The 71,584-nt window shown below is 38.7% G+C and overlaps 2 protein-coding genes across 3 annotated transcripts in view; both read left to right on the plus strand.

Moving 5' to 3' along the window:
* LOC140923408 (uncharacterized) overlaps window positions 1-11,100 on the plus strand; it is a 12,148-nt gene extending 1,048 nt beyond the window's left edge. Inside the window, exons 2-6 of the mRNA XM_073373500.1 lie at window positions 4,016-4,227; window positions 6,390-6,421; window positions 7,456-7,498; window positions 8,554-8,686; window positions 10,383-11,100. Coding sequence (XP_073229601.1) covers window positions 4,016-4,227; window positions 6,390-6,421; window positions 7,456-7,498; window positions 8,554-8,686; window positions 10,383-10,564 — 602 coding nt within the window. The 3' untranslated portion in view covers window positions 10,565-11,100. The remainder of the gene's footprint in view (window positions 1-4,015; window positions 4,228-6,389; window positions 6,422-7,455; window positions 7,499-8,553; window positions 8,687-10,382) is intronic.
* A 13,485-nt stretch (window positions 11,101-24,585) lies between these two features.
* Window positions 24,586-57,516, plus strand: LOC140922865 (A disintegrin and metalloproteinase with thrombospondin motifs 20-like). 2 transcript variants are annotated; one of them, XM_073372898.1, is made up of 18 exons: window positions 24,586-24,802; window positions 29,377-29,618; window positions 29,710-30,071; window positions 30,701-30,860; window positions 32,995-33,188; window positions 34,639-34,722; window positions 35,655-35,779; window positions 36,708-36,748; window positions 36,977-37,082; window positions 37,683-37,826; window positions 38,483-38,627; window positions 39,119-39,223; window positions 43,334-43,476; window positions 44,092-44,155; window positions 45,402-45,522; window positions 46,343-46,479; window positions 46,878-46,995; window positions 56,912-57,516. In XM_073372898.1, the coding sequence occupies exons 2-18, from the start codon at window positions 29,537-29,539 to the stop codon at window positions 56,923-56,925; spliced, it is 2,145 nt and encodes a 714-aa protein (XP_073228999.1). In that variant the 5' UTR covers window positions 24,586-24,802; window positions 29,377-29,536; the 3' UTR covers window positions 56,926-57,516. The 2 variants fall into 2 exon arrangements, with proteins under 2 accessions (XP_073228999.1, XP_073229000.1); XM_073372899.1 differs by lacking the exon at window positions 24,586-24,802 and adding an exon at window positions 26,949-27,387.
* The last annotated feature ends 14,068 nt before the right edge of the window (window positions 57,517-71,584 follow it).

Consider the following 71,584-nt stretch of genomic DNA (forward strand, 5'->3'; position numbering starts at 1 on the left):
AGAAGAATTTTATTAACTTGCATTCAGCTGCTTTTGATACAGTTTTTGGAGGTAATTTGGTCCATGCCTGAAAATTTCGCATTTTTTCAAAAACGGCTTGATAAATTTTTTTATAAATTCGACAATTCCGAGATCAATCGTCAAGAACTATTCCCTGCAAGTTTCAAGAACATTGAAAACAGGGAAGGCTTTTAAATAGGGACTCAAACATAACCAATTTTCCCCCCAGATTTTGTGTTTACAAGTGAGCGTCCTCATTATTCACTGGCATTGTTTTCAAGTTTCATATGCACGTGCACAACTAGCAAAAGATATAAATTTGCATAAAAAAGAACTCTCGATTACTTTCCAAAGAAATATCCGGTATATGCTAAAAATTGGCTTGTCGTCACAGATAGCAGTTGAGAGCCGAAATGGTGAACGTCACGGCTCATCGTGTAGGATGCAATACTTATTATCTTACTCGGGTTATAACATCACAGAAACTCAAGAGCTAAAGAGTTGCTCTGATGTTATAATGTAGCACTAAGCTCTTTACCCGGTAATTAGCATATCCCGGAGATTTAACCGAGGGTCCTTTTTGATACAAATTCTGTCTTTTTGCTAAATGTGCACGTGTATATGAAACTTGAAAACAATGCCAGTGAATAATGAGGACGCTCGCTTGTAAACACAAAATCTGGGGGGAAAATTGGCTATATTTAAGGCCCTGTTTAAAAGCCTTCCCTGTTTTCAATGTTCTTAAAACTTGCAGGGAATATTTCTTGACGATTGATCTCGGAATTGTCGAATTTATAAAAAAATTTATCGAGCGGTTTTTGGAAAAATGCGAAATTTTTAGGCATGGGCCAAATTACCTCCAAAAACTGTATCAAAAGCAGCTGAATGCAAGTTAATAAAATCCTTCTTACTCGCGATCGCCCAGAGCAATTCCCCTCTTTTTTTGTAGGCAGTTTTCAATGGAATCAATCCACTAAGAGATGAAGCCGCGTTCCCAAAGCTTATCATTTTTTTACAATATTAGCGAATTGTGCGGCTAGCATGCTATTTCATTGTTTTTATGATTCTTAAAACTGCATTTCAAAATATCTCAAAAACGCTCTCATAGAATTTCTTCAATCTTTGCCATAATGGAGGCAATTATGGCAGGTCCATACGCCCTCAAGCGATTTCTTCAAAAAACTCCTGGTACAGAGAAACACAACAATAAATGAAAAACGTAATGGCGTCATTACGTTGCCATGGAGACTCCGATTGCAATAAAACCCAGATCATAAGAAATTTTCATCTTTATATAATACAGTTTTGGTAACCTTTTTTCCATATCTTCACTCATGCCGACGTAGTTAAGGCTCAAACTTGGGAGGTATCCCCCTAAAAAAATCCAGTCGAGCCACCTTAATGGAAGTTTCTTATTTTACAGAGATGCCAACTTCTGGGCCGGGTTGTTCAAAGCTGGGTCAAGGTAACCCAGGGTTAGTGCGAAATTTGAATTCAGATATGAAAGCTTAAAACATAAATTCACTTTTAATTCTTTTTGTCAACAAGTTGATGATCGGATTTTTTTCACGATAACAGAGAAAATTATCTGACAAAATTCTTTTGAACAAAAGAAAAAGAAACCCGAGTTAAACTTAACCCTGGGTTGAGTGCGAATCGGCCTTCAAACAACTGGGTCCTGGAGGTCTAAACTCTGGAGACACTCTCTAGTTCATTACCCTCCCCCCCATCCCCAAATTTCAATGGACTCCCCCCTGACATATAATGATATTGATGCAGCCCCCAATGGGAATGGCTTAGGGCATTACATGAAGTCTTACATGAGTGACATACTATCAAAATTAGAAATCGTCATTTTGATGCCAAAATAATTGTCATTGACTAAATAAATGGAAAAAGGCCCCAGAAACCATACTACAAAAAAAAAAAATTCAAATTTTGAGGGGAAAATGGGCTAAATCTCAAACTAAAGCAAAGAAAAGGGCAAAAGATAATTTTTTCCAGGAGATTATGAATTTATCATGTTCAAAGCTGTATATGGGATGGGTGGTGGTGGGGGAAGGGGGGTGGAAGGTGAGGGGGGCATCTCATTTGGGGAGGGTAAGGGTGCATTCCTTTTGGTGAATCCAAAAACTGATTTTGATCCTAGATTTGCCGGATTTGGTGGTCGAAAGGAACGTGAAATCCAAAGTTGATTTGTACCCTTGGTGACCTTTCGCAAAAGCGTGCAATATGCATAACAGCCTCTCAAGAAATGACGTGTTTTCTACTGTTAGACAAATGCAGAATTTTGTGGTGGAACTTAAACCCATCAAGAAAGAAGTGCATGAATCCTTTTTCAAAAAGGATTCTGTGGATCAAAAATCTGGATTTGGATTTGCCATAAGGAATTGAGTGTGAAATCTGTTTTAAGATCTAAAATCAGTTTTTGGATTCACCGAAATTAAAGGATGCCAATTCCCAGATGAGCCTTCACAGCATTTTCACACAGCGTATTCCCAGAACCTGCCTTTTTTTACACTAAAAATAAGATATCAAGGTCATTTAAATGTCTAATTCAACCATCCCCTTTTTGTGTGGATAGGAATAGTTTTTTGAAATCTCTTGTAATCAACCACCTATCCAACACCAGACTAAAAAAAAACTTAATTTCATCTTGTCCTTTGGGTAAACAGCTCACACATTTTGATTGCCTGGGTCACTCCTTGCTCATCTCAGTTAATGATTTTGTTAGAGGATGACTTACTTTGATCAATCCTTGCCTATTGGACAAGTAAGCTTTAAAGTTACTTGCTTAGCAAGAAAATCTACTTGTCTACTTGCCATGCAATACATCAAGAATTTTCCCTATCAAAGCACTTATGCTTATAAAAGGGTAGCCGAAGAAAACAGTTGACATTTCGCAATGCCACCCCTCAGGTTTCCCCGCAAAACGAGAAAGAGAAATAGCACAGAATTTCCATGATGATGTTTGTCTTATCACTATCCAAATACGGGTAGTGTTTCTTATTATTATTGGTTGAAGCAAATTTCCCTTGCAGCACAACCAATCAGAAGCACTAGCCATATCAGGGTTAAGTGACATGTCACCATTGGGAAATTTCTGTTCTCGTTTCTCAGACATCATCTCTATGGGAAACCAGTGGCAGTGTTGCAAAATGTCGGCTGTTTTCTCAAGAAAATAAAAGGGCAGTCACTTTGGGGTGGGGGCCCGGGGGTGGTACTTTAGGAATTTCTGGGTGGGGATGTGCCACTGGGACCCTGGAACCCCTAACCTATACCAGAGCTAGTTCAGCTGAATTTTGCTACCCTATACTAGGGTAAACTCCCCAAATCCCCCCTATCCTAGAGTAGCTGTTTTCCAGAAACTACTGAGGTCACTAGCACAGTCTAGCCAAAACAAAACCTTATACCACAATCCCTAGTCTAGATAAAATCTTCAACCAACTGATCAGTTTCCTGAAAAATGATACCCTATTCTAGACCCAAACGCTCTGATTTATATACCCTATCCTAGAGTAAACTGCTAGAAAACCATACCCTTCACAGTGGCACATACCTATATAGCCCATATATGGCAGTACCCCCCCAGGGGTGGGGGCTATAGGGATTTCCCCCGGTTGCCATGGGCATGACCTGTGGCTACTTTCATGGGAAACAAACTGTAGTATATTTATTGCATATACCAGCCAGCATGAAATCTTAAACAGGGCTAACTTGCACAACCATGCACAACTGTTATAAACAGCCATGCGTAAAATCATCCACATTTGTGTAAGAATTATTTTTGCTTCATTTAAAGACCTGAGTAGAACTGTCTGTAATATTGATGGGTGGCTTTAGTGTGGAGCTGTACTGTTTATAAGCCGATCAGGTTTAGGTTCGAATGTACGGAGTATGAAAGGTCATTGGTTTTTTGTTTGATGATCCACATGTTAGAACCTGAACATGGTAATGTAGAAGTAATAAAAAACTGATCAGAAAACTGATCTTTGATGTGGACTTGATTTTGCAGTGTTCTCCGCATTACAGCTCAGTGACTGTACAGAGTTTAAAGTGATTGATCCTAAGGACTATGACAGGGATATCAGTTCTATAAATGATATAACAAAACGACCACTTGGCTACATGTTTGGCATTGCAAAATATCGTGGTGTGCAGACTGTAAATTTAAAGAACCCTTGTGCTTATTTGACAAATTTAACATCAAGACATGTGGAAGTCATGGTAAGGTAACTTTTTTAACAGATATACTATAAAAGATGATGTTCTAGATAACCTGAGATAACCGTCAGTCATGATTTTGTGGCGGCACCAATTGTTTCGCCATGTGATGACCTCGTAGGAAGGACTGAGAAATTCTATACTGATGATGCATCACTACCTAGATCTAGGTAAAGTGTAGTGCTTCTGATTGGATGAAGTAAATTTTCAACCAATCAAAAGCTGTTACCAAGATGGTCCTTCCAGAGGTGGCATTATGAAATGTCAGCTGTTTCCATCAGGCTATGTTGCAGACTGCCTGGTCTTCGATAGTCTTTTTTTATATACCGTAATTCCTCTATTAAGCCCCCCGGAGGCTTATTTTTTCCAAGCACTTTTGAGGGGGGGCTTAATAGAGAGGGGGGCTTAAAATAGAAGGGGGGCTTATTTAATTTAGCAAAACACATGACCTGTAGCAAAAATACCATGGTATGAGACAGAGTAGACTTACGTGTTGTGCAATTAAAGTCACTGTCAAAAGTATTTATTTCACTTGTGGGAGCCTAAAAGTAACAAAAACAAAATTCTTATTCTTCAAAAATGTTCTCCACAGAGGACTAGAGCACAAAGTTGAGAAAGTTAAGCATATGAAGTTGGAGGTCACGCGGCCAAAGACCAAAAACAATATGAACTTTCAGCGTGAATAAGCCATAACTGATTAGTCCACGTTAATCATTAATTTTTTTTGTAAAGAATAAGGATTGGGGGAGGGGGAGGGGGGGCTTAATAGAGAGGGGGGTTTATTAACTTTCCTCCTCTGAAAAGGGGGGGGGGCTTATTGGAGAGGGGCGGGCTTATTTGAGAGGGGGGGCTGAATAGAGGATTTACGGTATGTACATAAAAAACCATATAACAAGTGCCATCCAGCTGTTAATAGGAACCTACAATCCTATTCCCTAGGGCCCATTTCCTGAAAAGCAGGTTACCACTAATCCAGGGTTAAAATAATATTGTGTTCTGTTTTTGTATTATACCTTCCTATGCATTGCTTGGAGTAACATTTTGTGTTATCATTACTGTACCTCTGAGTACATGCTGAACAGTATTTTGCCAACTCGAGTTGCATGTTCTTTAGACAAGAAAAACTTACTTAAAACTTGGCTTAATCCTGGGTTAAACTTAACCATCTTTCAAGAACCATACCAGGCCCTGGATGCTATTACTCACGCATGGCACATATGTAGCCAATTTTGAAAATTCGTTTGGACTTCCACCAAGAATAATATTATGAATGGCATGCACAGAATGCATGCAAACTGATCACATGCCCTAATGGACCTTTTTTCACTCGTAATATCTGATCATCTGACCATCTGTGTTTTGACTATCTATCACTTGAAACTTGTGCAATGGGACAGTGATGGAGCAAGAATGTTTCCCTTAATCGTTGATCATTGTCACCTACATTTCATAACCTTTGGTTATTACTAGTAAAAAAGTAAGTTAAGATAGTGAGTCCATAATTTGGATAGCCTGATGTTTTATATTAAATCTTTATACCAGTATGAGCATCTTGATTAATTTCCTTTCCCTTCCTAATCCTATTTGTCCCTTTTCCCAACTTCCCTGTTTTCTATTTTCCTTTAAGCCTCTTCCCCAGTTCTCTTTTCCTTTTTTCTCTTTCCTTCCAACCCACTATTTTCTGTCTTCGAACTCTGTTCTCCCTATCTCCTTAATACAGAGATACCAACCTCTCTGGAGATCTCTCTCTTTTGCACTTATGCCCCCCCCCCCCTGAATGTCAATGCATCCCCCTCCCCCCACCCACAAATTGACGTATGGCTTAATTAGGACATTATAATTATGAAGTCTTACTTGATGAACATACTATCAAAATTTGCTTTCATCATTGTAATGACGAAATAATCTTTGTCAGTGACTAAAATAATACATGCAAGAATATCCCAGAAACCATACAATGAATTAAAAAGTGCAAATTTTGAGAATGAAATGGGCTAAATTCCAAACTAAAGCACAGAAAAGCTCACAAGTCCATCTTATCCACGGATTTGGTGACCCATACAGGAGAGCAGGAGATCAGTGCCATATCCTATATATAAACCCTTCCCAGTATAAAAAATACATTTTTATTAATTTATATTTTCTCTATTTGTTTATATTTTTAGTTTCAAACCCTTGTTGCTGGAAAACCTCTCTGGTAAGAATGACTGCATGTACTTATACTTTTCGATAAGAATTGGAGTAGAATAGACCAGATGGCTCCAATAAAGGAATGCTTGACCAGGATAGAAAAAAAAAATTGAGCCTCTCTAGATGGGTACTGATGTCATTTTTATCAAGTGTTTTCCATTAAATGTAATTGTTTTGCTTGGTAATTTAATGGACAAAAACTCTGAAATGTGCAACACACTTTTTGGTATATTTCTTTGCTGTAATTACATAATTAATGGCAATGCAATCATCTCTTTAATCTCTGTAATAAAGGTCTTTGTTTCATCATTAGCAATCGTCCCAACTTTGATTTTGTCGGAAATATGCAAGAGTGTCACATTTGGCTATATTTCAAAATTTCACGTAATATATTAAGTATGACATGAAGTGTTTCATCACCAGATGAAACACGGAGAAGAGAGTTGAAAATATGACCCACAGTGGAGGTGGGCATTTTTGACGAACTTCAAGGTGATTCATCTGGTGATGAAACACTGTGTCCAATGCTTAATATTACTTCTCAAACAATATGATTTTAGAAGGAGAAATTAAGGATACAAAAATGAGCAGTTTTTTAATCTTATTTCCAAACACTCATTAAACAAAATTTCCTTAGTTGTATTTTCTGTATGAATTATTAATGAGTTTGAGAAAACCAATTCAAAAGCATTTTTTAAAAACATCTTAAATGAAAACCTGGCGGCATTTTAATTTGTTGACATTATCATATTATGCCTCTTTTTTAAGAACTTTTTTTTCTTTGCAACTCAGTCAAATAAGTAATTGTAAAACAGTTGAGCATTGTGATGAAAAATATGACTTTATAATGTCATGACTATTTATTGGCTGGATATCCCATACACTGTTTCTCGAAAGTCTACCCACTGTCTATCCTTGCCAATCAGCCAGTTGATCAGCCAATCAGGTAGCAGAATTTGTGATAAATTTCTCGTTGGTTTTTACTAATCTTTGATAGACTATTGACAATTATATAATGCATGTTATTATTTTTACTTTCAGTGTAAGAGATAATGCTCCTAATCCCAAAATAGCTTGTGGTGCGGTGAGTGATTGCCGAACTTGTAAACTTTTGTATTAGATACATGGATTAATAGCTGTGCGAGCAATTTCCCTCTGCTTGGGCTTTCTGTCAGATTCCCGCCAACTCCTAGGCATTAGGACAATTATTTTCTCATACGTGACTAACCAATCCAGAAAAATCATGATTGTTCTTTATCACATGATTAATAATGAAAATTCGATTCAACTTCCACAAAAACATTCCAAAAGGCGCTTAATGTTGACTCAACTGGTTCAAAACACGCTGAAGTTGTTACCTTTTAAATGACTTTGGAGATGCTCTAATGTCGTCGGAACATCTTCGGACGTTTTCGGTAAAGTTCAGAATTCTTCAGAAAATGGTCGGAAATCTTCGGAAGTCACCGGGACGTTTTCGGAAATCCCAGTCATGACAAGACTAAAAGCTCACGCGTTTGACTCAGAAATAGTTGGCGGGTATACTTTCAACTTGGAGTGTCACTGAGTCAAGCTTAAGGGAACCTTATTGCAGGTGAATGTAGCAGAACTAACTGAGGCCTGATTGATTGAATAACTACCAAGTCTCTGTACAGGCTGTGGGCTGTTTTGCTAGCAGGTTTTTGCTTATATATGTGAATTATTATCTCCCTTTACTCTAGTTGAGGTGATAGAGTTTTCAGGAGTTGATCCCAACTCGTTTTATTTATCCCTATTCACCTATATTACGAGTAGTCTCTCACTTTCCCTCAGGGATATTACAGAAAGGAGAGACCCGGCGGGGAGAGAGAAAAATGAGGCTTTGTTTGTAGTCCCTCATTTTTCTCTCTCCCCGCCGGGTCTCGCCTTTCTCGCTTGGGTGATTTTCACGCGCGCTCGCGTTTCGTTCGATCTGCTATCAACTACTACTCGTAGTCTACTATCCACCAAAAGCTAACACTGGGCAAATGGTGTTAATGATAGCCTACATAGCTGGCGGTTTTGTTGAGGAGGGGCAACGATGAACGGCAAGAGATATAGTTGGCTAAATGTCCAGCTTGGATATAGTGGCTTACCGTCTTTTGTATCTTGTCTTATTTGAAGGGTGCACAAAATACCAATTGTTGGAATCCGTCTCAAGATACTGTGATTTATGAATTTTATTGTGATACTGGTAAAGGATGCGACACTGATGTGCAGTTTTGGTATCGACTAACACCAAGCCCTGTGGGAATCAGTGAGTTGAAAACAGTTCATTTAGTTGATGACAATAAGCAATTACAGTTGAAAGACTAGTTTAACCTCCATAAAGCGGTTCTGACCTCGGGGTACCGGTAAGTGGCCGGTAAATGGAGGTTGGCCACTCAATAGCGGTTCGTCATAAATTAGCATAACACGAGCCAGAGTATAATCTTTAGCAGAGTCATCTCGTTACACACGACGGGAGCAGCATTTTATATCCACAATCGGTCGTCACCTCCTATCTCGGACTGTATTTCCCTACATCATATTCTTGAAATTAAGCCAAACTAGGTGTATCGAGTGCGTTATGCCACTTAATAGAGGTGACAACAATGGGAGAACTCGTTGCCATGCGCAGAAGGTGTCTGCGGCCGCTTAGTAGAGGTGGACGCATCTCATTTCTTTTCTACATATATTTCATGACTTTGATTACTGGTCGCTTAATAGAGGCCGCTTAATGGAGGTTCAACTGTATCAAATGAGAATGAATATGACATGAAGAATTTCAGCAGATTTGGGCGGCTCTTTTGGCTTTGCGCCAAGCGATGAGAGCGTACGACTTTCAATCCGGAGGTCCCGAGTTCATTCCAGCCCTGACCGCCAGATGGATGATTTTTTCTCGGTAGTCCTGCCTGAGTCCAACCGGTTTGCTATAGCCTGGGTTGCAGACACTCTGAACCTTCTGTTTATAATGGTCTACGCGATACGTGTACCGGCTTCAACGCAGGGTACTGATTTTACTCTGACCAATTGAGATTCTTAGGCTGTCGTAAACTGCCGCCTTTATGCCCCTATGCCCTTGGCTTATACGTCTTCGTAAGGGGATTAAAGAGGGCGCTTGTAAAAGCGATTCGAATCAAGCTTTAGCAGTGCCGATCAAAGTGTGTTTTGCAATTCCTGGTTTTAAATAGAGCGATTTTCGTGTGACGTTGAAAAATAGTTTCGGTAAGTGATCGTTATTTGTGTTATCATCCAGTGGATGAAAAGATCAAAGGATGGACTCTTCGTTTTCCCGCCAAAGAAAACCCTAATATGGAGAAGTCATTGTTCGATTGACCAATCGTGTTGCAGTATGACGTCAAAGCGAAGTATCCATTGGTTTCTAGAAAGTTCTTCGGGCATGAAGTTTTTTCAGGCGAGCGTTCGCGCGTTTGTATCCGTTCGACAAACCAATCAAATCGCTCTATTTCCGTTCGTTTGTTGTTTCTGTTTTGTTCTCGCGTTTTTTCATTACAAGGTCCTACGAAAATCGCTCTAAAGCTTTAAAACGTTACAATAACTCAAATTCAGAGAGGGTCGGGGTTAGAGGGGGACCTAAATCTGGGGGGGCTTATAAACATTATCGGATTTCTTTTTTTGTTTGCAGGTACAGTCAAACTCCGTTAATACGGACACTGAGGGAGCCATAGAAAGTGTCCGTATGAAGCGGGTTGAATATAGAAAAAGTGTAAGGGACTCTGCAAACAGTCCGTGATGATGAGGTGTCCGTATTAAGCGGGGTTTGACTGAGGATTATGCCTGTAACCCCGGAGGGGGGGGGGGGGGGGTGGAGCTTACGGTATGTTCATTATGTATCGGATAGCTCTTGTGCAAACACGAAAACCAAAATCTAGCCAAATTTTCTTCTAGGAAGTTAATTGCTTTGATAATTTGGAAGTTACTGAAAACCTTTTTTCAATGATATTTTGCAGGTGATGTCGATCAATGGTGCAATGACCGTGACAGTATGTTTCCCATCAATTTAATGACTGCCCCTCCACTACTAGAAAAGAAGACCACTGTTAAGAGTGTCGCGTCTGGTACCCTCTCATGGAATATTTGTCTTGTATTGCTCCTATGTTTTCTACCATTACCATGCACATCTTTTCTCTAGCACGTCTGAAGACACGACTATTTTGGCGACTGAAAGTCTTTCATTTTGAATCCAAGATAGGATACTGATTTTAAAAATTTGGATCTTTAAATCACGAGGGAAATCAAAGGTACCCCAAGCTTGGAAGTTTAGCGCGGTCGTATGTTTGACCTTTGGGTTAGCCTGTTCCAGGCTCCAAGATGGTGGGGAAAACGGATCCAATAAAAAAGGCGCGAAAACCGCGTGAGGACTTGAGAGAGAGGGTTGCTCGCTCGATTTTTCGCTGTTTGCGCGCTTTTTTCGCTTCTCGTTTGCTTTTTCCGCTCATCTACACTGACGGAGACCCTGGCACAGGTTACCTTTGCGTTGAAGTTATTTATTTCAATAAGAAAAATTAAACGCTTCTTTTGAGTTCAAAATTTTATAGAACTAAAACTGAGGAGTAAAGTTATTGGAAGATGTCTTGGAGCGTTCCGAAGCGATTTTAGCCAGTAACGTATTTACTCGAACAAGCGCCGCCCTCAAATAAGCGCTTTAGTTGGAACAAAACATAATAAGCACCGATATAATCGAAGTCAAAAGACGTCAATTCTGTTAGTTTTATACGGAAAAAAATAATACCTTAGTTAAAACAATTTTTTGTGGCGTCCAACTTTCAAATAAACTTCATTGTGTTTTCAGTTTTGGAATCAAGGACCAACGTTACAGAATAGAAAGAACGGATTCTGATAAAGAATCTTATCAGCTATAAATTAAAATATCAAGCAAAAGAAGCAAGGCTGATTTTACAGTCGGGAAAATAGATTTTTTTTGTTACCTCTTATTTTGTTCCCCCTTTTGTGCACTTTTTTTGCACCTTTGTCCGGGTTTGAACGCAGCTGCAAAGTTTGCGACTTTTTTTGTGCTTGCGAAAAATCGCAAAGCCAGTTGCAAATTTTGCAAAATTTGGGAAAATTGTTACCTACGATTTTTCTCAGTTCTTTGTCATGTTAATGTCTGTCACTCAAGTCGAACCCAGTTGCGGAGTTTTTCAAATTTGCGAAAATCGCAAGGTTGACAATTTTTCGCAATCCCTTGTCGTACGCGCTTGTGCTATGTCCTAGTGAAAACCAGCCTCGAGTTACAAGCTTGGCAGTCAGGTTCAGGTCAATACACAGTACTACAGCGCTAAACTGTTGAGCTTGGGGTACCTGTGCGAGTTTCTCCATAAGTCATTTTGAAAAGTATCAAACTGTAACCGGCGGTTATCCATTTTTTTCTTTTTTGTTTTGTTTTACCAAAGAGCAGGCATACGACAGTACGTTGGTATTGTTAACACCCGAGCGCTCAAATCGCTCACTTTCTGTTCTCTAAATTTTGTGTTTTTTCATTTCTTATTTTCTATATGCGTCGTTTCCAGAGTTTGCTTTCACGGATGGAAAGTTATTATTTTTTTTAAATTCCTTTTATTTTTTGAGTTTGATAATGTGTTTTTTCCTCGGGATTACGAATTTTTAAGTATTATTCATTACAAAAATTGTATTACACAAAAGAAGATAGAGAATCTTGACTATAGGAAACAGTGGTACCCAACGACGGCTTTTCTCAAATGCTTTAAAACCCTGTTTTAGGCTATCTAAAGCGGTGCTTTAAAGCTTCGCAACGGTGATGCGCCCTAAGGGATCAAATTTTTATCTGTCTGGTCACCCTAGGGTAACTTAAGCCATTTTTCTTGTTATTTTTCCAAAAGTGAGAAGAGAGGAAAGAAAAATTTACGAAAACGAGCGATTTATTCCGCCCTTATTTTTGAAACCGAATGGTTTATTTCTCGCCAATGATACTAAATCTGAGGATTGACATTTAAAACAAAAAGCACCGAAAATTGGAGGAAGCTAAGAGAAAATCGGCAAATATTGGATGAATGGAACAGTCATCGAAGACGTCTTGGTTGCTGTTGAGCTAGAGAAATTTGTAGAGTTATATTTTCTTCTTCCAACAGATATGTCACGGAAGATGGTCGTTGGGTGCCCCTGAACAAAGAAAGAACATTATTATTGATGTATTTTATGCAATTAGTTACTACAGTCGACTCCCGATAACGCGAACCTTCAAGGGAAATAGAAAAGTTATGGAGGGTAAAATTATATAGAAAACGATCTGAAGGGAAATGAAAATTGCTTCGAGTTAGCGGGAGGTTCGAGTTATAGAGGGTTCGAGTTACCGGGAGTCGACTGTACGTCACAAGTAAATCACAATCCGTTGCTTGGTTACAGCCTGTGTAAAACGTGTATGAATCTCGTTTGTCGCCGATCTACCTGCAATATAGGACACTTTTTTCGAAATATGGGAACTCAGTGGCGGATCTAGACCTTCAGATAAGTGGGGGGCCCGGTCAGCCAGATCCTGTGATAAGCGGGGGGGGGGGGGGGGGTGGTCTCCAAAAAATCTTTTTCCGGTCCTTGGAGCCTTATTTTGGTCGATAAATAGGGGGGGGGGGCGGGCCCACAAAGTAGCGAAATTTTACAGACGATTGTATACAAAATTCTGTCAAATTTCGCGAATTTGAGGAGCCATATCTTCGTTAGTTTTCAACAAATCAAGTTCAAAATTTGCATCTTTGCAAATTTAAAGGCTTTATTGTTAGCCGTCTTGATGGATTTGGTCCTAGTCAAGAGTTCAAAAAAACGTGGGGCGGATATTAAAGAACCATCGACGGTCTTTACAGTTCGCATGTCTAGGAAGTTGACTGGAGTTCAACTCGCGGAGGCGTGCCGTGCGACAAAGACTCGGTCGGCCTCTACGGCTACCGGCAACTTCTTTTTTCATATGTCGCAACAGTGCAGTTCCAGCAAGTATTATATAATGTCAAACCTTTTATTTCCCCTTATTTTTCAACAATGTATTTTTCTGAAACTGAAAGAAAAAAGAACTGAAATTCTATCAAACCAGGATTCGCTATTGTAGGAATATTTTTGTTATATCTTATGAATGCAATTTAGCAAAAAGGAGATCAAAGTTTATTGCTTGCTGGCCGAGCCCATATAATTGTTACACGAAAGAATAAAATTATGTTAGTAAATAATTAAATTAATCAAAAGTAGCTGACTAGAGTTCAGAGCAGGACAAGAAATAAAGAAAAAAATCTTTCTTTAAGGAATTCTTACATTATTCAGTTAAGGCGAAGGAAAGATCGAACACATGTACTCGTATTAAATTTAAATTTGAAACAACCAATGCAATAAACAATAAAATATAAGTTCAATTATTATGCTGATCGTTGCTAAAATTTCTAAAAAAAAATCCGTTAGGGACTTGTCAGAAATTAGCAGGGGGGGGGAGGGGGGTGGAAAAAGAGGGAGGGTCACAACTTTTTGAGACTGCAGAAAAGGGAGGGGTCATGAAAAATGGGCCGTTAAAAGGGGGAGGGTCATGCAAATATGTGTCCGTGATCATGTAGAGGTTCACCCACGGAAGAAAGAAGAAGTTCTTTATTTTGTAAAAAAAAAAAAAAATCTGGGAGAAATAGGAGAGTCGAGTGATCAGCTGTCAGAATCAGAGTCGGACTCTTAATGCTGTCATCTAAAATGTATGTACTATATTGCATTACAAAGAACAGATTAGAAATTTATTTTGAGCTTTCATAATACTGACTCACCCTAGTGTATTGCAAGAACTAGATTTTATCATTTATACAAGAGGGGGAGTGTCGTGATATTTTAGGCCAAGGTCAAGGGGAGGGTTAGCAAATTTCACTCCCATTGCAGGGATGGGTCACCTCATTTCCGAACCCAAATTTAAAATTCCCACCCCATCCCCCGCTGCTAATTTCTGACAAGTCTCTTATAACGGACCCTCCATGCTGGCCTAATGTATCCGACATTGTTGCATAGTGTTGGACTAACATGTTGGTCCAACGTAAGATTGTTGCATCGTGTTCAGCTAACATATTGGACCAACATTGTTGCATCTGCCTCGTACCCAGACGTCTCTCTTTAAAACGTGCGCGCAAACGAAGGCGGGAAGGAGACAACGGGCGAGACGTCGCTTCGCCTGGCGTCTGTATCCTTCCCATGGCCCCTTGCCGTTCATCACCAGTCACTCGCTTCGCGCTCGCCCCTGCCATGCAAAAAACGAAGCGCCTGAGGAAGAGGCGGTTTTTGCATGGTGCACAAAGATGCTGATTCAACATTGCTGCATAGTGACGGAGTAATATGTTGATCCAATGTAAAATCGTTGCATGTGAGTGGGCCAAGAAGGTTATTCCAGCATTATCCAACATTATTGCATGGTGCACTATCATTTTGGTTTAACAATGTTGCTTAGTGTTCGAGTAACATGTTGATCTAACTTAAAATTGTTGCATGTGAGTGGACTAAAACGTTGACCCAGCATTAACAAAAATTATTCCATGAAACCAGGTCATCGATATTTATTCGTTCAAAGTATTGTCCATTTCTGATTGGCTCAAATATTTAAGATCCTGGTTAATTCTACATTACAATCAACTAGCTTTGACTAAATGTGGAGTATATTTGCCGACTTAGGTACGTTGATGTCAATCGTATTCAGTGTGATATCGGCAAAAAAGGGACGCGAAGACTTCGTGAACAGAGCGCATTGCCGGGGGGGGGGGGGGGGAACTTGGCAGTGCAGAGCTGGACACTGGAAGTATTCTGAATGAGTGATGGATGAGGCTGGGTATGATATGGAATGTAGGTCAGCTAGGAAAGTGTTATCCGCCGAGGCTGAAGGGTGATGCGAATGAAAAGTAGACCAGTTACTAGCACACTCAAGCAACTAAAGGTTCAAAACTGGATAATTTTAATAATTCATTGCTGCCTTTGTTTAAACTGAAAAGAATACATTGCTGATACTACCCCGATTTAATTTTCCTGTTTCTGTTACTGTAATGAAGTGTTGATTTACCGGAACAAATTGTTAAATTCTGCAAGTAGGAAGAAAGACGGTGATTATAAGTATCCATGTCGAGTCTATCCAGAGTCTTGCTGTACCACAGAAAGCTTAAGCGAGCTTACTAGGTGGTAGCCTGCGTATCTGGCAGTATTTTGTGGGTGCGAGATTAAAGGTTTGGCGGCGGAGCCGTGTTCCAAAAAAAGAAGAAGGGACGAGGTGTTTGAAATACTCGAGGCTTCGCCGCCGTCAAATCTTACTCGACTATTATACACAATACCGCCAGCTACGCAGGTTAACTACGTGGTTAATGAAAACTTTGTGGGGAGAAATTTGCAGAGCTAGAGAAAAGTTTACTGACAAGGTTCTATGGATTTGAAAAATGAAAGTGGTGTAAACTGTTAGCCTGCCAGATCATCCGTTTTTTTCGGCTTTAGTTTCTAGTTTCACCCTTGGTGGAGAAAAATTTTTCGGAGGGAGAGAAACGACGACCGGAAATACGTCTGCGGTTCACAGGCTAGTAAACTGTCGGCGCTATTTTGTTAACATGATTGTCCTCAGTCGCAAACGATTTCCAAATAGAGGAGCTAATTTCTTTGAGTAAAAATGCAAAGGTTCAGTTACATTGCCAGGGTTCGTACGGAGTCTTAAATTCTTTGAAAAAGTCTTTAAATTTGAAAACCGCCAGTTTTTCAGACCTGGAGAAAGTCTTGAAAACAAAGATTAAGTCTTTGAAAATGGTAAAAGGTCAGCCTCCTCCTCAGGCGCTTCGTTTTTCGCATGGCAGAGGCGAGCGCGAAACGAGTGACTGGTGAAGAACCGCAAGGGACCACGGGAAGGGTACAGACGGCACCTTCCCACCTTCCTTTGCGCGCACATTTTCATCAAAAGAGAGACGTCTGGGTACGAGGCAGGTAAAAGGTTCTGTCCGCCGTATAACGCGTCATTACATCATAACAACGCGTATTCCAATCTTTTTATGTAACATTGGTTGCATTCCTTTTAGCCAAACTTTTTTCGAATTTAAATAATCCAGATTGTTTGGATTTTCCTGCTAGCCGGAACAAAAATCTGAAATAACATTGATCCATACAGTAGCTGCCGGCTGCTCTGATCTTCTTCTCAATTTCAATACATCGTTTGTTATTTCTTTCCGCTAAATTAAGCGTCTTCTCCTGGAGAAATGGAAAGAAAAGTAGCTCTTTAACTAGTGGTGGTTCATACCGGGACTCGTCAACTTAAAATTATCGGGAATTTGATTCAAGAAAGTTAAGAAGAAAATTACGAATTCTCAAGTGCTGAGAAGCGCGTTCTAAACACACACACGCATTGGACATTATAGTTTTACGGTGAGAAAATGCAAGCGTTTTCGGTTCCTTATGGATTTAGAGTTACTGGGGAACTTGAGTTAATATACTACAATCCGTTAGCAGCATAGAACAAAGGAGGAGTGTAAATAACTTTAGCCCGAACTAACCTTGAACCACTGTGTTTATAGATCAACGAGCACGATCTTGCAATCGAAATGCATTTTCGCTTAATTCGCTAAATGGAATAAAAATCTGAAACCAGATTGAGATACCAATCTGAACGATCCAAGTCCCGAGGTGGATCGTTCAGATTGCAATCTTAGATTGGTTTAGTCCTTAATGGAACGAAAAATCAAATTTTGGATAGCAAAATCCAGATTTCGATTGGTCAAAAGGAATGCAACCATTACCTTCCGTTAATCTCAACTTTTTTAGATTGAACAATTAGAATTATTGGAGGAATTAAATTGGCCAAGAGAGACACTTGTCTTCGGTGCGATCAAAGTAACTACGTCTTCAAATGGTTTTCACTAAAGACAAGGTCAAAATCAAAATAGTTGCAAACGATAGCCAAGTAAAGTTTACAATTTTACACGTTCCGCACATAGGATTTCTGTGTTACTTTGACTCAGACGAGATTTTGCAATAACTAAGTTGGTTAGAAAAAAAGGGATTAATATACACGCGAAGATTTCGTAAGATTTGATGTTTAAACCAATCAGAAGCGTAGTAGAGACAATAGTAATGTTAGCACCTTTTGGCATTCCGACGTGCTCATTGCGTTTGGTTCTCTCCTTCTTATCTGCATGGACCATTACTTAATCCTTTGAAACTTTTTTGTGCTTTTTATATCCAACTAGAAGCTAAAAACTGCTATTAAATAAAAAGATACCCTACATAAAATTATATTCTCTTTTCATGCAGTAAGGAAAAGGCCCCTGGACTTCAAAAATATTTTCCGATTTTAGGTTTTGCGGCTTTATGTATTGCCCTGTAGGAAATAAAGAACCGCAAAATCTCATCAACGGCCTTTGTTTGATTTATGAGCAATAAATTTCTTTAACGTTTGGGTTCATGTGGGTTGAATTCAATTGGGAACTTGTAGCGGCCTGCCACGAGACTTTAGACACCTCACACTAAAATAGTTAAATTTTGGAAGCAAAGCCTGAACGTTACTGAATTTGTGATTCGTTTATTCTTATTATCCAGTGGAACAGTTGTGAATCAACCAGGTATACAAAGGAAAAGAAATATCGTGGTAGTCGAGAAAGAGAAGTCTACGCCTCTTAAAGGTAAACAGTTCTTGTTGCTTTGGTAAAACAACTTTCACATATTAAGAACAAATTAGGCTTAATTCATTAGTTCGATTTGAGTTTATCCGTTGATTATATCACGAGTATTCTTCAACGTTTATCTTGTGTTTTGGTGACACAGTTAACTTTAATCAGTTCTTTTTATACTACTCTTCTCTATCTTATTTACCGTGTTTTTTTTTCTATATTTTGTTTACCTCTCCTAGGAGAGCCTTCGGTTTCCGGCTGGAGGCCTCCTGTCACATATTTTTTCCTTTTCTTTGCGAGCTTTTTTCTTTTATTTTTTAATCATAACTGAAGATTATTCGTTGACATTATGCTTGATATTGCGATGGTTAACTAGCGAACGAAAAAAATAAATAAAAAAGGACACACTTACTAATGTACAAAATGGGCCCTGATCAACAAAAGAAGAGTTTTTCTTCAATTCAAAGTGAAAGCAAACCGTGATTATCCTTGTTTTTCAAATAGCACAATACAGTCTAACCTCTATAATACGGACACCTCTGTATTACGGACAGTTCGTTTGGTCCCAGAAATGCCAAAAATCATACATTCCCTACTTTTATGATACGGACAAACTGTAAGAAAGAATGTGAAGCTAAAATAACAGTGGAAAATATATATTATGATCTTTTGTATTTCTGTATTTTATTTATTTTCTCCATTTATTTTATACTATAGGCCATTTATATGTACGTTATATTACAGATTTGAAGATATAATTCTTGAAATTTAAATTTCGGATTACAAGAATAAATGGAGAAGAGCAAGATATAGTGAAACTAATTACATACCCTTTGATTAAATTACAGTTTTATTTCGGATAAAAGAGAAAAAAAGAGACTAGTATATAAAGTATGAAACATTAAGAGAGAGGAAAGAGGAAAGTACACAAAAATATATAGAACATAGATACAAAGGTCGATATGGCAATGATTAATACTGAGCAAGATAATTAAGTAATATTATTATTCATTCAAAATATTTCCCCAATTCTGACTGGCTAAAAGCACACGCATAATTCACCAAACCAGTTACTGATGACCAAATTTCGAAGAATTTTGTGTTTAATGAGGAAATGACGTCAAAAATGCAGTCCTCTACAGATTTAGGCACCGTTAACCGAGAAGACTTGGGGACGAGGTTGAGTTGTTTTCGTTGTGAAACTAAAATGGCGGACACTTCACTCGTCTCAAGAGGTAAGAACTAGAACTAGACGAAAAAGTGGCTAAAAACGTAGCAAAAACAGCAACAAGACAACTCGGAGGGCGACATCTGCTATTTAGAGAATATTTGCGGAACTGGACAAACCTAAACGTACACTATCGAAGATAAACTTAACATCGATGCAGGTAAGCATGTTTTAGCTGTGTTTTTAAACTAGGAATTATTTTGAATGAATAATAAAGCAATTAATGAATTCGGCTTTCTTAGGATATGAAGAATTAAGCAGATCTCGGAGGGTGTTATCCACCTCGGCCTTCGGCCTCTGTGGATAACACCCTCCTCGATCTGATTAATTCTTCATATCCTAAGAAAGCCGAATTCATTAATTGCTAATTAAAATCGAATTCAGCGAAGTATCATCGGCAAATAGTCTGTGGAAATGTAGTTAGTTGCATTAACAATATCATTTGCACATGTATATACTATAGGAAGGAAACCGCACGCAAGCTCGAACCTTGGGGTACTCCTGAATTTACTTCAAGGAAATCAATCAGATTCAACGCCATTAACGAACACTTTTTGCTTTCTTTTTGTTAAGTAAGGCGTAAACGACTGATTTTCAATGACTCGTTTGCCATATACGTCATGTTTTGATAGTAGAATAGATTGGTTGACGGTATCAAATGCCGGCTTTACGTTCGTCTAGAAAAATGGAAATGGCATAACTTTCTTTATCAACGGTTTTCGTTATCTTATCTGTAAGGTCTACCAAGCAGTCAACCGTGGTCATGCCAGATCTAAAGCCATATTGATTGAACTGATTCTTGAATTTAAACAAAATTTCTTTGACGGAACGTTTGCCAAGCTGGTAACATATATATTTCAGGATTTTGAACTTTGACTTTCGTTACTCTCGAAGTTATCGATCAGTAATTTAGATGGGATACTGGGCAACAAACATTTTGGCTAGCGCATCGTGACCTCTTGGTTTCTTGAGAAGATAGCTACGGTGTTTGATTTCTTATAAAAGTTCATTCGGCTTGATTTATATACTTAATATTTAGTCAGTGTGGTAACTCACAGCATTTCTTGTAAAATTATGGGCAGAAACTATTTTCTCACGCCCTATTATGATTGGTCGCTGGTTTTTGGTCTGAGACAGCATCTAAAAAAGCCAGACGAGGGTTCGCGAAAATATGCTTTGAACAATGCGACCAAAAGTGGCCAACCACCACATTGAATCCAATGGGTGAAAAAGTGTAATTCTGCATCTACGGGCGCCTATAAGTCAGTGGTGTGTGCTGTTCCTCTTGAATGGATGCCAGGCGAATAAAAATTGCCAAATAGTTCGTATTCCTGTCTGTCCAGATAAAGGTGTTGTCGAGCGGCATGTTTGATGGTTGTTTCATCCACTTTTATGCTAATTACAGTCAAAGGAATCATTTCGGGGTCTTTCTTGTCATGCAGTTCGATCGCGACTATAAGCCAATAATGGAATCCAGTTCAGGCCCATAGGTGAATCGACCTTCAGTGAGTAGCGAATGTATTATTCATCAAAACGACTGGGGTAAGTAAGAAAAAACCACAAGACGAAAAACTCTGGGCGGTATCCTGGATTAAAACTATAAGTCCACTTGTCCTACGACACACGTTTAACAAATGAAATGGTCACGTATTGACCCTGTTCTTTTGGAAGGAAAATCCGGATCGGAAGCCATTAAAAAACACGCGACTGTACCAGAGGAATGGACCACACAGCAATTTTCAATGCAAGATGCAGAACGATCCTGCCTACGTCTAGACAGGAAATTGCGAACAATAACAGAAAGTATGAAAAAACAAGCGTGAGAGTCTGCACAACAGGCCTGCAAACAGATATTCGTGATCTGGTTAGGAATCTTTCCTTTACCTCTGTTTGAGAAGGAACTTTATAATTGCTGTATAATGACGCGTATGTTTTATTAGCTATTGAAAGAAAAACATGTCTTTTTTTTTTACAAACGTGAGAGGTTTAAATTTAATCTTGAACCAGGAATTGCGGTAATTATTATAAGACCTTGTAGCATCCTTTTAACGATAACGAAGGTGCATGTATATTGAAGGAAGCAGGGCACGACTCTTTTCGTCTAACCTTATGTCCTTAGCTACAACTTTCGACTTCCTAGTCTGAAATTCGTGTAAAATAAGAAACCTTTGGACATAATGACAATTAATGATAAAAAAATGCTGATTGGTTTGAAGAGTTGCACGAAAACTAAGATTTCTTTCCTACTAAGGACTCAAAATCACCAACTTGAATAGGGTCACCGCCTTCCAATTCGTGAAGCTGGGGAGGTCGGTCGGGCCAAACAAAAAGGAAAGAAAGAAAGAAAATTAACCAAGCTAAGATGAAAACAGGAAAAGCTTGCATGTTATTGAAGAAACAGGGTCTGCTTTTAGAAGGTTACACCGGTGTACTTTCGCTTGCCAGGATCGTGATTGACTAATTCAAAACCAACGGATTGTCCTCCAAATAGCTTCCAAATCTTTCTCGTGGGTTACTTGTACAATTTAGAAAACCGCAAAGAGTTGTCATTTCACCACGGTTATAGAAAGCAAAACTATGATCTTTTTCCAAACATATGGGTCGCCGGCTCGGGCGATGCGAAACGAAACATTTACTGGAATGGCATAGTCTAATAAGTGAAATCGGTAATTGTGACTCATAGCTTACGAAAATGCTCGTAAATTGATCAGCAAACTCTTTCATAGAAGTAGTAACAGCTGGACTGCAGTTGGCAGTTAATTCTTGACATTCACGGTTAGACTGATTTTTCCTAACTTCATCGAACAGTTAAAACTGGGTCACTTGAAAATGAATCACAACAGACGTGTCGAACACGAGTGAGTGTTTGAAATGATGCTTAAAAGATTGCCTTACTTACAAACTAAACCAAAGGAGCCTAGATTTCTAAATCTTGATTAAATATACTCTTTAAAGTTTTGGTAGTACAAGATCGTTATTACTTGAATGAATTCAAAGAAAAAGTTTACAAGATTTTTTAAATGTAATGAAATGCGACAAACAAGCATAACCAAAACCACAGTCGCAATAGCGATAATCTTCTTGAACTCTTAATAAGTTTACCGACTGAGGAAAATGTATTTCCTTCTTACTCAGCTGGATCACTCGAATAAGGAATAATAATTCTATCATTATGACCTAAGCTACAAAGACTTCTCTGGCTTCTTCCGTCAACCAAGAAGTAGGTGAACTCAAATCAACTATTCAGGGGCACCCAACGACGGTTTCCTCTTACTTAATACATTAATTGAAAACAGTTTTAAGGCTATTAAGAGAACTTTTAGATTTCTACAAAATGAATTCTAACTTGCGCTGTAAAATTTGTATCTGTTCGGTCCATCCCAGGGCAACCTGAGTCTTTTTGAAAGTATTATTTTCCCGAAAATTTTAGATGTAATTTAAAGCTTTACGAAGGAGGATTTTTCCCAAAAAAGATGGAAAAGAGCGTACAATCAGCTATGAAATTCACGCAGGTTATAACATTTAGAATCGTAAGGGGTTTATCAGACCTCAGTTTCACAAAAATTTAAGAAACTGTCAAATTGCATTCGGAGAATGCTGTGCTCAACACATATTGGTGCTATATATGAAAGCGTTGCCGGGCTATGATGGTCTCATATGAATGACCTCCATGAATGGTCGTCACACTACAGAATTTCACCCACAGGGTCTAAAAGTTACAACCACAACGCTTGTATTGTCCAAAGACAGTACGAAATTTAGCCATTTAAAAACCTAAAATCTCAAGTACAGTTTTTCAAATCCTAACAAGTCGAACATCATTGCTAAAATCTACTGATAGTTAGAAGCCTTAGCTTGAATTTTGAAATTTATCGGTTTGCCGGGAAGTCTGACTTCGTCAATTTGCGTTCTTAAAACGGTAGGTGTACATTTACTGATCACTAGGCCGGACACAAGATTCAAGATTTATTCATTCGGATTTGTAGACTTAATGCGAACAGTTTTACTAAAGCGGTAATGAATACCATTTTCACGAAATTTTTCCCGATTTTTCCCGATTCGCATTTTAATGCGATCAGTTTTACTAAAGCTGTAATGAATATCATTTTCACGACATTTTTCCCGTTCGCGCCTCGGACAAGGCAAAGCCCCACCACAAATGTCTCCTTTTTCGAGATTAGTGCGTTGGCCGAAAGAAATCCACCACAAAGGATGGTGTTTGGCGGTATTTTTAACAAAAAGGACATTGGTTCTTTGTTTAGTATTCTTTCTGATAGTTCGATTTCTCTTTCGAAGCTGTGTTTCTTCCACGCTTTAAATCATTTTTTGGGTAATCAAGTGCCTGCATGTGATGCTGATAGACGCGCGAGTTTTTTCAATGTAGCGTGATTTGATCATTTGATTCAAGGCAACTGGTCAATCAAGAATCTCAGAAGGTAGGTCTGAAAAACTAACGCCCATAGTCTCCTAGTTTAGCGTTGCGTACATTTCCGAAAGGTATGAAACGCTAGTTTATTAGATTAGTCTCAAAGATATTATCTTAGTACTAAAATACCGTAAAGAAATCAGCTTAAGCTCAATGCGGCTTAAGAACAGAGAGCCTGCCTAGGACACTGTCAACTGTAAATTAGCCCTTAGAAGTAAAATTATCTTTGTTTTGTCCGTAACATTTTACAAGTGTACCATTTGCTTGGCGCAGCTTATCGTTTAGAATATTTAATTACATAAACAAGAAAATTTAGGAAGTGCATGATAACTTTAAACATATAACTACTATTAATCAGTATATCTAGCAACTCCTTATCTTATAGACAGATTTGACTTATTTATACCGCTTTTTGAGATAACAGTATATGTTTTCAGTGTACGACATTCTATAACTTGTTTTTAGGCACTGGCGGTATATAAAGTGGAAATACGGCGAAATAACTCACCCAGGCCCAAACGGGTCCGCGAATTATAAAGAGCATTTCCGAAGGTCGAAAGAAAACACCGAGACAAAACGTATTTCCTACGACAAATACGTCATAGCATAAAAAAATATACCGCATATTTTAACTTTTTGGAGATTGCGGAAGCCGTTGTGACCCTAAATTTGCCCTTTGTAATATTGAACCGAATTAAGAATTATATGATTTCCGATTTTGTTTTCCAAATTATATAGGATGAATTACATCGACCGCAAAATAGTTTTTTAAAAGGTTTTTTGGAATTTTTGGAGTTAACTTATTAAAGCAAATTATCCGCAAATAGTGAAGGAGTCATATCGGTTTACCTTATGCTCGCTTTACTTTGTGGGGTTATTTTACGTCACGTGCTTTGCCGGAACATCCTATGTATCATAGCTAAACAGCTTGACAGACGACAGCCAAGTTTATTTCGCCTAGACGATTCAAGTCAACAGAGCGTGTTGATGCTGAAATACATTCAAAAACCAGCCTGTTGCCGGCGTTGAGAAACAACCCAAACGTGCGAGTACAGAAAGGAGTTTTAAACTAACTGGAATCTTGATTGCAACTGCTCGGCTTTAGCTGATAAAGAAACGTTAAAGGTACGATAACTACAGATAGACTATAATTTTATCTTAGATTCAGCTTTGAGATTCGAAAACGGTTAAAAGGAATACGCTACTGAACAATAGCACTAACAAGTTTTAGCCAAGTTCTGACATGCTTAGTGATGTCGTTGCCAAAACTTAGATCTAGGGTACATTTTATGAATATGTTATGGTTACAGCATTTTAGACTGATGGTTAGTGGTACATTTAAGGACTGGAATGTTCTGTTCTTTTTTTGTGAAGCTTCCGAAAACCGAAAACACGTCATGGTCTTTAAATTTTGTTTGAGTTCAGTTTGAAGAATTTCAAAAATAGATTGGGTGATGCTTGTGGTATTCGAAACGAAAACATATACCAATCATTCGTCGAGGGTGATGACAGATTATAGTATTTCACGACAACTATCGTTTGCAAAAAATACCCTTAAGCTTGATTCTATCAGCGCTTTTATTGACCACGATCTAAATTCTCACACCTACATCATAAGAAATGGAATTTCCGAGGAATCAGTACCGAAGGATCGGAAGCCGAAAAAGGAGAATGCTTTCTTCACGTGTTATAGAGGGAAATGTGTTCTAGAGTAGAAGAAAGTAAGAAGATGTCTTATTTTTCATGGTGTTTATGGGATAAACAGGAGGAGCTCATTCTGTTTTGTGGCTTAGTGTAAGTAGTACAACCGCAAACACCGCCTTTCATTTCAAAACAAATTATTAATTCAACTCAAGTCATCCGACAAAGCGGAATAGAAAAAGACTGGTTGTTCTTAGCGTTTATTTTTTTAGAACTTCAACAAGGTCGTTGTCACGTTGCTCTTAACAAAAGGAACTCAAAAAGGAAACATTTAAAATCAGACCGCCCTCCTCGTTCTCTCATCAAAATTATGCTGATAGGACAGTAGTCGTTTTCGTAGTAAACGCACCGATTTTTGCGGCTAGTCTGTCCAACTAAAAGCAACAAAATTCTTCAGCTAAAGCGGCAAGGTTTAATGAGATTTTCATCTTGGCTGAAGAATTGACAATTTTCTTTAATCGGCGTTTTTTTTGTCACTCTAAAGCCACAAAACCTGCGGCGATTTTACAAAGAAATTTTTGTTGCTTTACCGCTCTTAAAACAAGCCGCTTGTTAAAAGCCAAATTTCGAAAATGGTTCGTTTTGGATAAAAAAGAAAATCGCAATCTCCTTAGCTTAGATCATAAGTGGCTTTAACACATTTAAAACTGCTAAACGAACAACGAGCTTTTAGCCGTAAAGTGATAAGAGTGTAATTCGCGGACTGCTTTTCCGGTCGTCTGACATCCTTTTAAAATTTCGCGCGAAATTTCAAACTCAATTAACAATCGCCTCATCGTTTTCTTTTCATGCAAGGAGATAAACAGTATTGCACGCCATACCGGAATGTTTTGGGGTTTTTTTACTGGTTAAAATAAAAGCAGCTGGATATTTCTGAAAAGGGGATTTCCAATAAGATTCCTTCAGAGTTTTGAAAACTTGACATGATTTCGGTTAAAGCAATTTCCGGTTACGAAGAGAATGAATTCGCGGAGCGAAAGATTTAGTCTAAAAACTTTCAAAACCTAAGACCCTGGTGTCTGTTTTGAAAGCTTTCATGGGAAAATGGAGAAAACAAGGAGAGCTAACGGAAAGTTGTGGCGATCTAACTTTTAAGAAAAAACTGCGCGATGCCATGGAAGATGTTACTAGGAAGTCAGGTTTTCATATGCGATACTTATTTTGTGTAAACGTCTTCTAAATAGGTTTCATATGAGGCTAATTTAGTTGGGTCAAGATATTTTTAAATTGCAAAAATGAGAGATTGCTAGAGTTTGAATTACCTTAAATAGCAATCTTTTCTACTTTAAAACACATGATGGATCTTTAGACAGCAGCTATAGTTGAGAAATGCCATTGCTGATTTTGCTTTTTCAGTTTAGGCTGAAGGAGGTTACATTGTGGACATTGTGGATTTTACGGTGTCAGTTTAAAGTTTATGGTATAAAAAATCGAGTTATGTATATATGCTTCTTCGTAGGTAACCGCTCTGTTAATTATTTCTCTGGTGCTTCAGCTCTGGACTGACTTAATTCTGCCAATTTTCTTGCTTCTTCGGTTCGTTGTTTAGTTAGCTCAAGCTCCGCAATCAGCTTTTCTAATTCGTTTTCTTTATCTTTTTGTTCTTTCTCCACTTCCAGTAACCGTTAAGAGGCTTCCTTTGCTTCTTGCTGCTTTTGCTTAACATATGAAGATGAAATGGACAACACTGAAGACTGGTCATCATCTTTTCATGAGGAAAGCAAAAAAGACTCATCCTCTCTGTTTGCTAGTCTCGCCTGTACCGTTTGTTCTGCTGTCTCAATAACAGAATCTACTGAAACCATAATCTCATCGAGACCCTTGTCTAACGCCTCAATAATTGTGTCAGTTCCTTCTAGTTCTCCGCTCGTGGCATAAATCTCCTTTAGACTACTGATAATTTTTTCGATAACACATGATTCCGACTTCACTTTGTTTATACCTCTTCGTATGGTGTTCTTTTTAGGTAATTCTGTACCTGGTGGTTGATTCTCGAGTGTGACCTTAAGGTGATTTTTAGCTTTGGTCAATCTGGTCTTCGCCAATTTCTTATTATTACGCAATGTCTGTATTTTTGTACTCACTGTGCTCCCGGTTTCGACGCCCCCAATTTCTTTCTATGAATCTTTCTGGCGTCTTTGTCCGGCGATCTAACGCTGGCGATTTTTAGCTCCTGGATGACGTAGTCATGCCATGGGCTTTTGGAGGCACTCAAATGGCACTCGAACACTCACTCACTCACTTACTCGATTCTCATTAATTTATTCATTAAAGTTAGATTAAACACTTTAATCTTACCTCCCTTACTTAGTATTACTTTTGTTCCAAGTGCCTTTTACGCATGTCTGGCGTATTCTAGAGGGTACTGGTAAAGCGTACATTTTTCCCGACACGTCATAGAGATCGGGTTCGTTCGGAGATATTCTAAAAAACGCTGACAATATCATCTGCAAGAAATGAACTTGGAATTATTAGAAGGACATTGAAATAATTGAGCGTGGATTATTGTTGTATATGTGGACGAATTGTGCACATTTGTGCCCGATATTACTTGATAAAGGGAAGATGCGATCGACAGGAGTCAGTGAAAGAGCTATAGCAGCCTGAGGGATTTCGTTCAGCGAAAAGCGAATAAGCCAAAGAGCCTTTATAGCTGTAAAAAAAAAAAAAACGGTCCATGAATTGTTAAAGCGACATTGAGGAGTATCTATTGTGGTTTATTCACTTATTTGGACGAATCCATTCGACGATTTGTCTTCGCGTGCAAACAGGGAATGAATTAATGTTGTGTCAACTAGAAGCACAGGTTTTAGAACCAACAAGCGTTACGCTATTTTGCTTGAATTGCCTGTTACGCCAGCCTTTGACATATGATACATTTTGGCGGACATTTTACGCTGTCCGCACAACGAGGTCAAGATTTCGCAACGATGAAGTTTAATCCGTGATGGCAATTATCAACTTTACTGATGTTGAAACGTGAAGTTGAAAGTTGGGTGCTATAACTTTATGTTAGCCGCTAAAGTTGAATGCTGGGGACTCAAGTTGATTTTTGGGAGTTTAAGTTGAATTATTAACTTTGAATGTTGAAACGTGAAGTTGAAAGTTGAGTGCTATAACTCAATGTCAGCCGCTCAAGTTGAATGTTGAGGACTCAAGTAGCCTGCGTGGCAGGAGCTAAAAGGGGAGGGGGAGGGGGGAGGGAGAAAGGGAAAAGGGAAGGAAGCCCCCTCCCCCTCTCCCCAATCCCCCTCCCCTTTTTCCCTTCCTCCCTATCCCCTACCCCCTACCCCTTTCGACGCCTGCTACGCAGGCTAGGACTCAAGTTGATTTTTGGCGGGGATTGAACACCATACCTGCCAACAGATACTGTACTTTACGACGGCGACTCAGGCTAATGCTTGCTTTCAAGACTGAGAGGTTGATTTGTTTTCATTATGTTAGAAAATCATCAACCATTGTTTTTTATGGCTGAGTTTTCCGCGCGTGAGCGACAGAGGTCACCCCCAGTCGATTGCAATGACATCATTAACTTGTTTTATCATTGCAAGGCCATGTATTACACAAAACAAGTTTAACAAGATTGAACTCAGCTTTGTGCAGTGAATTAAGCCGTTATATGAACTAAATTAATTCCCTTCATAGACTGTACTTAATGGATTGCCTGACAGTAATTAGAATACCTTTGGCTAACCGTAGTTATGAAGAGAAAAAGCGCTCGAAAGCGTTACAACGGAATAGCGAAGAAGACACTCACTAATACTTTCTGAATGCAATGGTATATAGATGATTCAAGTTGCTTTGGGCTCTGGGAATTGCGCTCTGGGAAGCTGATATTTGGTGGTCATTGAAGGAAATCGTTGCAGAGAGTTCTATATGCCCAAATGAGTAATGCCCAATTACCAACTCCTAAAGCACCCCTTTATGGAATCATCCATATATTGCAAAGCCAAGCAGCTTGAACATTTTTTATTCAAACTCCTTCTTTGTATCACCAGGTAATTTGTGTCAACACATTTGCCGTCGTTCAAAACAAGCTGGACTCTGATTGGCTGTTTTAGTGGACACTGTGGGCGTTCCTTTATTTCTCGTCTTATAACACTCAGTGTAAATCCTGGGAACTCTACTGACATCCAAACACGCTGGAAAACGTTTACAATGAAGAGACTGTATTGTGCTTTATTTATAATTGCTTTCAACCATCAAGTTTGCGCAGTGACGGACACGAAGCCTAGTGAAGGTTAGTCAAATCTTGCTCCAGATTATCATGCTACAGGTAAATGTTAAACCCAGATTTGATAGAATTATATTTGTCCGGTTTTCCTCTTCAGGTCGAGCGCGCTATCCCAGTGGTTTCTCCAACAACAATGGGCGCTTTGAATTTGAGATAACGGTAGTGGAACGGGTGAGTCGCAATGGAAGACGTCTTTCTCCTCATAAACATTTTATAAAATATGAGCACAGTGGTGTTAGGACAGGGACCGTGTTTTATAGGCTGGTGGCTTTTGGGCGCACCTTTCTATTTCGCCTTGACAGGGATAATAGTCATTTGTCACCTTTGCTCAACGTGGAACACGTCTACGACCGTACGCGCAGACTGTCTTTTGCTGGGAATTTGCGGCATTGCTTTTATCGTGGAGATTTACAAGGAGATCTCAATTCTATCGCCGTGTTAAATTTGTGCAATGGGCTGGTAAGTTAACATACTTCTATGTTTTATAAATTAATTATTGTTCTCTTGGTTCTGAAACTGCACGGTACAAGTTATGTTGCTTGCACGCGGTATACATCATTCAACGATTTATTTTGCTTAGTATTGCCGCGATGTCATTTCAATTCTAGTTTCTCCAATTTCATGTGGTCTCGTTGTTTTGATGAAAACAATTGGTAAAATAATCATTATCAGGCGCCATAAGATTGTAATTATTTACTCAAGTAACGTAACCTGAACATTGCAACCAACGGGGTATAAATTTTACTGGAAGCGATCGGATGCGGCAAATGACCCCCTGGTAATCAATACGAAAGATTCCTCACGACTCAGGCACCACGCGGAATCTCACTTCAGACTCCTCATAAACTTGTCAAAGCAGCGTCAAAGTTTCCCTTCATGTTTGGCTACTGCTGGTGGCAAATCATTTAATTAGCTTATAAATTCTGAGTAGTTACTTCCTATTTGATGCCAATAGTGGCAAACACCTTTCCAACCTGGGCCACCGGTGAAAAAGTTGGTTACGCTGTGCGCACAAGAGAGGCAACTGCAGCTTTATTTTATTGCTCTCTCGTCTGACGTTTGCATAATTTTTTACCTGTGTTTTATAGCGAGGTTCCTTTGTCACAAGCGGCGAGCGTTATTTTATAGAGCCTACCAAAGAGCAGGACACTAATGCAAGTACACAATTCAGGAAATTCCATATCATATTTCGTCATCCAACTGAAAGAATCAGCCTTAGCAACGGACTCGCAACCTGTGGTTTAAAAGGTAAGCCTGTATGTTACGTCACATTCACACCATCTTACCCAAGAACGTGCGCGCCCTTTAAAAACGGCGTAGAAAATCTGCCGCAAGCTTTTGATTTTGCCGCTCTTATCCAGAAAGTCTTTCCCCTAAAACGGCGCGCGGTTATCTACATAAATTACACTGACAATGGCCTTTTTCACTCACATAGTCTGGACTCAAGCACCACCATATCAGATGGGCTCGGCTTCAGTGTAAAAGAAAAATAAATACGTTTTTAAAATAACCAAGATAACTGGCTAACTGTTTGTTGTATGTATGACATTATCAAAACAAAGATTTAAACGCCGTTTACGATGAGTCGTTCTCTGTTTATAGTGAATGCAGGAAATCACGGTTTATTTTAGAAAAACTGTTTTGCACATCTCCCTACTGCCTTCTTTGTTGACCTTTGAGGGCAAATTTTGTGGATTCGTGCATGCGCGGGACAGTGCGTGACAGGAGAGAGATGTACGTGATCTTACTTATCGTGAACCGATGGCCTTGCACACGATCATGTGAAGTAAGTGTCGTAAAACATACACGGGAAGGTGAAAATTCCCCGCCGATTCTATCATCCAGTTTGCCTTATTAGTTTTGTTAGATTCTTAACCGTCTGGAACCAAGCTTAAAATTTTATCGCCCTTGTTTATATTCCGGTGTGCCACGGGGCTTTCGTTCTGTTCTTTGCGAAAGGAGGAAAAATGTTTCCAAAAACAAGATTGTTAATTGAACAAAAAAAAGATTGTTTATTGAACCCTCTTTGGTCTTTCTCATTAATTGTTAAGCCCTGACACGAAAAGATTTTATCAATCTGCGTTGAACAAACGAGGTCATGATCACTGTCTAGCTCAAAGGTGACACATGCTTCAGATTTTCGAAATTCGTGTTTTCTTTTTGCAAAAATAATGTTTTTGTTGTTAAAAACACGCGGGGTTTTTAATGTTACACCTAAAATGCTGTCAACGCTTTTCTTTACCTTTTTTTTCTGGGCCAAAGATTTTGGAGAAAAAGTCAAGACAACAGGCTTCCTAAGGCTATCTTTTCGCTCTTTTATAGTGACGAAAGGGAATTTCGCGCGCCTTTGAATCGTTTTGTAGCTGGAATTAAATGATAATCACCATTCCCAATATGATAGTCAATGACAAATTACTGTTTTCCTCAAAACAGACAAACTGGAAAACTGAATTTTGCCAAAATTTACCAACGCAAACGTGTTTCCATCACACGCAATGTTTCTGTGAAAAACTTTCAGTCATTTCACAGGACAATCAATTACGGAAACCGTGGATTCGTTACACATTTCAACAAGGAAAATTTTTTTCGTGATCAATTTAAAATGACGGCGATCAAACGCCTTGATGTAAGCGATATCCTCTTTCACCAGTCTTGATCTAACTGTATTACTCTCACTGGGCGACTCTTTTTTGTGTATTAGCGAAAAAGAAATCCAACAAAGAACGTTACCTCTGGCAATGCTGGAGTCACATCACGAAAACAGTCTCGTGTAGTAGCTTTTGGTACCAAAGCTTTGATCACTTAAGTCCTCATACTTTTGCACAGGCATTTTACCAAACAAACTGTTTCACAAAAGAGAAATTTAGCTCTTACTCAGGGCTCAAACCATTCGTACGTAGAAAAAAAGTTTGAGAGAAATTAGGGAAAGAATGCACTGGAACGCGTTCCTAGACGTTTTAATGTCACGTAACAAGTCACGCAATGAAAGCCAAACTTTGAGTGTGGTGTTACTCCAACAAAAGTAGCTAAAAGTGATTCAGTTTCAGCAGATTTTTGAGGTACTATTTATTATGCTTGCGCCAAAATCTAGTGATCGCACACCACCACTGGGCGTACAGTTATGAGGTTGTAATGTTTGGTTCTGTTGATAAAATGGAATGACGACCATGGTATTAAAGCAGTACCAGACAACGGTACTTTTTCGTTTTCTTTTATCTATTCTCTAATTAGATATCGCTACGAGGCACGCAGCCAATTATTCTCACTTCGACACTAGACAAGTGTCTCTATCAAGCTGTTCTATACTTACGACGCCGGAACACAAACCGATCCTTTACAAATCGCTTCCTGATGTTTTCTCTCTTAATCTTGCGGTTTACAGATACTAACAAACCCCTGCCACTGCTAAGAGGTCGGCACAACCATCACGCTAATAGGAGCAGAGAAGGGACAAGAAAGAGACGGTCGACCGATGAAAGTTTTGTAGAAACATTGGTTGTAGCTGACAGGACGATGGTTGACGCATTTAAAAGCAAGGCTGACTTGCAAGCTTACATTCTTACTCTCATGGGTGTGGTAAGGTCTCTTAGAAAATTTCTAAATCCTACAGGTCAGGATAAAATGGAACAGCATGCTTTGATCCACCCAAAAATTAAGCATGTAGCCTTCAAACGCGCCATGATTTTCCCATCCTTGATTTTAGGGCTGTCAGCGGGGTTTACATTTTTCCGTCCATTTTGTACAGGATTGTAGTTTTCCCTAGCAATGCAAGCAAAGTTGTCCTTAAATTTATGTTGCAAACAGCTTAGAATGAAGCACAAACACAAGTACAAACAGAAGAGGATTAATTGTTCCTTTTCTTGGGCTTGTGTCGGCGTCCCTCTTTTTACTTTGCACAAGACTCTTTTGTTTGGAATTGTGCTTGCGTCACCTTCTTGTCTCCATGGGAAAAGGCCGTCTTGTGTCGGCGCTGGTTTTAATTTGACACAGCACCCTTGTTTTCGGGACTTGTGCTTGTTTTATGCTGTGCATAGTTGGAAAAAACAGGCATTATATGGCATTCTTTTTTTTCATTTTTCAAGGGCTATAGACATAATAAGTTATCTGTAACATAAACACCAAAGACTATTTCTCATGGGAGCCCGAGAAAATAAATGTCAAATTTCACAAGAATTTTAAAAACACACGTAAGACTACAAAAATTTCCTGTGTAAGGTGTCATTTGTGAAAATTTGACGTTTATTTTCTCGGCCTCTCATAAGAAATTTTCTTTGGTGTTATTACAGATAACGAATTACATCTATAGCCCTTAAAAAATGTAAAAAAGAATGTGATATTGTTTAAATTATTCTGGTATAAGTTTTTTGTCCACTGAAAATTGAAATTACTCAATTTCCTGATGGAATCCGTCTTAACCCCCTGTGTTTAGCAAACCCGAGTATCCTTTATTCGGACTACTACCCGAATGGTGACCCGGAAAATTCTCATATTAGTGGGAAGAAATACTTATCTGCCATCAGCGAGTAAAAAAAATCCAAAAAAGCATGTTTTACCTTGATCATTCAGAAAAGTTCAATTGATCATAATCGTCTTGGTATCTCCGCTGGGAGATTTATGTTAATTTAAACAACAAGATCACGTCTCGGAATCAGATCAAATCCTGGCTGGTACGCCGTGCATACGGCTACACTGATCAAGCTGTAACACACGACGGCTATCAACAGCCAGCAACCGCATATTAACGACACGTACATTTCAAACTTGCGAACCAAGAAATTCTCTGCGGCCTGTGTGTTGCTTCGTGAGGAGTTCATGTGACGACGATAGTCTCGTCCTTGAGATGTCGCACGGTGAGGTAGTAGTTTAAACGCTTGTTTTGTCTACCGAAAGCCGTCATGTCCGTCTGGGTTTTTAGCATTTAACAAGTAGAAAACCATTATGCCATTGTTTAGGCTCCTACAGTCAAAGAAGTGACGTCAGTTTCGGGAAAAAAAAGTTATTTTCCCTCTTTCCTCTTTTTTTAAAGGTATCTCAGGTGTATCGAGACAGAAGTATCGGTAATTCCATTAACATTGTCGTGGTAAAGATTGCCTTACTGGAGTCTAATCAGGTAGGAACGAAATTGAAGTGGAAGAATCACTGGATACTATTCTGCGTAAAACAGGACCTTGGTTTTTAAAAATTGGAGGGTATATATTTTGAATTTGGTAAGGGAGCATGACCGGTTGAAATTTATCATCAGCTTGCGTGTTCTCCAGACTGTTTTACGTACATTTGCTGTGGTACATATGAGAAAAATTTGGTGAACAATCTCTTTCCGGATTCTTTCCTTCATGCTTTTACTTATCACTGTTTTGTGAAGGCTGTATCAGAATTCTAACGGTAGGAACTTTCACCCAAATAAGGAAACGTGAAAAAAAATACTCAAAACATTAAAGAAAAAAGGTATAAAACGGATTGCAATTGTGGGTTTTGAAAAACGTTTTTTATATAGCCTGACAGTTTTTAAGTTTTTCTTTTTCTTTTTCGTAACGTTTAATATAATGTTTAGAAGGCATATTTGTTGGGCAAGAAGCTGTAATTTTATCGTCGATTACAAGTAATTTCATCGCTAACCTGAAGTCCCATAGCACACAAGGAAGCATGATGGCGATGTTGACAATATTAACCGTGACACAGAGCCCCTCATATTTTTAAGGACAAACTACTGTTACTGATGTAGACTACGAGTAGTCCCCATTTTTCCTCAGGGATAGCAGAACGAGCGAAACGCGAGCGAGCGTGAAAAAATTTTCTCTCTCACCGCCGCGTCTCGCCATTCTCGCGTGGGTTGATTTTCACGCGCGCTCGCGTTTCGCTCGCTCGACTATTCCTGAGGACAAGTGGGGACTGCTCGTAGTCTATTACTGATGATGCTGTTGGGGGCTTTACACTTGTCCCAAAAGGACTTGGCGAGCTCAGAATAACCTTTCTTAAGATTTATACCTCTTCTTTTCCTTGTTTTTATTTTATTTATTTATTTATTTATTTATTTTTTTACAGAGGGGCCTCCATATCTCCTCAGACACTACGCGCACTCTTAAAAGCTTTTGCCGTTGGCAGAATCGGGTGATGACTAAACCACAGAAGGACCCAGAACACCACGATACCGCGATTCTTCTAACAAGGTGAGATTTACCCCAGTTGAGCGCCCTTTATTGAGTTTTGAGATAACGAAAGATTCTGTGAAACATATAAGGCAGAAAAAGTAACGCTACAAAAGCATGACGTTTCGGCGACGACATGTCACCATTATCAAATGCAAATAAAAATAACGAAATGATTAAAATTATAGGAAGATCAAAAGACTAAAATATTAAGGAGCTACATGTTAACCAGTCAGCAATGCAACGTGGCAGTAATATAACCTCTTGGAGATTTACCTATTATTCACTCAAACATTTACCGGTTTCTGTTTGGCTTTAAGTTCCCAGGCTAATTTTCCATAACAAGCCAGCGCTGACCAAATTTGGAAGACGCTTGGTATTATTCCACGATTGATGACAGTGGGGGAGTCATTAAAACTATTTAATCTGTGTGCAGCCGCCCCCTCCCCCTCCCCCTACCCCTACCTTCAAACAAAATCTAGGAAGGGAAGGGGCGTCTGCACACAGGCTGAAAATATTGTACGTACGCTTGGTTTTCATTTACAGGCGGGAACACGACTGGAGGTCTTGGAAATAGGGTTAGGGTTCGAGTTACAAAATCTTTGTTCCGGTAAACCTGCAAGTTAAACCCTCATTTGTACTCGATAACGCCTCTGTTTTGGCAATGCATACACACGAAAGATGTCAACAGATTTGAAGAATGTCTTCAAGAAAAAAAAAAATTTCACACCCTGGAACTGCCAAGTAACAGGCAAACGCTAATGCGAGAAATATGAATCTTATAAACTAGGAAATTATTTGAATGAGTAATAAACTGATTATATCTATCAAGAATAACCAAGCGTACGTTCACGTTAGCCAGGGCTAAACTGAATCGCAACGGCATATGTGACATCTTTAATTTGATGAATCGTTCTTTTGTGCTTAAAGTTATTTTTCTTTCTCGCAGGAGAAATTTATGCAGACGCCCTGGAAAGTGTGACACATTAGGTAAACATCTTTTTATATTGTGAACAGCTTCACGAATACTTCCAGTGTGGACTAGAATAGCATTTTCGACTTATTTAGTATCACCCACTTTAAAGAAAGATATCGTGCGGTGGGTAGAACAATTGTCTTAAACTGGGCCTGATTTACTAGACTTCCACAACCCCCTTGTCAAGGCCATGACTGTTTTCTAACTTCAGGACACTGTTCTTTTGTTTTATTATTTTTCAGGTCTTGCTGAGTTAGGAACAATGTGTTCCCCAGGGCGAAGCTGTACTTTAGCAGAAGACAGCGGACTGGGGACAGCGTACACTATTGCACACGAGTTGGGGCACGTGTAAGTACCTTATATGAAGTATCTAGAACATGTGTAAGTACAGATACCGTATGAAGTGGAATGTGTTGCTGGCTATCACATTGTCTGCTTTGAAAATCTCCGAGCCTTTTTTCCGTAATAAATGACAAGCCCAAACCGTGATCATGTCAAATCCAAGTTGTTCGAGAGATTTACAATCACTTCACTCACAACAAACGTCGAATGTCAATTTGTGCCAAGTGACCGAGATTCTGCTTTAGTTGTCGTTTAATATTTGTTATATCTACAGGAAAAAAAAAAAGAAGAAGTTTCATGCTATTTTCATCCTTAACAATTTCTTTGGAGTTTCTTCTTTTTCAAATGCTTATTTGAAATAGGTCAACTTGAATCTGATGTTTGCCATAAACGGCGTTCTAGATGGTTTCTAAATAGGAGGTTCCTAGACATTTTCCCTTTTTACGTTAAAGTTATTCAGTTGAATTTCTTCGGTTCTGTTGGTAGCCTGAGAAAACAGCCGACATTTGGTGGCGTCGCGAAATGTCGGCTGTTTTCTGGGGCTATTCTGTCGGTCTTTTTGTTTGTTTCCGAGTTTAAAAAGCAGAATATCTTATTTCCCCGCAGTTTTAGCCTCCCCCATGATGGCGATAACAACCCGTGCACTCGGAGTAGAGGAGACCAGCGCCTCATGGCTCCGTCAATTAGTTTCGATACAAAGCCTTGGTCTTGGTCCAACTGCAGTCGAGATAAAATCACCGAGTTCTTGGAGTAAGTTAAAGAGAACCTTTTCTTTAGACTACGATATTTATATAAATGTATTTAGCATTTTTTGTGTCAAGATTTGAATCTTCCTCAGTTATGCATGTGTTGTTATAAAAAAAACTTCTGTTCTCCTTAACATTAGGGACTTTAAGATCCAACGACGCGACGGCAACAAGAACGTCGCTTAAAAAGTGAATTTGCGTTCTTCCAGTCTTTATAGCGTTTATTCGATCCTACCCACTTACTTTGTCAATTGTAGGCGAACCCTCCTAAAGCTGAATTTCAAGGGACCATATTTAAGCTCAGAAACAGAAATAAAATTTCGTCGTTGCTTGTTCACGTTCTCCATAAAACACGAAATTAGGCATTTTCACGTGGTAGTCGTGCAAAAACGGGAAAGAAATGTACAAAAAAGTGTACGTGATGCACGTGCAAAGTTGTTGTTTTGCTTATTGCCTATTGTTTTTATGACCTTCTCGTTGCCGTCCACGTCGTTGGATCCCAAAGTCCCTATTAACAGCTAACAACAGACACGCATTTTCCATGACCTTAAGAATCCTTGATAATTTAGTCCACTCATGGTTAATCTAATTCTTCATATTTTTATTTTTTTTAAAAAATTGAGTTATTTTAATTGTCGCATATTTTTGCCGTTTGCTAAGGTTAGGTTATGGTTCGTGCCTTGAGGACAAACCACTCGAAAAAGCAGAACTGAAATATCGCGATAGACTTCCTGGTGAACTCTACAGTGTGGACCAACAGTGCAAAATGGTTTTTGGCGAGAACTCATCGCTTTGTCCTTTTGTGGTTAGTACTTCACGCAAGCCACCATTAGTTATATTCTCCCGTAGCATCCAGTCTGTACTCTGTATACTTCTGGTGCCAATGTGACTAATATGTCGAAAAATCTATATAATCTAATTTTCATCGATCCTTCAATCTCCTGGTCTTTTTGTTTGATTCAGTAGACGTAACTAAGTAATGTGTAAGGGCAGATTTAATGGCTACTCTTAGGGTATGATTACTGATTATTCGTCCTGTTTTGTTCCTCTTTTTTTCTTCCCCCGCTGGTTTTGACCCTACGGCAAATCATTTCTCTATGTTTAACATTAAAAAATGGTTGGTGTCCTGTCACTCAAGAAAATCTCAGGAATGCAAACATATCTGTGGGTAACTGAAAAACACTTCAAAAATAAAAACTAAAAGTATAAAAAGAGGCTTTGGTCTATATCATCTACATACTTTAATTGAGAGTAGTTATTCTCAGTTCAAGTTGATTTTTATTTTTTGCCTTGAAGGAACCTTGTCAGCGACTTTGGTGCGTAAAAATGATCAACAACCGAAGGGGATGCTCCACCCACCATATGCCTTGGGCAGACGGAACCCCTTGTGCGAAGAAGAGTGTAAGAATAAATTACTCTTAAGTTTACTCACTTCCTCAAGGCACCCGTGCACGGTGGCATTTGTTCCAGTTGCCACACAAACATAATGCATTACCTTGATCCATATGTGTCATATTCTTAATTTTTCCCTGTTGGTGGAATTCTATTAATAGTTTGTGATCATGTGATCCTTCTTCCCCTCTTCCATTGGCCCGTTTGCCGACTTTCGCCCCACCTCAGAAAACAATAAAAAAGAAGAACGACTGATCGTAGGTTACCATTCAAATGGCCTGCACGATCCTTTGGTATAGTCATTTTGCTGTACAAGTAGGTTCTAATTTTTGAAGTCCGTGGATATGATCGTTTTAGAAGAAACGTTTTCATTGCAATGCTGTGTATAAAATACTAACCTAAACGTTTGAGCATGGCTCTTCCAGTAGGTCAAATGATTTTTGCTAACAGTGATTGATGTCAATATGAGAACTTTAATAAGATTAGTAATAGAGATGCCCCCTACACCAGCATGACATGGCAAACGGTTGACTTGATAAATGTAAAGATTAACTTAAGCCGATAGACACTTGAATTATTCGAAGGTCACTAATTCAGGGAATAGAAAATTCTTTGTATGAGTAGTAGGGCTTCAGCAAACTTAACCTCGTTGGTGCGTTCCCTTTGCGTTCCGTGCGCGTTCCCTTAATTAATTGGCATAAGGGTCGAGTCTATGACGTCACCCATTGTTTTATCCTAGAGAAAAAAAATGCGTTCCTCCATATTAATTAAGTGCCTAGTCAGTGTCTTCCTGTATACTAATTCGGTATAGGTTTACTAATGAGCGTCTCTCTACTTCAATAGAAACAATAGGCTTGCCTAGACTTGCAGGTTAAGTAACTTGAGCCCGGTTTTCGGACCGTCTATTAAAAGGAAAATAGGAATAAGAGAAGCGATCACCTAGCAACGCGAGAAACGGCTTCCTATATCTTATTTATAGCTAAAACTCAGATATATATCAACACAAAGTGGAGTTGAAAAGTCTTTATTTCAGTTTAGTTTATGTCTTCTTATTTAGCTCTAAAACTCGGATATATTAATTAATATGGAGGAACGCATTTTTTTTCTCTAGGATAAAACAATGGGTGACGTCATAGACTCGACCCTTATGCCTATTAATTAAGGGAACGCACGCGGAACGCAAAGGGAACGCACCAACGTGGTTAAGTTTGCTGAAGCCCTACTTTTCATACTTGTATGAACGGCAAAGTTGCAACAAGTCGCAAGTACGATTTATCCCGTGCACTTGCAAACCTCAAGAACTTCGCATTTTAAACAGTAGTAATTCGAAGGTCCCCAAAGTTTTAAGGGCTCAGTATAAAACAGAGCGTACCATGCTTCCCAAGTAGGAGTTATTAGCCTTTTCATTTCCAATGGAACTTCCTAAAGGCAATTTCAAGATAGACGTCAATTGCTTGTACATTTTGCGTAATATGGAAAATGATTTGCACCGTGAAAAAGTATTACTCAAGAAGTTTCATTAATTAAAAATGAAACATATCCATGCATCAATCCATGTATCAAAGGCAAGAGTTAGCCGGAAACGTGTCTTTTTAATTGACCCTGGATACGGGGTGATGCTCAGTTGAAAACGTAAAAAAATAGCTTATGCATGGATCATGTCAAGGTTTTCATTCCATACTTCCAGATCACGAACCATTTTACACGTCGGTGTTACACTAATAAACCGCTTGAACTTCTTCAAAAAGTCTTTCTGGACTAACGATCCTGTTTAAACACTCTTAAAAACCACTATCTGTTCCGTTAAGTACTTCGCTAAGTTGTTTTCCGACAGAAATTACTGAGTTGCTACTGTTTTCGATCTGTCATCTCCGGGTTCTTGATTCCTCTAGTGTTTCCAAATATTTCTTACAAAGGTTCTCTTGCTACCGTTGCAGGGGTGACCGTTTCTTTAAATTGCACTTATCAACATGCTGGAATTTACTAATCAAAAGTTTCAGGAAGATTTTCATTATTATTTCGGTTCCTATTCTACCCCTTTGCCCATTGAGAAGATCTGATAAACAGGCAAAATGGCATTGTCGGGTGCTTGAAAGAATACCATTAACGCAAGATCAAGCGGAAGATTGTCGGAGAAGCTTCTTTAGATGTCTTGCTATGTTCTGCAATTACTTTAGCTTTTCGTCTACTACATTCCCTCTCTATGAGTCCTTGTTAACGCTTTCACTCTCAGAGTAGATGATGCGCTCCTGCAAGGTGGCTCGGACTTGCAGTCTGTTGATCAAAAATTGGTGTAACCATTCAAATGAAACCCCTTTCAATTGGTAGTATTTTCACAAGGGACTATTTGATTTGCAGAATTTTTCAAAATGAAATTTAGAACTTTTGTTGAATTTTTACTTGGCAGTGAAACGGTGAAGATTCAATAGTGAACGATCGCCTGTGAGCCTGTCATCACCAAACATTTATGAAAATCTGAACAACTTCCCATTATGGTGTTTTTCGAGTTTTACGCGGCCATTTTAACAAGATTAAAGTTCCGAAACATCGTTGTTGAATGACTCTTTCCAACGTTCCATCAGTTTGTTGATCTTTAACATAGCAGAACATATAATTTCCTGTCTTTTCTTTTAGAATGCATATTGCGTACTTGACTACTTGACCCCCTCAATAACAATCACGCGAGCGAAATTTTCCAGTTTAAGTAATTAAAACATAAAAATAGCTTTTTGTCCGAGCAATGAGGGAATACTTAAATTGTTTCTAAATGTTACGTGTGATATTTTAATTGACACCTTGAAGGCCATGATATGTTTTTGTATTTCTTTCTTTTATTATCCTCTTTTTCTATACCACGAAGACCACGGCCTCTGATTAGCAATTAAAAAGCAATTTGTGCAATTTAATTGATCAATTTGTTTACAATCTTAAGCGCTTCACTTCCCGAATAGGTCAAATTGAGTAATGACTAACAAGTGTTTTCCTTTTGGATTAAAATGGATAAGAAGAACGCGTAAACACCTGGAAAACTTCCCTTTTGTAGGAACGAATATCTCAGCAAAGTGACGTAATCAAATTAGAAGGACAATGTAAACAATTTGTGTCATTTTCTGATAATTCCTTATTTGGTTCGCCCTACAAATTTCGGTAAAAGCCACAGAAGGGATCGGTAAATCAAAATGTAGTTTTGTGCAGCAAAGACAATTCTCCTAACCCCGTAAACTTAAGATAAACATTGATATAAACTCTACTTATGTATCTTCCGTAATATGACTAAATTCGCTTTGTTGGCTTCTCTCCATGTTCGGGGTATTCAATAGGCCCTTTGCAGCTAGCCATTCACGTGGTACAAAACCGCCATGCTGGAGAGCAACAGTCTCACTGGGATAAGACAAACATAGGAAATTACCATTTAAAATTATGTATGCCTTTTGTTGGTCTTGTGCCAGTGCGACTTTTGCTCTCTAACATGGCGGTTTTGTACCACGTGAATGGCTAGCTGCAAAGGGCCTATTAAAGTGGACTGCGTGCTAATTACCTTTTTAAGTTTCTATTTGCTAACAATTGCGTAACAGTTGCCAACGTGATATGTGCGGTAAAAAAAGCCTCAAATAGTCTCGTTCCTGAGTAGAATTTCGTCCAGAGACACAAGTTTCAATGCATATGACCTTTGCATTCAAATGAAACCTTTGCAACCATGTTAGTATTTGAAGTTCAGTATTCTACAAATGGAACTGGAGATTTTACTTGAATTCTAGGCAAAGGACAGTGATGTTTAGTTAAATGATTTCAAGGGGATTCTCTTTTGCGTACTGAACCAACGGGCTTATAGAGCTGGCTTCGAGTATCTTGCTCATCATCATCATCATCACCATCATCATTAAATTCACTACTCCTAGTATCATAATTGTTGCTGACTCCCTGTGCAATAAACAACGTTCCTTAGGTACAAGTCCTTTTAAAACGTCCAGAGATGTTACTCATTGAAGGATCTGCTTCAGGTTTATGTTTTGTAGTGATTCCTTCACTACTAGCTAACGATGCCCAGTTAAACTCAGCCTGTAAAAATGATCACAAAACACTTCTTCCATTTTGTTTATAAGTTTTTTCATTTTCTAGTGGTGCATTCGAGGTCAATGTGTGAAGAAGCAAAGGCCGAAACCTGTGGACGGTAACTGGGGTGTGTGGGGTCCCTATCAAGAATGTACAAGGAGTTGTGGCGGAGGAATAGCTTTTTCATACAGGGAATGCAACAAACCATTGTAAGTTTAATGTTAGGTTTATTGTCGATTGAAGATCGCCCTGTCCCTCAACGCTTTAATTTCAAGTAACCACCAAAGAAAACTTTCACAAAATTGTTAATTTAGTTTTGTTAAAGTATAAAAATAAATAGCACTATGCAACAGTTTTGCCAAAGAGGTTTCGTTTGAATGGAAAATTGTAATACCATAGGATTTCATTCACACTCTCAAAAATTAGGACTATAAACTAAGTATTAAATAGTACCATGTGAAAGTAACGCCAAAGAGGTTTAATTTGAATGGTAACACCATAGGATTTCATCCACAGATTCAAAACTTAGAACTACGTACTACATACATAGTACCATGTCAAAGTACTGCTGAAGAGGTTTCATTTAAATAGCCACACCATAGGATTTCATCCACAGACTCAACAGCTAGTGTGACAAGGACCGTATTAATTCGATTAAACGCCGCGATGTTAATTAAATTTCTCTTTGCCCTTTTTTAAGATCTCTCCTTAAAACTCTCTTATAGGGACACTCAGTAAGGGTAATTTACTTTAATTCTCTATTTTGTGGACTCTTCTGTAACTGGTCCCAGCGAGAGTTTACTCTTAATCCTTTGAATTCACAGGCCTGAAAATGGTGGGAAATATTGCATTGGTAAAAGGAAACGGTTCAGGTCCTGCAACACCCAAGTAAGTATTTAAATGTAGTTTTGAAGACAACAGGCCAAGATGAATTGACCTGGTCAGGAATTAAAATGAGCGCTCAATTAATTTAAATAACGACTTCAAAATTCATAAGATACGAGAAACACGGGACGAAAAAAATTATTTGCACAAATTTGCTCCTTGAAATATGTCGCAACTATATAAATAGTGCGGATTAAATATATGGCAAACATGTTAAATATAAATGCCAAAATTGCCTAGTTATTTTCACCACCTGTTTTTTGGTCTGCAAATGTTTCATTTACCATCTTTGCCATATATTTACTCCTCAGTATTTACAAATCTGCGACATATATGCAAGGAGCAGCAAATTTGTGTAAATCCATGTTTTTTCGTCCAGTGAAAGATGCTTACTCAGCAAGAATGTTTCTTTGCAGGACTGTTTGTCACACGAACCTAGTTCTAGTTTCCTCAGCTCCTAAGAGTCTCAGTGCCGGATCCAGACCTTGAGATAAGCGAGGGGGTGGGGGGGGGGGGGGGGGGGGGGGCGGTCATCCAGACCCTTAGATAAGAGGGCGGAGGCGGTCTCGGAAAAAAAAAATTTCGGACCTTCGGGCCTCAGTTTGGTCCAAAAATAAAGAAGAGCCAGCCCCCTCCTGGGCCCCTCCCTTGGATCCGTCACTAAGTCTCCTGTAGCTTGATGGTAGAGCATCTGGCCTACTGACCAGGAGGTCATAGGTTCGACTCCTGTTTGGAGTTGTCGGATTCTTTCTTCCCTTCCGCCTGTGTCATAGCCTACAAACAAGCTGTCCGGGGCGCTCTGGTGGTCGATGCGAAATTGTTGGCTGACTGGTGGAGATGGCAGTAATGACGTTACCCTTGGCGCGTGCTTTCACGTGCTTTTCAATGTTTGTTTACATTCGCGCTTGTTTCCGCTTCGCGCTGATTGGCGGAAAACTGACAGCTCAGTCGACGGCGCGGAAAGCCACAGGGGAATTGGAGGCGGAATTGAAATTCCAGAGACGTAGTTGCAAGCTCTCCTTTCTTTTCCCGCCCCGCCGCCAGAGCGCCCCGGAGAGCTGGCTCGCAGGCTACCAGTGTCACTGACTAAATAAACATCTTTCTCATGTATTCACCAGGCTTAAAATTCACCATCACATTTCTATCATTCGACTAAAATGTGTGGCCGTTTGGCTTACGGCTCACCCCGTTAAGAAGCTGGTTTACAGTCATGTCTTTACTGATTGTTTTGTATTTGTAACTTTGACAGGAATGCCCCAAAGGTTCTGTGGACTTCCGTGCCATACAGTGTGCAAATATACATGCACGGAACGTGAGTTTAGGTTCCAAGAGGTACAGGAACACGAACTGGCTTCCTAAGTACGCAGGAAGTAAGAGCTTGATAACTAAATCAATCCTAAAAAACACAATCATTAAGATAATATAAAGGTAACTTAAAATAATTGGGGAGTGAAGTGAAATCTGATGAAAGGTGACTGAGTTTTTATCTCGGATTTTCTCGGAATAAAATCATCGTACACCCTGCAAGGATTTCTAAAAACATCTTTTTGGGAATCAGTTTATTCAACGCATAGCTTGTGTTTTGTCTAGCTTAAAGACAGTAGGCTACGCGTCATGATTGAAAATTTAGAAAACAACTCTTTCAGCTATAGAAGCAATTCACATAGCGACTGTAAAATGGATTGTTTTTGGGATGTGACTGGCCTGCAGACGCTCGTCAATGCCAAAAGGTTCGAATCTGTGGGTTTGCCAAAATTATCACTCACAGTTTCCAGCAAAAATGTAAGAAAGAAGAAAAAGACACCGTCAAGCACGAAACAGATGGTTCACAGACATGAAGATCGGAAAGTTAATTTGAAAACTCGGTTAAACAGCCGACCGAAAAATGAATTAAAACTAAGATCGGTCAGAGCCTCTTACCGAAAACGTATTATAAAATTACCAAAAACAGGAACTCATATCCGAGAATCTGATATTTGACTCAATCCGAGGTATAAATTGTAGGTCACCAAACTCGTTATTAAGTTACAGAAACTTCAAAAAATGAATAAGTTTTTTTCCGACAATTTTTACAGTTACTATAGTGATGTCATAGTCTTAACAAAATTACCAATAACTGAGCATTATTTTTTACCTTATTTTTTTTCGTGAAGCTAGCGAATTGAACTACCATTTCTTGTCTCTGTACAGTTACCAAGCAAAACAAGTGTAAACTTTATTGTCGCATTTCTGGAACTGCCATCTATTTCAAGTTAAAAGACAAAGTAATTGACGGAACACCGTGTAGCCCCGAGACCACGGACATTTGCGTAGATGGAAAATGTATGGTAGGTGTGGATTTTCATACTTTCTTGTTGTAAAACACGGCCACGTGACAGTCAAATGTGACTCTGGAAAGATTGACTTACAATAAAATGAGCCGTGGCTGAAAAATGTCGGCCAATTCGTAACGTTTAAATCTTCTCCAGTTTGGCTGATCACCGCCCCCATTACGTATACCTCTTTTGTATTTTTGAGTGATTGTGTATGCTTTACTATAGTTCAAAGATATTCTGATGTACTTAATTCTGTGATCAGCTGGAAAGAGCTAAAATTGTATCAACCGAAAAACTGAGCCCATTTTAAAACGCTATGGTGCACCATACAAGACGGTTTTGCTGTCACCTTCGTTCTAGGTTCTTGTTATGGATGTAATTTTATATCTATTCATTTTTTCAATATTCAGCCTGCGGGATGTGACAGAGTGCTAAACTCAATGAAGAAAACTGATAAATGTGGAGTGTGTGACGGTGACAATTCATCCTGCAGACGTTTCTCAGGAACTTTCAACGAAACAATGTTTGGTGAGGCTTGGCCACTTTTGTGATCTGTTAAGTGTTTAATGTATTCCGTCTCTAATACGCCTCTAAAACGTGTATTATTCAACTTCCACTGTAGTTAGGAGAGAGCAATAATTGGTGACACTGTTTTAACGTCCCCTACTATTGAAGGAACGACCATTTCCATGTAGCCATGGAGCCCTTCGAAGGTCGATCTAGCCTTACGCAGAGCAAAGGAAGAATTTTTCTTCCTCAGTAGTTACTGTATTTTTATGATCCATATACTCTGTAGACCAGCGCACCCGGTCAGTTGTGCTTAACCTGCCGAGGTAAACCTGTATGCTAGGCGCTCGACTTGAAAAGGGAAGGGACATGTCTTGCGCTTGTAAACACGAATTACCGATTGGTTTTCCATCTTTTCTCTTTTTTTTCTAGTGCCTGCTGCGCGGGCCAAAGCAATGAGTGTGGAAATGATTTGTCATAGTGCACGCCATAGCGCATACGCCTACGTCATTACTAAGATCGCGCAAATCATGGGTCGTTTTATAGAAACAGAGTTATCTGTTTCCAAAGACGGAAAATGTGCTTACAGGAGCACTAGTCACGAACATATGATTTGCCCAATCTTTGTAATAAATTGATATGAAAACTGAATCGCGCTTCTTTCCTCGGACTGCGGTGGCTGTCCCGACGGTTTCTCACATACCCCTATCGCTAAGCTCTCTCTCACTTCGCTCGTTTCTCCCAAAAAGACCCCAGCATTCATGAGGACATTTGCTTCATCCATACAGTGACCACTTTGCGGAAAATACTAAAATTGGCAATTAAAGGGCATGTAAACCCAAAAATACAAGTTTATCCCCTTATATGTAAAAAAGTATTCTAAAAACGATTTTGCTATTAGTTTTTGCCAATTCGATGCTCCTAAGGCGAAAACACGGCGTTTTCTACAGCAGATTAACTTCCGGTTAACAATATGAAATTACCTGTGACGTAACGAGTGGAACCAGTCTATTGCGCAACTTGATTATCACTATGGCGGCTCGAGCGATAAGCGAGAGTTCGGATAGTTCAGAGCAGAGTTCATCCGACGAAAGTGATTTTTGCGACGTAAATTTATATGACAGCGATGTAGCTGAAACTTCAGAGCCTCCTGAAGACACAGGTCCGCGTCCCTGTCGTTACGAGCCTCGCAGAGTTCAACGAGATTATGGACAACAACAACAAAAAGGCCGTATTATAAGGACGAAACCGAAAGTGAGAAGGATCGTCTTGTGACTTAAATTGTATTGCTTATACCTAATTTGCCTTTATTTTGGAGTAATTTTATCATGAGACTAGGATGAACTCAAGCCATTATGAAAGGGGTCCTTACTTTTTTTTATTGTAGTTTAGGTGTGAGTATGAAATGTGTTAGCCGATGCCTTCAGTACCCGAAAGCGTATGTTGCCATGAAATAGGGCAAATATGGCCAAAAATTGAAGAGCAAACGGAGGTCCAAATGTCCTGTATAACAGAACATCGAGGATTTCAGTCTACTTGCTTGGATGTGTGGGTCCTTGAAACGGCGTATTATGCATATAGGCAACTACAGCACTTGTTTCAGTGTCGACGGGCATAGACTCAGAAGCTGACGTGACGGCGTTCGCAGCGACGGAGGCACGTTTATTATCGGCCAATAACTGTGAAAAAAAGTTGAATATACTTGAGGAAGGGGAACGGTTAATACTGACCTAATGAAAAAAATCCTTCTTAATTATTACATTGGCTTATTACTTACCCTAGAAACTGATAACTTTTGCACAGCTCGACTTGTTCGTGACCTTTTGCCAGGAGTGTGACTCGCAGTCGCCGGTATTTCTTTTTCCTCGCTCTCCATAGTCCGCTAATTTGCGCGCTTTGGACAATGCTTCGGGCCGCTGGGGCTGAATTGTGGGGACCGAATCTCTTTTCAAATTGCTTTTTTTATCTTTGAGTCCCATTTTTACCATCGCATCATCCTCGAAACATTCGTGTGCAAAATGAGCGCCACAGATTATGGAGTGTTCTGTAGGCTGTAAGTCTGCACGTTTAACTTGGATCCACTGGCGCCGAATATCCTTCTTCTTTTGGAAAAAAAATGAGAAGAATGCCCTGTTTTGTTCGAGTTATTACAAGCTCCAACGACACACCGCTTTACCAATGTCAAAACTAAAAAAATATTCTTGTAGGAAACTAGACAACACACGTGCTTGTAAAGGTCCCAAAGATGTTTTTGACTTCCTGTGGGCAGAGATTCCACTCGTGACGTCGCAACAAAGATGGCGGAATCAAAATGGCGGACGAAGTGAACTTTCAGAGGTGATTTCTCGGGTCAAAATGCGCTTGTATCGAAAAAAGAAAAAAAAATTTATGAAGTACTTTCGGTATACATTCTATTCATATCAAACAAAATTGTAGCATTTTTGGGTTTACATACCCTTTAATATAATACATATTGTGGGGGTGTGTTCGAGCAACTCGCTCGCTACACGATGAGGTACCAGGAATCTGATTTACATCTTGCTTTTATTCTTCTTAATCTTCTTGCAACTTCTGCTTACACTACTTCTCCCTACTTTTCCTGCTTTCCTCTATTAACTTGTTCAAGTATAGTAGCGGTTCTAATAGCCAAAGCTGGACATGTTTGGGTTAGCTGACCGGAAGAGTTTCTATTGTATTTCTTAACGATAACACTGCAACGGGTTTGCTATTGTCAGGGAATAGATTAGCTTACGCACAGCCGCAGCTGATAATTACCAAAGAACGAAGGTCAGCTCTAACACCACAAACACGACCACCTGTAACATTCCTAATATGGCAATAAGGAAATTCGCGAGCTAAGCATAACTTCAAGTACAAGTAAAAACAAAAGATCAAAACAGGAAAACAGTACGTGGACAAAAACAATACTTAATGAAACAAAAACTAAACTCAAAAGTTAAGATAGATCCGTCTTAAAAATAACTTTCAAAATACTTCACAACAATATATACCCAAAAAGCGGAGAAAATGGTAAAACTAATTTCAGAGTTACTGTATTGTATAGATAGCCTGAAATTCATCCGATTGCTTCGAGTCGTTTTCTCCTCTCAACAACGTCTGAATCGACGGGCCGTTAATGCCGTCCAGTGACGTCACTCACTACCCGAAAACCGGGTAGTGATTTTGATTGGTTGATTGTCTAAACATTCGCATAATTATGTATAATTATGAAAAATTTTAGCGGGATTGTCGCTTGATATTCAGCGGATCGCATCTCTGGCATTCTTTCGTGTAGTTCAAACATTTCGATAACCTTAATCTTTATCTTAAACAGCAAAATTGCCCTTGTCTTCAAAACTGAAATGCTAAATTGAACTGCGAATGAAGAATCATTGCGGAGAGTCGGTAGGTTTTTCATTTAGAACCACTTTGTGGTTTCGGCCACGGTGATTTTGTTTACGTGAAGTTTTCTGAGATCACTGTTATAATTCGACGTTCTTGCTATTTTCACCGTCAAGTGTAACGATTCTGTTAGCTTTTCTTTCTTGTTTCCTTGTTTTTTTTTCGTTAAGGACCAAATAGCTTCTTTTCAATTAAAGCAAATCATTGTGTTTTTGAACTAAGTGTTTCATGTGTGTGTTTATTTCATTGCGTGATTGCGACCGAGTTTGATTATAGAATTCAGTACAACCGGTTTAGAGTTGTACTGCATGCAGTTGATAGTTTGAACGTTAAAAATGAATTACGATCGAAAAAAATAAAGCAATTCTGTATCATGCAGACATTTCCAAGCGATATTTCTCGGTTTGCCACTTGAAAATCATGTTTTACTTTTTGCATGAATTAAAGCAAAGGTCAAGGAGTAGTGACGTCACTGGACGGCATTAACGACCGGTCGATTCAGACGTTACTGAGGGAGTAATAACGACTCGAAGTAATCGGATGAAATTCAGGCTATTGTATTGAGTGAATAATAGTATAATGCGGGATCTCATAAATTATAAAAATGATTTGCTCGCACTTGAGGATATTTTGAAAGAACTTGATACAGGGGCACCCAACGACTATTTTCGGAAAAATATCTGTTCCGAAGACGATTTGAGATCTAGAATTTTCCGATTATTTGTTGTAAAATTTCTCGCTTGCCTGCCTCTCCTAGGATTTTCGGACATCTAAAAAATGGTATAATTGCCTATTTTTAACGGATTTTTACCCTAAAAAGGTCACCTAGAATTTTCGGGAGCCTTTTTTCTGGCTAAAATTCTCGAAAAGGTAAGTTTTGATCCCTATAATTTTCGGATCACTTGACTTTCAGCTAGGAAATCCGAACAGATGAAAAATTTTTAGGGGATAAAAATATGCCTATATCTACCGTTTAAATACTAAAATACGTTTAACAATTCTATGTTTAAGTTGTTTTGAACTATATTCTCGTTGGGTGCCCCTGTTGATAAAGAGCTAAAATAAGTTTTATATATTCGGGTTCACAATAGAACCCAAATAATATTACAAAAGTTCGGTGCTAACACGTCGCTGGACGGTGTCGCTTTAGCGACCTGTGCAAAAGACTGGTTAGCCCAAAAACTAGGCAATACGCTCAATGCTAATAATTTTACCCAGGCATTCATCACAAAAGAAAAGCCCGCAGGTCACACATACAATTAGTTATCTTAGTTTTCTATCCTGTGGATTATTTTCAAACGCGTTTTATAAGTGTCATTTGAGTGGGACGCTTTTTCACAGTATTTACAAGGGACTCTGATACCTTTCATGTATGTGTTCAAATATTTGGTTATAAGTCATAATCATTGCTGATCATAAAGTAAGAGTAATTAGTTTTGAATTTCTTTTTCATCTCCTTTTGGGCCTCAGAAAATTGGTAATTATTAGTTGGACTTTTAAATTCAATACAAAATCTGGAATAATCTTTATGATAATTCATGATCATAATGTCAGGCTGACCTTCTTTTGGAACAAGCGTCCTGAAATTCGCCAAGCCCGGCTACAATAATAGCCTCAGGATACAACCTGCGGGTATATTCAACTACTTTGCAGTGTAGATCGGTCTCATTTTCAATCTTAAACATCAGGTTATTAGGATTGTCGGATAATTTGTATTGTCCATATTTCCTAATGGATGGGAGTACTTGTGAGAAGACCCAATCCCGGAATTTTTTAGCGGCTTCTAATTTTGAAGTAAATACAAGGGAGTAAAAACCAGGTTCTGATGTAAAAAATTGGTGTCTGACCTGACCGCCCATATTGGTCAGGTAGCTTTTCTTGTATTTTTCATCCACATGTTGTCGGATAGCTTTATCCGTATTGACATAACCAAGGATCTGGGTAATGTCTTTACCTCGGAACCAAATACTTTGCCTGGCATCTATATAAGAAGCCAGCTCAATTTTTTAATTCATCATTGACATATATTTTTTCCAACATCATTCTCATTATAATGGTATATATTAATATCTCTTCAAATATGTTTGGTTCCAACAGCCAGATATTACTCTTTTTCCTCCTCCTCGCCAACTTCAAAGATCACTCCTAGGACGCCTGTTAATGACATCTCTCCTGTTTCCAGCGTTTTGGAGATCAATTTTTTTATGACGTAATGTGACAATCTCTTCTAGTTTTTGGATTTTAGTGAATAGTTCATTGAGTTCAGTTTCCTTATTACGGATTCTGGTATTTAACTTTCTTATATGATCGTCCTTTTGTACTATTATTTATATAAATCTTGTAAACTGCTCAGTGGCTCAGTGGTGGCTCAGTTGCCCTTTATCGGTTTATGTAATTCATCCGCTAATTGCTGTTGCCAGTTTTCTTCACTCGACGGCTTTTTCAGTTTAAACCAAGCCCGAGTTTCTGCTTTGAGTTGATTACATTTCTACATTTCAATGGCCCCATTGTCTCTCTATGGAATGGCATCAAGTGATTTGACCATTTTTGGGTCAGCCTTATGTTTGCACTTCTGGTTATCACCACAGACGGAATAATCAACGTCATGCTGCATGGCTATAGCATCTGTTCTTCCAGTTGGTGGATCATATATTTCTAATATTTCGCCCGTTTCTGGGTCATATCGTACTTGGTTTTCTAAATCATTATAGAGTGTTTTCACTCACGTGGCCAGCATCTATGCAAATTTATTGGAACAAAAGAAAGCGTTTGCATAAGAAAAGAATTCTACTCCCACAGGACTGGTTTGGGACACCAATATGGCCGCCGTTTCATTGTTTTGGGACACCAATATGGCTGCCGTGACGTCATGTGAAAACACTCTATACGGACCTGTATTCATGCCCTGGTAATGTCCGTCAGGCCTTTGGTTTTGGTAATTTTCCAATTTGCTTGTGAATGTCTATTCCATTTCCAAATCCTGGGAATGTAAAAGAGGGTTTATGAACAGCTCCAATCAATTTTGTAAAACTAGTGTAAGAACCTTTGAAGCCCAAGTTTTTAACGGCGTCATAGGATCTATGTAATGCATCCACACGCTTTTTCATGTCAGCTTCTTCTTTTTTGGCGGGAGTTTTCCATAAATCAGGGTCTTTTAACAATTTGAATCCGGTTTTGAAATCCACGTGATACGGAGATCCTGCTACACCACTTTTTGTAAGCTTATCTCGGGCCTTATCTAGGATGCTAGATCCTTGTTGAAAAATATGTCCTAAACAGAGTGTCGATAAAAATTGCCCCAATGTCCCCCCCATATCCAAATATTTCTGCTTGTTCCCAAGCATATTTGGCCAGATCCTGTTGATATTTTTTGTATTTTTTGGGGTCTGTTAAGATGTCATTTAGTTTGTTTGTTAATTCTTGCATGAAGTCACCACCCCTTGTCCTACCAACCATTTTATATGGATCTGGGTCTCCAAGGTCTTCCCTATTGGTTTTATATTCAATTTTTGGGTCTGATCTGTGTTTACAATTGGTCAAGAGCTTCAGACCCACCTTTTTGTGCCACAGGAGTAAGCTTTTTTAGTCCATACTTAATATTCTATATTCCGTAAATACATAGAGAATACTTCATGGAAAGTGCTGGCGTACGGTATTTACGCACGAGTTGTTGAAGTATCATAAATCGAACGTGCGAGCGCAGCGAACGAGTAAGATTTCTGATACAAAAACAACGAGTCCCTAAATACCGTACAAAGCACTTTCCATGTGGTATTGTGTTTATTATATACATACTGAGACATTCATCATTTTGGTGGCCTTTTTATTTTAAATCTTTGAAAAATGATAAAATTTACCGCTACACACTTACCGCAAAATGACAACGAAAACGATGTATCAGCTTTTTGGTAAAAACGTTTGTTAAAAACGGGAATGACGGTGAGGATATGCGGTAATCTAAGAACTATAAGTAATCTTAACTGTTTGTTCTCAACGCACAATTGAAAATGAGTGAATTTAAGTAAAATGGCCGGTTTCAATATAAGTTTAAGCTTAAAATGAAAGGCAAAGTAGCTCCGACAAAAAGCTTAACAAGAGCTTACGTCTCGTTCTGTTTCTCCCTTTCCGCTGTTGTTTCTCTGGCTCTCTACCGTTTTCTTTATCGAGAGTGAAACAAACGAAACTATTCCAATCCATTCCCGAAAGTTTTTCACTTTTTTAGCGAGAAAAACTCTTTGAGTAAAACTTTTCTCGTTGAATGTGTGCGAAGTGGCGCTGCAAGCTGCAATAAGAGGCGGGAATTTTGGCGCGAAACTCACACACCTGTGTGGCTTCTGATTGGACGTATCATTTTTCTCACACGTGAAAAAACATCGTTTTCGATTCTGATTGGACGTATCATTTTTTTCACGTGTGAAAACCATCGTTCGCTCCTCTGATTGGCTAGAACTAATTTGCGTAGGAAATTTTACGACATAGCTTTTTGGTGAGTATTTCTCAGTATGTATATAATAAAGACGGATTTTATATGACTAGCCCTAAAGTCACATATCCAAACAACAAAGATGTTAACTTCAAAGTCAAAAATATTGGCAATGCGGATATGACAGACTCCAATTCCACATACTTTGAAAAACATTATCGCGAAAATATGGACATCAATGACTACAAAACTCAAACAGGAACTGGCTCTATTTATCATAGAGAAGCTGGCTGTGGCAAAACAACTGAACTCTGCAAAATGCTGCTAAAAGCCGAGGATCCAATCATACCATCCTTCACTAATAAGGCTGTTTAGAACGTAAAAGAGAGACTCAGGAATCATGTGTGATTAAAACAGAAGAGAGGATCTGAGCGGTATTTGCCATACATTTTACTCTTGTGACTGGCATAGCCGTGATATTTCCAATCTTGAGGGCAAAACTATGTTCATTGAGGAGTACCGTATGGTTCCCAACAAATGGATGACTAAAATATACCAAGCTTTTTCCAAATATTGCAATACAGTATATCTATTCTGCGATAAAAACCAGTGTGACCCTGTTGAAGGCCATTCCCAAATACATTATAATTACTTCACTTCCAAAACCATAATTAATATGTGTCCAGAAAGAGTAAAATTGGAGTACATTGAGGGCTGTTCACGGTTCTATACAAAAACACGGGAAAAGTTAACCAAATTTTTGAAAACTGGAAAAATACAGCCTGAATTTCCTGCTATTGGTAAATACTATAAGAACATATGTTATCCCAATAAAACGAGAAGAACAGTTACAGAAATTTGCTGCAATGAGTTTGTCAAAAACAAAAAGCACAATGTGGTAAACTTCAAATATAACGGGAAAGCAGAACATTATAAAGTAGCTGCCGGTATGCCTATTCTCGTCACGCAAAACTTAAAAAGGGAGTGCATGTTTAATATGATGGAATTCACGATTGATGAAATAGATGAACACGGCGCTAGTTTCAAAGTTAATAACGTATGGTTTGAGCACAATGATTTCAGACAAAGTTTTATCCTTGCACTTTGCTGTACTGTGTATAAATACCAAGGTGCCGATATCAAAGAAAACTATAATATCCTCGATGTGAAGAGAATGGATAAAAAACAGTTGTACACATGTCTTAGCCGAACTACCAAATTTGAGTACATCCATCTTAATAACCAAAAACTAAACAGAAAATATGTACCTCGTCTTCAACCAAAACTAGAACTAATGAATAGTCACCTTAACAGCGATTTTCTTTATGGCAAAATATATGAAGTTACTTTTGAAAATAGCGATAAGATATCTGTTGGGTTAACTTGCGAAAAACTCACACAAGACTCAAATGGCATGTTACTAACAAAACGAGCCAAGGGTATAAAAATCGCAAATATATTCCAAAGATAAAACTCATTGTTAAAGCCCCGAGTAAAGACAGAAAACCACTCGAAAAGGTTGAAAATGAGTGCATCCATGGATACACTACGAAATATGGTGACAAATTATTGAACATAAAATCAAACCCTAATTTGAAAAGTAAAGAGGTCAAATTCAAGGTCAGTATGGAAAATGAAACACAGTTTCGTGAGAGATTAACCAAACTTGGGATAACATTAATAAATTAAAGATGATCCCGTTAACAAGTTCTTTTATTATGACGGAAAGGTGGGTGGTGAAAGGTACAGAGGTGTTCCAGCTTACAAACAGAGCTCAAAAGAGGAAGCAATGACAAAACTAACCAAAAAACAGCAAAAATTAATCGAAGAATTGACAATCGACTTAAACTAAAAAATGAAAAAGAGTGAGAACAAAAAGTAGCCAGGGGTAAGGGCAAAAAAATACTAACATCTATAAAGTGGTGGGATAGGCCACTGTATGGATGAAGGAAATGTCCTCATGAATGCTGGAGTCTTTTTGGGAGAAACGAGCGAAGCGAGAGAGAGAGCGTACCGATAGGGGTATGTGAGAAACAGTCGGGACAGCCATCGAAGTCCTTTCCTTTTGTTAGCTTGCTAACGTTGCTTTTTGCTGTTGTTGTTGTTGTATAGGCATGATGAAGTGAAGCAGCTCCAAACTATCTGAAGTTGAAGTCAGTTTTTAATTTTGCTCCAATTACGAAGTGGAGCGTTCCTTGCAAGAAAAGGAACACCTTATGCAGAAAAGAAAATTATATGCCGTTAATAAATAAGTTGAAGCTTTGCGTAGTCTGAAAATTACAGTGCACGTTTCGTTGCTTATTTTGCGACTAGTCGTGCACACTTGAAACTTGTTTTTTTTATTTATCGCTAGTCTTTTTGAAAGGCGAAGGATTTCTATTTCATTGCCCAGGCTTTTTCGCGTTCCCCACGTTGTTTTTACCATCAAGTTTTCTAATTTGTCTTGTCGACCACCTTTTACATACAAAGGGGTTAAGCCGGAAGGAAAAAAGAAAGACATCTAGGGAAATTAAACTCAGTAATTGTTTGGTGCCTGGTCAAAACAAATTGATTCTCCGTTGATCACAGTTTTGTAGAAAACAATTTTTCCAAGTTTGATTTAAGTCTAAATGACCTTTAATTACACACCTGTAAAGAGAATACATTTTACACCTGACCTAAATTGTACCTATGAAAATTAACTTTTTCAAATAAATTTATCGCTTTGTGTATCTGAACTGGTGTCTATAATAAGTATCAAAGCAATGATGTGCAACTTAATTGTAATGCTCACAAGGAACGTATACCTTCTTGCGTAAGGTTATTAAACACTGGCCTTCAAAGATCGTACCTCAGTGAAGCGGTCTCCTGATTGGCTGATGGAAGTCTTGGTTAATAAGTTTTTTTTTATACAAAACGGAAAATTGAACTAAATCTTCAACTTAGATAAACTTATCCTATTTATTTCTTATTTTGAATTGCTCATGAGACAATGTAGAAATTTCTGATTAGGTTGTCTATTGATACCACCTGTTCAATGTAGCATGCAAGCGTAGAGCAACTTCAGAAAGCGTTGCAAGCGTAGCCAACATCGCAAGGGCAAGAAGTGTAGCAAACAAACGTAGCAAGGGTAGTAAGTGTAGCAAATGTACTGTAGCAAGCGTAGAACGCGTAGCAAGAGTAACGAGTGTAGCATGCGCAGGTAGCAAATGTAGCAAGCAAACTTTGCAAACGTAGGAAGAGGAGCGTAGCAAGTGTACCAAACGAAGCGAACGTAGCAATTGCAGCAAGTGTAGCAACCGTAACAGGTGTGGCAAGTGTAGCAAGATGAGCAAGTGTAGCAATTGGTGAACACACTGGTAATTCGTTTGTTTTACGTTTTTGACTATAAGAGCATGCTCTCTGTAAGACTTGTTAATGCTTGCGGCACTACATTACCCTCCTTACCTTCTTAGTACCAAGCAGTGGTGGTTTACATAAAATACTCATACATGAGGTAAGACGTTACTGTTAAAGCAAGCAATCGATACCAGGGGTTTTTCTCCCGCTGCTTCGTTTAAATCACGGATCTACGTTTATATCATGGGTCTGCATTTCTCGAAACTCCCGAAAGACTATTTTACGTGAACTTAGTTCATTAAAAGAAATCGGATTCCTAGCATTTTTCGACTATTTTTAGGAAAGCGCTGGCTATAAAATGGAGAAGTAAATTGGGGTAGTTTGTCTAAAAAGCTAGTCGCAATTGCTACAAAACAAACTTGAAAAATTATGTTTGGGCATGAAACATTTCCCATAGTTTTGAGAGACGCACACCAGGTAAAGCAAAGTCCTGTGGTTTTCATATTGTCTCGTTCCGTTACTGCGACTGGAGGCCGGTTATAATAGAGGTTTGGCTGTATCTTTGTCTACCTGTAATTCAGGTAATTCAGCCTCCAGCAAATATAAAATCAGCACAAACCAGTCGCAATCTTTGCATGATTAAAATGGACAACCTTCTTCAGTTCTAGAATCGTTTTTTTGGTCACATGACATTTCAAATATATTCCTTGAAAATCAGTACATTTCCCGTCTTTATGCCCTTTTGAGGTTCCCAGTTAATTAATTTCTAAGGGGTACAAAGGATATTTTGACAATGAATAATATAAGGGGACGACGTTTCTACCCCTAAACTGACCTATACCGTAAAAGATCCATTAAACCCCTTGGCTGAATTTATTTTAAGCACTTTTTTGAGAGGGACCTCTTTAATTTATATCCAGTGTCCATAATAGGGAGGCGTTTAAAAAGATTTGCGTCTTGGTAAATGGATCTGCCAAAATATATACATAACGATTTCGTCCCCGATGTCAATGTCGATATTATAAAAAGTGTCCTAAACTTGCACAGAGAGCTGAGATTTATGCCCTTCTGCCTGATCTTGCCTGAGATAAACGATTTCAGCAAAAATAATTAATAAAAAAACCCTTCAAAGGCGTTACCGTTATTATTATGCGTGTGATTGAACAAGATATGGTGCGTGCTTAGTAGGGTTGGGAGTAGTATGAATACCTCTTCTTAGCCGAGTTTTGAAAATATTGACGCAGATCACACGGACCATACCGTAAAATTCCGAAAATAAGCCCCTCCGTGTATAAGCCCCTCCAAAAATAAGCCCCCCAAACCGGTAACGCAAAAAACTCTCCGTTAAATCGCCCCGCCAAATATAAGCCCCCTAGGGGCTTGTACTTGGAAAATTGCCCTCAAATACAAAGTAAAACAAAGCAAAAACGGTAAATTTACTTCCAACTATAAGGCTAGCCCAATCGATTTTGAAACGCAAATTTCCCTCCGTAGATAAGCCCTCCGAATATAAGCCCCTCCAAAAATAAGCCCCTCAAAAAGGGCCTTTGAAAAATATAAGTCCCGGGGCTTATTTTCGGAATTTTACGGTATTTTCTTCCACGGAAAGGTTACAATTCAATTTCTACATCAGCTTCATTCTCAATCAAACAAAGCTAGGTTAAAATCTGGAAAGGAAAGGTCAACATCGCAGTCCTCAGGGTTTACAGACATTTTTTTTAAGTATATTCGGTCAAAACTAAGAGCACTGTAATTATTCACTCGCCAATGTGACGCTGGAGTCTTTTGAAAACTGGACATTGTGTCTGGCTCGGTTTCGCTTCTATCTTTCTTTCGTTGGTCTTTGGAAAAACACTGCAAATGACAAAGAAGCTCTTCAAGATGATCGGGTGCAGGCATGTTTGTTGTCATATTTGTCGAAGGAATTACTCATTTTCTCTCAGGCAAAACATCTCGAATCCCTGCCAGTCGATTTTCGTCTTCTTAACTGTGTACTACGATAAAATTTTCAAACACTGACTAGAATCCTCTTCGATAAGATTACGAGTTAGTTTCTTCATCGCCTTCGTTCACAAATAAACACAGTTTAAAATGTTGAAGGACAAAGTCAAAATCTAAGTCATCGAGGTTGATAGACGTCTTGTAAGTTAATTTTAACCTTTTTTCCGAGGTAGAGAGATTTAGAGCTCCGAAATAAGTTTTGTTCTTTGAAATTGTGGTCCGTATAGCAAGTTACGGACCCCAAATTGACCAATCGCATGGCGAAAACAGACTCAGCCATATAATAAAGTAGGGTAGGGTTGGCGAGAGGCTATTAGTAAGGGCTTATAATCAGAAACTGCGCTTGTATTGGATTGTTCGCCCTGGTGACTCATTTAACTTGAAGTTTACTCTGATGACCAAACGATTATTTTAAACTTGAAAAGAATTCTGCTGCCTCATACAGAAACATCATTCAGACTGTTTTTCTGCTAAAATTCCCTTTTCTATTTTCCTCTTAGAATATAACATTTAGCGTACATTTATGTGAAGAAGGTAGGTGGCAATTTTATTTTGAGGCACTTTTGACCGAAAAAAACGTCTAAATCCCTATGACATAGCTCCTCTAACATTTGACGTAGAGAGAATTTATCATTCACGTATTGTAAACACGAAAGCGTCAAAGCAAAATTCTAACCCAAATTTAGCCTGAAGTGCTTGCCGCTTTCTCGCCCGACACATTACGCAAAATAACCTTAAAATCCAGTCCCAACGTCGACAGAAACGCGAGTCGCGTTTGCTACAAAACCGACTTGAAAAATACTTCTCGGGGCTCTAAATGTTTGAGAAACGCAAGCCCTAAATGTTTTCTAGAGTTTTGAGAAACGCACGCTTGCAAAGTTGTAGGGAGCTCTGAGAAAAGAACGCCTGCAATTTATTTCTGATCAACTTATACTTTGACTCTTAGCCGTAGACCTTTCGAAACTGTAGCTTGTGTTGAGACTCATCGGTCATTGATTTATCAAACTTTCACCATCTTCATCTTTCAGATGGGGTTATCTTATTTCCTTTATAACATTTTCTGTTTTACCATGTGAGTTTTGACTGGTCAGTTTGAGGAATTGTGACTCACGTGTTAGCTTCTCTGCTTTCAGAGTTCTGTCGAACATCTAACATCTGACAGTCGTCCATCACTATCAATCAACAAAAGTTCTTTGATGAGCCACGTTTTACCTGGATCCAGTTCTACTACGGCTTTGCATTATGTCCAATGACGAATCTACAGTGGCCCATATGAGGACATTACAATATTTTTTTCCCGCTAAGTTATCGCGCGATTTTGTTTACTTTGTCTGAGAAAATTCGAGCTCGCGATAAAGTTTACTTTGACTGAGAAATTTATCGCACAATAACTTTTGAAACGTCGAAGATCAAGCAAGTAATCTACAAAAATGGCGCACACGTGTTTCGCTCTGCTAGAAATCTCTGTGCTATTCGCGTTAATTCATTTATCAAGTGCAGTCCTACCGCCTTATATCGGTGGTGATTTGCATCATGAAATAGCTAACGGAGAGAGACGAGCTAATCAGGAGTTACTAAAGTATGGGTCTGAACTATTCTGAAATACCAATCTAAGCAAAGTGAAAAAAGTGCAATAAAATAAAGATTTTTTTTGGGGATCCAAAGTTTTTATCCAACTAACATGGATTTCATTATCCGGCATAGCTATTTTCCCCGACTCCACAGTTTTTTTTAATTGGATCCAACGTTTTTTTCCTGACATCCAAAGTTGTTGCTAGGGATCCAAAGTTATTACTCCGGATCCAAGGTTTTACTTCAGATCCAAAAATCCAAACCAATTTGATAACGCCATTCTGGAATTTGAACACGTGACAAGTTTAAAAGACTGTTGCTTGGAATTGTTGAATCAAGGAAAGAATTTTTTCTGTACCGGTGTTTAGGATCACTTCTTATGGCAGAACGGCAACAAAATCAATAGATCTAATTAGCAAACAAGCAAAAATTGCACTTGCAGCACACATTTTAAGGTACATTTCTTTGCCGTTGCTTTGCACGACTACAAAGCCGTTTTGTACGGGTAAACTAACATCAAAGCCAGGACTCGACGCAGGACTCGACAATTTTTCGCTTTCCCGTCATTTCACCTCCTGCAAATCACATGACCATTAAGAGGAGGGTTTCCGTGGCAATCATGGAAGGTAAGGGTAAGGGTTAGGTTAGGGTCAGGGTTAGGGTTAGGGTTAGGTTAGGGTTAGGGGTAGGTTGTATTTTTTTATTTGGTATTTTAACTAGGCTAACACGACTCACCTACTTAGCACTGTTTTCAAAATACAACGCACCCGGAATTAGTGAGATGAAATCGTCAACGTTTCACGGTTCAACGTATTGTATATTTTTCAAAAATGGTGAGAAACAAAAGCAAATACAACGCTTTAAATAGCTTTTAAAAGCGATAAATGTAATTTGTAATAGAATCCAATATGGTCGATCTAAGCTGATCTTGCTTGAATCCATAATATTTATATTTAGCCAAGCCTAAAAGCGGAGCTCCCGATTTCATAACAATAAGAATGTAATGATAACGATAATAATGATGATGATGATAACCCTACATTGCCCAATGTCGTGTTCATTGTTTACAAACAATCCCATGTTCTCTACTCTTCAGAACGATATATAAATGTTAATAATATAAATAAACTTCCAATAGTAGCTTACCACCATCCTAACAATATAAGCGATATTTTTGTTAGAGCCCAATTACCAGAGACTGATAACTGTAACAACGCCCGTTCCACTCCCGGTTTTTTTCGGTGCAACGGCAGTAAATGCAACACTTGCCCCTATATTGACCACGGTTTACATCGAAACCGTAGTTTCAGAACACTTTCTCAGCAATAGTCATTTTGTTTCCCATACCGTGTGTTACTTATTATATTTTATAAAATAACTAAGGTAGTACGCGCGTTCTGATTGGTTAAAACCTATGGTTTATTGTGCCAGTAAACTCACAGAAAACTTAAAGTTATTTTATAAAAGCATATATATATATATATATATATATATATATATATTCGTTTTCTGAGTAGAACGTATTTCGTAGAGCGCTCGACTCAATTGATTGAGGAGCGTCAGCTATATATATATAAATATTGGAAGTAGGAAAAAAACTACACTTTCATCCCGACAAGCCTGTTTCGTGATCTCTCACTCTTCAGGGGATTTTAATGATAAGAATATTCATAACCATCGACTATATACTTTGAGATTACATTGTTGGGGAAAATTTAAATTTAAATGTTTAATTGTTACATAGCAACGCTTTGTTTCTGTGGCGGCAAGAAGATACGTTTGTTAAGTGATGATAGATTGGGACGACAGATAATTAAAAATTTCTCTTTGAGGCAAAGGTTACACCTTTTACTTGAACTGTTATAGGATGAGCTAGATGAAATGATACGCCATGAAATAGAGTAGTCAATGTTGTTGTCTTTCAGGGACCAGACATGTTTACTTAGTTCCGTAGAGTTCCTGTGTTTTGTGTGACGGAATGATGCAGTGTGGTTTCTGTACCTAGTTTTGAAGGGGTTTTCTGTGAGTCCGATATATGTTTCAGAAGTGTTATTGTCGTTACGTTTGACGGTTGCTTGGTAGATAACTGATGATTGAAGGCAGTTTCCGTTAAGAGGGCATGAGTTTTTTTGTCGGCAGTTACATGATTTGTTGTCAACAGAGTTATCTGTGAATTTATCTGTGTGTTTGGATGCATTCAGGATACGCTTGTTGTGGTTGTCGATAATTTGTTTAGTGTTATTCATGCAACTGTAACTGATCTTGATGGTACTGCGGTTGAAGATTTTTCCCAACAATGTAATCTCAAAGTATATAGTCGATGGTTATGAATATTCTTATCATTAAAATCCCCTGAAGAGTGAGAGATCACGAAACAGCCTTGTCGGGATGAAAGCGTAGTTTTTTTTCCTACTTCCAATATTTATATCACGCTCTACTTTAACGTATCGAGCACTCTACTACGGAAAAAACGAAACACAGACTTCCTATATATATATAAATATATATATATATATATATATATAAAGTTGTCCCAAGCATCTCTCTCTCCCGTCCTCATAAACACAAATATATCTTAATCACAAATGAAGACAGAAAACAGTACGTTAACAGCTAGTTAGTCACCCTGAAGAAGATCACTGAATGTGATCGAAATATAGGTGGATTGAAAGGAAACTGTTTTCTGTCTTCATTTGTGATTAAGATATATATATATACTGTTTGGAAAACTCATGCACTTTCCCTCAAATTCAACCTCTGTGCTCGGAAAGCTGCTGCTTGATTCGTCCAATTCTTCATTCTTCTTTTAAGAACAACAGGTCATCTACCATTTTCTTTACTGATCTAATTTTAGTTATCTCCCTGAGATTTTAGTAACAAATAGATACAAATAGATCTAATATGAATCACATGCAGAAAAATGCTGATATCCGTTGACAGGACGCCAACTACAAAGTTTAAAATATTAATAGTACAAATCCAGACCTGACATGTCTTAATTACACTCTCCTAGGACTGAGGTTTCAGGGATTATTTAAAAAAACCGCTTGTGGCGCCATTGGAAAATGTCATACTAATCAAATATTTATATATGACACTTAAATGTATTATAAGTTAGCAAGAGGGTATACTTTCTGTTAGATAGTTTTTACAATATCAGTATTGTTATACGTTAGTTATAACTACCTTATGTCACTTTATACACGTAGTTTTACTAGTGAAGTAATAGACGTCGCCACCGCAATCAAACAATCAAACACCCACATTACTTATTGGCGTTTTATTTTAATTAATCAATTAACGTTAAAACTGGAGAAGTTGCAAAAGACCGTTTTCTTCCCTTGATACTTGAGCCCCAATAAATCTTCCATTGTCTCTGAAGACAGGGTGCTGATTTACTCTTGTAAGGGCAACTTGCTAAATTCTGCAAGTAGAAATCAAAACATCGCTACTTAACAATTGTTCCTCGAGCCCGAATGGGCTCTGACTCTATAGCCCATGAGGCCTCAGAGGCTATAAGGGCGAAAGGAATAATTGTTTTGGTAAAATCCAACTAGTTGGTCAAAAATGTCGAGACAAAACAACTTTAGCTAGCAAAACGCAATTCACCCGCCATAGTTTTGGTTTTCAGAGCCGGCTCTTTACGCTACTAGTGGGCTATAACATATAGCCTAGTAGTAGCTCAACCAATCAGAACGCAGCATTGATAATAGACAACTAGTTGGATTTTACTACATGTAATTATCCTGCAGTTTCCATTTCGTATATCCAGTACGTATAGCCAAAGTCTATAGTAGCCTTAAGCCATATTATACCAAGGGTATGTATACACTGCGTAGCTGGCATTTTTTTTGTTTGTGTTTCGAAAAGTAAAGTATACAGTCGTACGAAAGCTGAACCAAAGTCAAACGAGAAAACGATAACGGAAGGGGGGAGGGAAAGGGACCTGAGATCTCTCAGCCTTCTTCCTCACACCCCTCCCTTTCGTTTTCTCGTTTGACCTCTCAAACAAACGAAAAACACGTTGAACATTCGAATAAATCCGTCTGAATCCGTTTCAGTGTGGCTTTTAAGAGAATCTGTTTTCTCCAAATACTGATTGGTGTACTTTACATGCAGCTAATTGTGTGCACAGCCGTTGTTTCATCTTGCTTCTTTGTTTATTCGTTTGTGTATTCGTTTATTTATTACAGCTTATATATTTCTTCTTTGTGCGTTTTTGTGTGCATTTGTTTACAGCTGTGTTTAATTATAACAACTTTGATATCTAGTTACTTTTCCGCATTGACCAGCCACTCAGCTCAGTTAGCTTTTGCTATTTCTTAGTGGCTGTGCTCTCTCTTTTTTTTTCACAACTTTTTCCTTTTAATGTCACTTTTGTATCAAGAACACAATAAAGATTGTTGTTGTTGTATAACTTGAAATGCAACTTTAACACTCTAGGCCCTAAGAGTGATAAGCATCCAATTTCTCCTTTTAACATAAATCCTTTGTAAAACAGAGTGGTTATGAGAATTACAGACATGATCACACAAGATGAATTTCTTGATACTTTATCAACTTCTCCCCATTACTTCTATAGGAAATGAATAGGGGCAACAAATGAGAAATCAAATTTTGATCTTAGGGTTTAAAGGGTTAAGGAATAGTCCATTTCAGAGTCTCCGTCCCGGGCCTCTGGCAAACGCAAAAGCAAAAGCTTGAAAGGAATAACATAAATAAAAACAAACAAACAAAGAAACAAACAACTAAAACTCGGAGGGTCGTGAGTTCGATTCTCACCTGGAGCTCAGAAAATTTTTTCTGAGCTTTCTAGTGTTTGAATTCTCTTTCTTTAAACAAAAGAAAAATGAAACTCGGGCGCTACCCACTGAAAGTTTGACCAAAATGTTCTGAGAAATAATGAACAGCTATTCAGCCGCTAAAAAGGAGAATTTTAGCCTCGAAGCCATTCTGAAAAAGGGACGATTTTGGCAAATGCCATTCATCCCTCACCAACGCCTCCCCTCCTTCCCCCCCCCCCTTGCAAGGGTGGAAAGTTTTCCTTTACAAGATCGAGCGTCCATCATCTTCTGACTTTCTGAGATAAAAGAAATAATTAATGAATAAATATTTTTCATGAATAATAAAAAAGAGTTCCAGCTGGCAGAAGTCGAGATTTGTCTGGTTTGTATAGAATGCTGTCTCAATAGCCATAGAGTACATGGCAGGCGCAAGTTAATTGGGTAAGTTTTAAAAGAGCGCGTGAGGAGGGAAACATATGAAAGGAAAAGGCGGGACCTTTTCTTCCCTAGGGCGCGCACGCGTCCTCGAGACTTTTCCCTTCCCTCTAAAAAAACCCGGCATCCTCTACGCAGGATGTAATAACCAATTCGCCCTAGGTAAGGGAATCCAACAGTCTTGGAATCTGGATTCCACACAGTGGATTCCGGATTCCGGGTACTGGTTTTTGGTTGCAATCATTAGTGGGATTCTGGATTCCTCGAGCTATAATCCAGATTCCAAAGGCCAGGATTTTGGATACCACAAGCAAATTTTCCCGCATTCCAGACTAACAAGCAAAATTTTCCGGATTCACTTACATGTGGCAAAGCCAAAGCAATACTTCTTAATTGTACTAACAATAGAAAGGAGAAGTCTTTGCTATGGTAGCAAAATTTTTGGATGACAACAAACCGATAAAGTCACTTAAAAGTCTATTTGCACTATTTCAAACTTCACTGATCTTATTCAATTTCATTTAATCTGGCAAATTTTGGCGAAATTTTCTTCGCGACCGTATCTATCCTTATCTAAGTTTAGAAAAAGAAGGCGACAATTTTTGTGTTGTGTTTACCTACCCCATAACGCAGGCTCGCGAAATTAGGACGTTTCATGTCGTAGCGGTGGCAACGACGGCAAAGAAATGCACAAAATAGCGTGACGCACGTGCATAGTTGTTGTTTGTTAATATAAGCATATATTTTTTTGCCGCTCTCCTTGCCGTCGCCGTCGTCGTTGGTTTTGTTAGGGAACTTAAGATGAAGACGTTTTCGGGGCGACAGCGACCGGACTGGCAGAGAAAGCCTGGAACTAAGGCAGCCGTCGCTCCCCGTCAAAAATAGACCATTAAGATCGCAGTGAACTCAGAAGGACGGCGCCTTTACTTAGAAGAATACCGAAGAGAAAAATATGTCTTCACATAAAGAATTAAGAGAATAAATATTTGCTATGCAGACAACATGTATCGGATGAAGAGTTTCTCGTTTTGTGGGAAAATTATGAGTCCAGAAATCCCGATTTTCCTCGGGACAGTTACGATCTGTTCACGCTAAAAAACGTGCGGGATGCAGCTGAGTTCAAGGCAGAATGTCGTGTTGAAAAAAATGATCTCCATAGGCTTGCCGAAGCCTTGCAAATTACAGGAACATTAAAATGCTACCAAGGAAAATGCTTGCATGAAACAACAACAACAACGGCAACAACTTTATTTCAGTATTCCCACGCCGAGTTAATACATGGTATTACCTACTATTCTATATAATTTTCAATGCGTTTCATTTCTACGATATTCTAACGAAAAGAGCGAACTAAAAACACACAATTGAAATATCGGAGTTCATATTTTTTGTCTGAATACTTTTATTTGGCTCGTGGGAAAATTTTGTCCCATGTCAAGCTCACTTAAGGTTGGCTGTTTGCCAAGGCGTAGTTGGATCTTGACCCTGTGACATGAAAACATAGAAACATTCAAAGATGTAAGTTTAGATAACAGAGCTTGGAAATCGAGCTTGAAATGTGCTTCAAAGAACACAAGGACAATTTAAGAACGGTAATCTGCAAAATGTTGGTTGCTAAACGCAACAAACCTGATTGAAATGAAGGTTAAATACTCACGTTTTCGCCACAACGCTAAACAGACCAGTTTCACGCCGCCGACGGGACCACGACGGCAAGGTGGTGAGCACGAGCATGCGCAATATCCAACAAATGATGATGTCACGTCCGGTTGAAGTTGCCGTCGCCCCGAAAACGTCTCTATATTAAGTTCCCTGTTGTCATCCAGGAATAGCGCTACTATGGTAACGTGACGTCACACTTCTCCTCTCTATTGCAAAAGTTTATCAGTCTACCAATCCATACCTTCTGGATTAAGTTTTCCATCCTGATCACCGGAATCTACAGCTGCCACATACTGAGAGGCAATAATGCTGAAGTTCTTACCGGTCTCAGGGCTTGTCATTTTCAAATATTCTGCAAGCTCTTTTGGCGTCACAAAGCCGTCTTCATTAGTGTCGATATCATCAAACAAATCCCTCTGAATTATCAAGAATTTAAAAAAAAAAAGCAAAATAGCACGCGCGTTATGACTGGTTAAAAACCTATGGTTTATTGTGCAGGTAAACTCATTATAAAATCAATAGACCTACACTTTCTATGGGTTTACCGGCGTGATAACCCACTTTGGATGTTGGGAAAACACTCGAAAAGCTTGTAAATCACTCGCCTTCGGCTCGTGATTTAAAACTGAAGCTTTTCTCGTGTTCTCCCAACATCCCGCTTGGGTTATCACGCCGGTAAACCCATGGAAAGTGTGGCCTATTGCTCAATTAATTTTCACTATTATCGCCCCATATATTGGAATCCAAGGCAGTATTGGATTCTGGGTCCCAAGCCGCGGGTTCTTGATTGCGGAGTCTTTGTTAGTGGAACTTCGATTCAGGATCCTGAAATCTTTAGTGGGATCCGGATTCCTTGAGCTGTATTCGGGATTACGTTACATGGGGCGACTATTAGCCAACAACGTTAACCGCCAATTGTGTCCGTCGGAACAAATAAACAGATAACAAATTAGAAACATTTGAACGTATAGGAAACAATGACAAGCACGTCAACGTTCCGCGAGAGAATCTTCTTAAGTCATATAAAACTGTAACTAATTCAAAAAATAATAAGAAAATTATAATAATAAATAAAAGGTTTCTTTATCACTTACTATTTCAGAAGTTCTTTCCCACAAGTAGAGGCTTCTGCCTGCCACAAGTGACGCAGTTGTAGCCATTAAAAGAACCAACAGTAGCTTGTATTTTGCCATGAGCAAGTTTTTTTTTTCAGTCAGCTGCAATTCAATACATTTTTCATTGTTCTTGAGAACATTTGTGAAAGAGTAGCGGAGGTTGTAAGAGACGCATACAAGTAATGATACATCGTAATTAACAAGTCTCTAGGCCTGTTAACATCGCGAGGATGAAAGTTCAGACTATATGTTTTAATTCCCTAAGCAGTTGGGGGTGTTTAACGTTCAGTTTACGTTCATCATTTTTCCATCAGGTTTGCTCGCTACGTATCACTCCTTCTCAGACACTTCACATCGGACGCTGGGAAGCTAATGCTAATATAGTCAGCGACAACAAAAGATTTTCACTGCACTAGTATATATTAGATCTGTTTTATGTGAAGTGCGACGTAACAATCGTGTGGAACAATGGACTCAACCTCTTCTGAAGTGTCTTAAGATTCTACAGACTATTGATTCACAAAAGGTTTTGTGTCATTCTGGGCTCTTTCCAGTTTTCTTTTCAAACTAGGTTCCCATGGGGATTTCTGCGTTATTCGAAGGAACTTGACGCCCCAACATGGAGAATAATGTGCCCAATTTTCATAAAATTTTGCGAACGACGTTTGTTCAAATTGAATTTAAAAAAATTTACGGCAGTGACCGAAAAGTACGATGACAGCTTAAAGTGTGATACACGCATTTAGCGCCCGTTAGAGTTCGCCAACAATAGAATAAAATTGATGGCTAAATTAACCGATCTTCAGAAATAACTCGAAATGTCCACAATTTGTCCAAAATATTTTCGTGTTATGTTTTGTTGAAACTGCATTGTCTTTCAAACTTAGAAAATTACACATGACAGCCCCAAATACTTAAAACAGTTAACAACTATCCAAACAATCAAACAAGGCCCACCATACGACTATCCTGAGAAACATTTAATGAAAGAACGGTCCACTTATGTTAAGAAGGAAGTGAATTTAGCAACTCTGTTGTCTGATACGGTTTGTTGTGCTGGACGTTTTCCCATATTTTACGTGTCACTGCGTGCATAATAGCAAGAGCCATAATGGCTCTTGATAAAAGTAATACCCGCGCCCGGGGCATAATAAAATGCTAGCTACAATGTGACCACAAATCAAATGAAAACTGAGTTGGCGGTGATCCTGGTTAAAATCCGGTCGTTGGTCTTCATTCTGTATTTCTCTGTTTTTCTTCAAAATCCAGAAGGTTGGAATCATTGGTTCAATATAAAAGTTTGAGAATTTTAAATTGATTTTTCCGGTTGTTTAGGGAGGGGTGATGTTTTTAATTGTGGAAAAATGGAGTACATTGGATTTCGAGGTAGTTGAACGGGATAATTGTCTTGTGTATTGCGTTACTACTCTAACAAGTTCTTTCATTCTGAATTCAACCCTATTTCCCCGGCCCAAAATACAATTTCAGGTCACTCAGGTAAAGGTACATTAGTATTATTGTTTTAATTCACAGGGAGTAGTTTCAATTTTAGATGCAACAAATTGCAAAGGGAAAATTGGCCGTTTTATTAATTTGTTTTCAACAATCTAGCTCAAGAGTCTTATCAAGTTTAGGTTGACGACGTTTTTCTCTTTTTTAGGCCGCCTGTCCCATTTCTGAGTTAAAGTTGTGCATCATGATCATTTTTGCCTTGATCGAAGTTTTCCTTAATTGTTAAGGCCCAGTGTCAAATTTTAATAAGATTCCCTTGTTTACTAACATTTAAATTTGCAAAAATATGAATTTTAGACTTAGAAGTCAAAAAGAACTTCGCACGAATATATTTCCATTTCCCTCAAACAGTTTTTATTTTGGGTAAAGGTTATGAATTGTTTACT

The sequence above is a fragment of the Porites lutea genome, chromosome 13 (genome assembly GCF_958299795.1).
Source record: "Porites lutea chromosome 13, jaPorLute2.1, whole genome shotgun sequence".
Lineage (NCBI taxonomy): Eukaryota > Metazoa > Cnidaria > Anthozoa > Scleractinia > Poritidae > Porites > Porites lutea.

What these genes read in the sequence shown, in the direction of transcription:
- LOC140922865 (XM_073372898.1), top strand. Translation starts at nt 29,537, where the DNA reads ATGAAGAGACTGTATTGTGCTTTATTTATAATTGCTTTCAACCATCAA. An exon ending in TCAGGTCCTGCAACACCCAA is followed by an intron (nt 44,156 to 45,401) that starts GTAAGTATTTAA and finishes TAACTTTGACAG; the next exon opens with GAATGCCCCAAAGGTTCTGT. An exon ending in GCTTCCTAAGTACGCAGGAA is followed by an intron (nt 45,523 to 46,342) that starts GTAAGAGCTTGA and finishes GTCTCTGTACAG; the next exon opens with TTACCAAGCAAAACAAGTGT.